General features: G+C 43.8%; 2 protein-coding genes across 2 annotated transcripts in view; one reads left to right on the top strand and one right to left on the bottom strand.

The window, feature by feature from the left end:
* Window positions 1-4545: 4545 nt before the first annotated feature.
* vash1 (vasohibin 1) lies at window positions 4546-52459 on the bottom strand. The gene is made up of 7 exons (XM_041215283.1): window positions 51947-52459; window positions 42214-42302; window positions 29850-29906; window positions 14228-14302; window positions 11529-11910; window positions 10807-10922; window positions 4546-5383 (listed from the first exon to the last, which is right to left on the bottom strand). Exons 1-7 carry the CDS (start codon window positions 52217-52219, stop codon window positions 5314-5316), a joined length of 1062 nt encoding a protein of 353 aa, XP_041071217.1. The 5' UTR covers window positions 52220-52459; the 3' UTR covers window positions 4546-5313.
* A 3092-nt stretch (window positions 52460-55551) lies between these two features.
* The window catches only part of LOC121292386 (tubulin polyglutamylase TTLL5-like), a 266383-nt gene continuing 249845 nt past the window's right edge, over window positions 55552-72089 (top strand). The window contains exons 1-2 of the mRNA XM_041214236.1: window positions 55552-55680; window positions 67672-67878. Of these exons, the coding sequence (XP_041070170.1) occupies window positions 67817-67878 (62 nt within the window). The 5' untranslated portion in view covers window positions 55552-55680; window positions 67672-67816. The remainder of the gene's footprint in view (window positions 55681-67671; window positions 67879-72089) is intronic.

Here is a 72089-nt window from a genome sequence, read left to right on the forward strand (position 1 = left end):
ATTCCCCCTCCCCCAAGTGTCTAACTAGGGTAAAGGAATAGAGAAATCTGGGGGTACAGATGCACGGATTACTAAAAGTAGAAACGCAAATTAAGAATTAGACTAACCAAGCATTGGGGTCCATTTCTGGAAGGATAAAATTTAAAAGCAGAGATGTTGTGTTAAACTTGTACAGAACCTTGGTTGGAACACTTTGGACTACTGTGAACATATTATAAAAAGGATACAGAGGTCCTGGGAAAGGTGCAAAAAGGTTTTACTAATGATAACCAAACTATCAAGAAACATTGAGCAGACTTGCGTTTTCTTCTCTCGAAAGCAGAGGACTGAGAGGAGATCTAATAGATCTTTTTTTCACTGGCAAGGTCAACATTTGTTGCTTATCCCAAATCGGCTTTGAGAAAATGGTGGTGAGGTCTTTAGCATTACAAAAAGGTTTGATAGGATAGACATAGAGAGGATGTTTCGCCTTACAGACAAGAACAGAACTATGAAAGATACTCATTGATAAATCCAATAAATGGAATTTTTTACCACAAGGAATAGTTGAGGTGAATAACATAAAAGCATTTAAGGGAAAAATAGATAAACAAGAAAGGGAGACGAATAGAAGGTTATTTTGATAAGGTTAGGTGATGCAGGGTGGAAGGATGATCATGCAGAGACTGGCATGGACCTGCTGGGTTGAATGGTTTGCTTCTTTGCTATAAATACATTGTAAAATCCTATTATAGACTCTCTATCAATCCAGTTAATCTCCTTTGACAGCCTCAATACAATCCATATCATCATAAACTCAAACTACTCATTTAATCTCCTTCCACATTTCATGCACGCTCTACCTTATTATCACCCATTAAATCTCCTTCTACAGCCCATTACACTCTACACTATCATGGAATCCAGAGCTGTGGCATTGCTCTTGTCCCTTCCAAAGGTTAAATCACAATAAACTCCAGACTCATATGATAAATTATTTACCCCTGACAGGCTGCCTACCTTGGCATGATTCTCTCATGGTTCCAGCAGTTCAGGAAACATTATGTCCTAGGCAGCGTTCAATCTCTTCTCTATCTGTACTTACTCTTAATCCTGTGCCTAACCAGATTTTCATCAGGTCCTGTTGTTAATAGACTGTTTTCCCTATGAGCCTATTTCCCATTCTGTGAAAGGAGAAAACATCCTTCAAATCTCAAGGCTTAACTTTCTATTGATACTTCCACAACAACATGTGCTTCACTTGATGGAAGCTATCAAGTAAATGATTCAGAAGACACCCCTTCAATGGCTAGTGATATCACAGCACAAATTATATCATACTTGAGAGTGCATCAACTAGCCTTGGTGTTCCCAGGCTTTGGTGGGCAGGGAAGAAATAAATACTGATAGGATTTGTCAGAATACTGTCGGTTAGATACAGAGTAAAGCTCCCTCTACACTGTCCCCATCAAACACTCCCAGGACAGGTACAGCATGGGGTTAGATACAGAGTAAAGCTCCCTCTACACTGTCCCCATCAAACACTCCCAGGACAGGTACAGCACGGGGTTAGATACAGAGTAAAGCTCCCTCTACACTGTCCCCATCAAACACTCCCAGGACAGGTACAGCACAGGGTTAGATACAGAATAAAGCTCCCTCTACACTGTCCCCATCAAACACTCCCAGGGCAGGTACAGCATGGGGTTAGATACAGAGTAAAGCTCCCTCTACACTGTCCCCATCAAACACTCCCAGGACAGGTACAGCATAGGTTAGTTACAGTGTAAAGATTCCTCTGCATTGTCCCATCAAACATACTTAACTGCTTAATTTAATACTAAATGCTCTACCACATCACGGTGTTCCCTTCATTTCCTACACTAATCATTACACCCTGGTGCGGTATCTCAGTAAATTTAGCGAATTATGGCTCTTTATAGGTGGCATTGTGTTGGGGTCTCGTACCCAGATTTAATAGAGCTGAGAGTATCATTATTCACATTGGACCCTTGTAACATCAGAAAGGGAGGAAAATGTGATCTGTTAAGTACATTGATTCAACCCCAAGTTCCACTGGTTCTAACCATCAAATTTATCTCATCCCTCTGTCCCTTATTTTAAATCCAGAAACTATGTCTTTCTGCTGCCCCTATGCAATCTATTTCTCAGACCATTTTCTGCTCCTTTTGTAACATAACAATCTAATGTCACCATTCTAAGATACAATGTTCAGCTCTCTACCCTTGAAGGCAGAGCCCTGTTGAAGATTTGATGCCTGTACTTGGGTAAACTTGAAGTGTTTTCAGTCAAATCACTGGGTGGTATTTAATGGGGGTATTGCCAGTGGGAGCCCCGTGTCATCTCTTTTCAGGAAGGCTCGCTGAGTTAAGTGCCACTACTGGACAGTGGTGGACCTGGTAGTGGGGGGGCACGGTAATCCTGCCTGCCGAGAGCTGCCAGCAAATCAGACGTCGGCAGCTCTACTGGATGGCAGCGCCACTGGGACGGTGGTGGCGGCTGCTGGTATGACACTCACCCGAGGTCAAGTATTGTCACTCAATTCAGGCCACAGGTAAGCAATGGCAGGGGAGCGGGTTGTGGGGGAGGGGTGAGAGGGGTCGGCGGCAAGGGCAGGGGGGTTGGCTCTCAGTGGAGACGCCCCTTCCCGATGCTGGTCCCTTATCAGGCGCTGAGTGCTCTGGCAACCCGCAAGCAGCACTGCATGGGTTGTTTGTCATGCTCCCTGAATAATAATAATAATACCAGCAGCCGTGGGATAAGGCCTTTAAGTGAACATTAATTGCCCACTTAAGGGCCTCAATTGGGGGAAGGGTGGGAAGGGCATCTATGGGACTTCCTGCCATGGACTTAATTGGGGTGGAGGTGAGAAAGGGGCAGGGAGGTCCCCACACCCTCTGCCATCAAACACACCACTGGGGCGGCATTAAATTCTGCCCACTATATTATTCAGAGTGCAAACAGCATCCTGTGACTCACTCAAAGCTTTGTCTTCACATCTTTTGATTTTATTTTCTGTGTCCTGGGAGATTTCATGAATCCTTCCGCCAGCTCCACTTTTTAATGTGAAAATTTGGCCTTTTAAGAAAAAGCTCAGTCAGTCCTATAGTTTTCAATATATTAAAATCTAATAAAATTAAAACCAAACTTAATAATCCTTAAATTTTAAATGTGCTATTCTAATTAATGTCCAGTTAATAATGTCATAAGTGAACCAGACAACCAAAACAACAAATTACAATATTGATGGGACAATCCATTATGAACAATGACAAAGGGTATAAATGGCAGTAAGATATGATAATGCTTGTTATATTTTAATACGCAGATAAAGCACAGTGTTCTCAGTGTTGTATCATAAAGCTCCCTCTTCAAGTGTTGCATCATTCAAGGTATCCAGCTATTCACCCTCAATAGATATTCTTGAGAAAAGAGTCAAGCCTAGTGGAAGGAGGACTTCAAAGTGGTTTGGTTTTGAGGATAAAGCATTCTCTATCCTGTTGAGCACTCCCAGAAAACAGGGATGGGTTTCAGAGACAATTAGATGCATTTCTGGAGGGAGAGTTGCAAGAATATGGGTAAGGAGGTTTACTTACTAAAAAGTGGTGAGCCTAAAATTTCCCAATCCCTAAAATAATATTTTTAACTGCAGCCATAACCATATGATTCACAGTTTAAATAAGAAAGAGTACAAAGGGCAGAGAAGAGAAACAAGAGGAAGGGAATTATTAATATCTATGAAAAAACTTCACCAGTGAAATAAAATTAAATTCAACGAGTCAAGAGCTGAAAATAAGAGTTTCAAAGTTACTGTTAAAACACAAAAAACAATTTTCTTTCAATATGAAAAATTACAAAGAAAATTAAATTATTTTGAGCTGCATCAAAAGGAAAAAATAAAATCAGAACTGCTTAGGAAATGTAAATCCTGGAGGGTCTTAAAGAAACACAGAAACCAGGCAGAAACTAATCATCAGGAGTGAACACAGGCTCCATCTGTCCAATATTATCAATATATGTGGACCTGACTGGGTGACAAATCTCAATGTCAAGGGTTGCCAATGAGCTTGCAAAGTGGCACCAGACCAACAGCCATATTACTTAAATACCAGGGTGGGGTGGGGGGCAGGGACACTGAATAAATTCTCCTCTTGTTCTATAAAAGCAATTTTCTTTTAAATCAAAGTATCACTTCAGAGTGCTCTGCTCCCTAGAGGCAAGAGCAGCATGTGGGACTGTCCAGTGAAATGGAATCAAATGTAACCACTAAGGTATACTGGGGCCTGTGAAATTTAACGCGAAGTCCCATTCCCACCCTGCTGTTAATTAGTGGGTCAACTTGGGAGTCAAGCTGCAATACCTTAAGAGGAATGCACTACTACCTCTCAAGTATAAGTTGGACAAGTTAATAAATACGGCTCCTTCTTGTGAAAGGAGGTCAATGTAATTTGAATTCTTGTAGTGCAGAAACATGAGAAATATGATCATCAACTGCTTCTCCACCAGTGATTGATTGTTCCTGCTGCAAACCAATGGACACCTGGAATTTCAGGTAGGTGGGGGGGGGGGGTCAGTGGAGGCACATCTAGATTTCAATTTTAACATTTTTAGAGTAGTAATGTGTTGTATGTGGAGTGACGTGACACAGGTTTGCTGATATGGGTTCCAGAGGCGCTGGTCACTTGCCGGTACCTCGCTGCAGTAGCCAGTCTTCACGTGCAATTCTTCCGCAGTGAATATTGACAGGTTTTTTTGATTGAAGGGGGCACAGCCCAACACTATCCTCACCCAACACCCACATTCTGGGGTCACTGGACAGTGATCAAGAATGGGAGCCCATTCCTGAATTCCGCACAGACTAGGGATAGAGTTTGAGATTTTCCTGGTCCGTGTGGCTCAGTATCACTGAGTGTGACTTATTTACTCCCTGAACCTTTTTAGAATCTTACAACATAACATTGATTGAGAAACTCTACAGAGCTGAGACTGTCCAACTGAAGTTCTTAACCGCTCCCAAAGGAATGGGATAACTTATCAGAAGTGTTACCCTTCAGCTCTGAGGCCAATTGAAACAGTCTTTCAACTGAAATGAGTTACCTTCAAACATATTAGAGAAAATATATAGAAATAAAAATGTAAAAAGTCACAATTGATTTAATACTGCTGACCGCTACTTTGAAATACTATACGGCATCCTTCATTCTTATTCTGAGAGTTCAGTTCAGTGCATGGAAGGTCCCTTTCATGGAGTGGGTTACGGTCTCTGCAAAGAGAACAATGCATTGGTCACACATGATTCCCATAGCGGATTGTTCACACACGGATCTGGTAGCCCACATCATTGAGGTTCTTTTGTTCTGTTGTTTTCTTCTCTCCTGAAGATCTGGAAAGTAAATAAATAAAAAGTCACAAAATTCAGGAAGAAAGTCAATGGCTCAAGAGAGACAATATGCAGTTACTGAAATGCAAACATCTTTCATAGAGATTTCTATGAACAGAAATAATCCCCAGTTTGAACATAGGGACAGAAGTAAGTATTTAGACCCCCAAGCCTGTTCTACCATTCATGGCTGAACTACAAATTAACTCTATATAACCCGTCTTTGTCCCATACTCTTTAACACAAGGACACAAGAAATAGGAGGAGTAGACCATATGGCCAGACAAGCCTGCTTCACCATTCAATACGATCATGGCTGATCTTGGGCTTCAACTCCATTTCCCTACCTGCTCCCATATCCCTTAATTCCCTGGGACACCAAAAATCTGTCTATCCCAGTCTGAAATGTATTGAACGATGCAGCATCCACAAGCCTCTGGGGTAAAGAATTCCACAGATTCAAAGCCCTTGAGTGAAGTAACTTCTCCTCACAGAACCATGGAAAAGTTACGGCACAGAAAGAGGCCATTCAGCCCATCGTCTTGGTGCTGACTGAAAATAAAAAGTAAAAAACTAGCCGCCCATTCTAATCCCCCCTTCCAGCACCTGGTCCGTCACCTTGTAGGTTATATACATATTCAAATTACATCTCAGTCCTCTGATACTGTGCCCCCAGGTTGGACTCACCAACTGTCGGAAACATTCTCTCTGCGTCTATCCTATCAACTCCCTTCAGAATCTTGTAGGTTTCAATGAGATGGCCTCTCATTCTCCTAAACTCCAGAGAATATAGACCCAATTTACAGAGCCTCTCATCATAGGACAGCCCCCTCATCCCAGGGACCAATTTAGTGAACATTCACCCTAATGCCTCCAATGCAAGTATATCCTTTCTTAAATGTTGAGATCAAAACTGCACACAGTATTCCAGATGTGTCTCCAGATGTAAAACCCTGTACAACTGTAACAAGACTTCTTTATTGTAAAAGCAAAAAACTGCGGATGCTGGAATCCAAAACAAAAATAAAAATACCTGGAAAAACTCAGCAGGTCTGGCAGCATCTGCGGAGAGGAACACAGTTAATGTTTCAAGTCCGTATGACTCTTCAACAGAACTAAGGAAAAATAGAACAGAGATGAAATATAAGCTGGTTTAAGGGGGGGTGGGGGCGGAGTGGGACAGGTAGAGCTGGATAGAGGGCCAGTGATACGTGAAGATTGCCAAAAGATGTATAGACAAAAGGACAAAGAGGTGCTGACGGTAAACATCTATGACATCTTTTGGCAATCTTCACCTATCACTGGCCCTCTATCCAGTTCTACCTGTTCCAACACCCCTTAAACCAGCTTATATTTCACCTCTCTTCTATTTTTCCTTAGTTCTGTTGAAGAGTCATATGGACTCAAAACGTTAACTGTGTTCCTCTCTGCAGATGCTGTGAGACCTACTGAGTTTTTCCAGGTATTTTGTTTTTGTTTAAGACTTCTTTACTGTTATCCTCCCATCCCCTTGCAGTCAAGGCCAACATGCCATTTGCCTTTCTAATTGCTTGTTGCACCTGCATGCTACCTCTCAGCATTTCTTTTACGAGAACACCCAAGTCTCTTTGAATACCAACATTTACAAGTTTTACACCTTTTAAAAAATATTCTGCTTTTCTATTCTTAATATCTTTGGTTAACCATCAATCTCAGGTTTGAAACTAACAACTGATCTAACATTAATTTCAATTTGGGGTCGAGAATTCCAAACTTCTACCATCCATTGTATGTAGAAGTATTTCCTAATTTCAATTCTGAAAGGCCTGGCTTTAATTTTTAGTCTATGTCCCCTAGTCCTAGACTCCCCAAACAGCGGAAATAGTTTCTCTCTCTCAGTTCCCTTCAATATATTTAAAATGTTGATCAAACCACCCCTTAAACTTTAAATTCCAGAGAAGATAATCCTAGTTTATTTAATCTCTCCTCATAACTTAACACTTAAGAGTCCAGGTATCATTCTGGTAAATCACATTGCACTCCATCCAATGCCAGTATTTTTTTTATTATTCATTCACTGGATGTGGGTGCTGCTAGACCAGCATTTATTGCCCATTCCTAACTGCCCTCTGAACAAGTGCAATTAAGAGTCAACCACAGTACTGTGGATCTGGAGTCAGATGTAGGCCAGACCAGGTAAGGACAGCAGATTTCCTTCCCTACAGGACATTAGGATCAGATGGGTTTTTACAACAATCAACAAATGGTTTCGTGGTTATCATTAGTCTTTTAATTCCAGATTTCTTTTTTATTGAATTCAAATTCCACCATCTGCCATGGGGGGATTCGAACCCAGATTCTCAGAGTATTACCCTGGGTTTCTAGATTACTAGTCCAGTGACAATACCACTATGCCACTGCCTCCCCTTGAGTATATTTGTTAAGAAACACAAACTTACCTTAGCCTGGAATCAGGGGTTGGGAGCTTCAATCCCTGACGAAACTTGAGTCTCCCACGCATGGCCAGTTGGGAACTGGCACAGTGCTACCTTTATTATGTTCTTCAGGACCAGCCCTGCCCGCCTGCGCATAAAAGAAAGAACGGTACGAAAACCCGGGTAAGGTGACCAGGTGCAGAGCGCCATGAACAGCAAGGGTCTCTTGTAAGGAATGAGGGAGGGGACAGGGAGAAGATCCCAAGAAGTGTTCCAGAGGCAGGGACAAAGACAGGGGACAGGAACAGATCCCTGTTAAGGAGCAGAGAAACAGGTTCCAAATTAAAGTAAGAGCTGCAGGGAGCAGACTTTAAGTGAAGTAGGCTCAAGAGAAGCCTGGAAGATCCATGATGGCAGCTGAAGATTGGTGGCTCTGTGCTCTCTGACAAAAACAAATGTGGTTTGCTCATCACCAAACTGGAAGATATAAACAGGAGTTGGATCAAGATTTTCCACAAAATACTCAGCAGTGGACAAAAGGGTAGGCTTTAATTCCATTGAGAAGATGGCTGAATTGAGAGTCAATCGTTGCAGAATTACAACGCATGAGCTGAGAACTTGGAATAAGAAAGCTGGAGAGGATATGTTTGTCTAGGATTACTCAAAGAAAGTGGAAGTGAAAACTTGACTGCCATCTCCATTTCCTTAATTCAGTGAGAGGACAAGGCAGTGACACCAAAAGTTGTGACCAACGAAATCAATGTCAAGCTTCCCCAAAAGGAGGACAGAAGTGATTATAAAAAGTGATGGTGGTGTTACATTATACTTGGTTCCTGCAAAACTCCACCATTATCATCAACTGAATCAGTGGTCATTGATGGCAAACTCACAGAACTGCAAGCAGTTTTTCACCAAACAAGTTTTGCATTGAGCAGATCTTCATTCTTTGTCATTTCATTGAGCAAAGTAAAGAATGGCAGTGAGTTATCTGACTGGTTTAATACAACGACTATTGGCTGCATCTAGTCCCCTGTACGTTTTGGCAATATGAAGGGACTTCACCCGACTTCAAATCAGGCCCTATATGGACCAGCAGAGAGCTCGGGAGATAAGACTTTGCAGATGCCATCTGATAATTAATAAAAATAAAGGTCTATAAAGAAAGACAAATGATTTGTGTAGATACAGCCAGAAAGGTTAGTTTATACATTAACTGTGCAAAAACTCAGGTCATAAAAGTGAATGTTAATACTCATGAAGAAGTATTTCTAGAAGGTGAATGGCTGAAGGCTGTGGTTTCACTTATTTAGAAAAAGTGGTGTATGGTGACTGAGTTTGCATGTCAGATATCAAAGCTTGCATTAGATGAGCTTTTCAAACACTTAACACAGTCTAGAAAGCAAGTGTGATTGAGAATTATTGAAGAACAATGTGCTGGCTGCATTCTTATATGATCAGGAACTTGCCAGCCTAAAATAGACATCCAAAAGAAGCCAGGTATTCATTTACTCTCACTGCAATATTTAACTATGAGGTAGTTTAAGGGGCTACTTAAAACCCAATAGGAATTAATAAGTAAGATGCAATGGCAAAGACCCAGCTGTCAGTTATGAATGAGTAAAATGAATAAATACCGTCATCACTAATAGATATAATAAGCTAAATACAAAACTGAGCAACAGTGATAACTAGTGGAAACCAAATTAAATCAATCGTTAATCATCGCTTACGATTAAAGATGAATCAGTTAGTACTAGAAATAGGCAAATAAATGAATCTTTAAAGTAGATAATTGAAACAGGTAGTGTGTCTTTTTTTCAATTATTCACTTGATGTGGGCATTGCTGGCAAGCCCAGCATTTATTGCCCATGCTTAATTGCCCTTACATCAGTTTTGATACAACTGAGTAGTTTGCAAGGCCATTTCAGAAAGCAGTTAAGTGTCAACCACATTGCCATGGGTCTGAAGCACATATAGGATAGACTGGTAACAAGAGCAAGTTTCCTTCCCTGAAGGACATTTGTGAATTCGATGGGTTTTACCATGGGGAGAGAAAGAGAGGAGGGGGACGATAAAGACAGGTGTTAGAGAAAGAAGGGGAAAGGGGCAGAAAGGGAGAAATAAAGAGTCAAAGTAATTGGTAACAGGTTAAACAACTGGTGTTTGTAGTGAACATATAGCAGAGGACTGTGAAAAGTTTATTTAAAGCGATGATAGACACTTTGTGATTGTGCTCAAGGGTTTTGTATCTCTGAGTAAAGAGGCCTAGGCTGATTTCTCCAGCATTCTGCGACTCTCAGTCATCACATTTTTACAAATCAAGAGAAGGACTGTCAAGGAGTTCTTGTGTCAAGCCAACTTTCAAGAAGGTTGTAGCTAGCTCCTCATGTCAGTGCTGAAGTTGGAGATAGTTGTTAGACTGGATGCTGTGCCCTTGAAAGGTTCATTGACAGTGGCTCTTTAACTGGGCAATGAAGAGCTACTGAAAATTCAATCATTGCCTGCAGACATCAACACGTCTTAGCCTTTCCCTTGTGACTTAAATTCATTGTTCTCATTCAATGAGGTTTCTGCTGGTGGTGTTGATCATCTGTCTGTCTTGTTCATAAGTAGCAGAAGTTTGATTAGCTGGTAATCAGTTGTAACATTTGTGCCAAGCTGAAAGTTATACAAATTTTTTTTTGCTATATTGCCTATTGCAATCCTGTATGTGTCCTGTATGATGCTGGACTAACAGATGACTGGTGTAGCGTAGTGAATAACAAATAAATACATGAGCAATTTGTGAGAAAAGACAATTGTCATGGAAACAAAACGTTCTTCATTCAGTAAGTCACCCAGGAGACTAAGGCACAGCATGTGTTTGATTAGGAGCACAGGGACACATCATAAAATGCTTGAGGACACATAGGTTTAATAATACAGACTGTGAAGTTATTGAAGACTGCATTTAATTGAGAGATTAATTAGATATGCCTGTTCCCTGCAGCTAGCCTACTGAGGGCTCCTACCGTCTCTCACTGCGGCCATTCTTGCGATGTGGGCTTGACTGACTGCGATGGGGTGATGATGAATCCTTTTTCCTCTCACGGGTAGGGGACGATGGCACAGCTGCTCCCTTCACAACCTGTAGCAATTGGGGGAGTGGGGGAGGGAAAAAAACAAGACATGTTTGTAGAAAGGAACCAACTCACTGTTTTTCCAGGCTGAAGATGCCATTCTTCATGCCATTGTAAAGTCTGGCGTTAATCATGTGATGTTCATTTTTCTTTTTATTCCGCCCCCCGCCCCCTCCCACCCCAGCTGCATGCATACCAACAACTCCTTTTTCTGGCTTCCAAACAGGTATGGGCACCTCCTCTCTCTCAGGTTCACCTCTCTCTCCCCAAAGTGATGTCTCGGCATGAGTGAGGCAATTTGGGGATGCTATTTGCCCCTGGACTTCTCATTCCCAATCCACTAAGCATGCCCAGCAAAGACAAACATCTTCAACTGTGAAACCAAACTAATAAACACCTACAAAATGCTGTAAAGTATTTTAGACCTTATTTTTTCCCTGTTAACATTAGTCAACTTCTCCAGAGTTGTCCACTATTGACGGCTGGGGATCCACTCCTACTTCCCTACAATGCTGCTCTCCAACATCCCTAAGGAGATTACTTTACTCTGCTTCTCCCAAACCACAAAATCAGAGTGGATATCACCCCACAAGGATTTTTAACCACTTCCTTACCTTTAGCCGCATATCCCGGGTGTGCCTCTCCAGTTCCTTCCGCAGCTCCTCACGGCTCAGCTTCTCTATGTCAAGAACTGAATGCTTCCACTCGATCTGCTCCACACTGTGGGGGTCATGAGACACGTATTGTCCAATCTTGACTTTCTTCAGTGTGTGCCAGCATTTTCTGTAGGAACTCTCAAACTCTAAGATGAGGTCAATTAAAGTCCTGCACACTGGGGGTTTGAACATCAGGTCCTCGCGCCGACTCATGCCCAACGTTCCAAATCGTCCAGCATAGTGAATTCCCAGCACTATGTGGCGGAAGTAATTCCCTGAGAATTGAGTTTTGAAGCTGATGGGAAATCTCTCTACTCCAGGCATATTGTTGGTGAGGTAACTGACCACAAACATGAAGGAAAAACATATGACTGGTCTTCACTGGCATTTCAGAACACTGAAGGCAGAATTTAATGCACTTCCCTGTGGTGAGTTTGGTGGTTGTGGGGGAGGGGGGGCACTTAATCAGCTGGGAGGATTGTGGGTGAGGACCACGCCACCTTCCTGCGTCCACCCCAATTAAGTCGGTGGAAGATCCATGGATGGCCTTCCCATATTGCAGGCGGGTTACAGCTCACTGAATGGGGAGCACGAAATGCGAACCTGTGCAGGAATGCTTGCAGGCTCCCAGGAGGTGTCCATTGTTCAAAGGCACTCAGTGCCTGGTCAAGGGACCCGGCCTTGAGAAGTGTGGAGGGGGGGGCCCACTGAGCTAATCAGCAGGAGACGTCCTTGCCTGTGTTTGACCTGATGCCATGAGACGTCATGGGATCCAGAGTCAATGTTGAGGATTCCCAGGGCCACTCCCTCGCGACTGTACACCACCCTACTGGTGGGACAAGGCATGCCCAGGTATGGTAGGTGACAGAGAGGGTGCTGTCAGTATGACTGTATCAGATTGACTAGCTGTCTGGTTGACTAATCTGTGAGGCAGCTCTCCCAATTTTGCTAAAGTCTCAGATGTTAGTGAGGGGTCTTTGCAAGGTCAACTGTGCAGGGTATGCCTTGGCTAGTGCTGGGTGGTCAGTCCAGTTTTATTCTTAACTTTTCTGTAGCAGCTTGATACTACTGAATGGTTAGCTAGGCCACTTCAGAGGGAATTTCAGGGTCAATCACATTGCTGTGGGTCTGGAGTCACATGTTAGGGTCAAGATGGCAGATTTTCTTCCCTGAAGGACTTTAGTGAACCAGATTTTTTTAAAAATGACAATCCTGTAGTTTCATGATCATCTCTACCGAGATTATCATTTTATTCTAGATTTATTAATTGAATTTAAAATCCCCTAGCGGTTGTAGTGAGATTTGAACTCATGTCCCCTGAGTGAGTCCAGGCCTCTGGATCACTAAAGCAGTAACATTACCATATTCTACTGTCCCTGCAAATTTATTCCTTTATAACTTTCCCACTAGTTGTTGGCCTACAGAATATACCCAGGAGTGTAATGGTACCTCTGCTGTTTCATAACTGTATCCAAACAGATTCTGTCCTTGATCCCTCCAGGACAATCTCTGTCTCCAGCACTGTAATGTTCTCCTTCACTATTACCGCCAATCCTCCTCTTGTTCCTTGCCCATCCCTCTTAAACACCTTGCAGTACTCAGTCCTACCCCTTTTTGAGCCAGGGTTCTGTTATTGCCACTTCACATTCCCATATGGTTATCCACTCCTGCAGCTCAGTAAACTTATTTATCATGCTTTGTGTGTTTACATATATGCACTGCAAACCTGAATTAGATCTTCTTCTATTTCCTCGTATTCTGACCCCACATAATACTTTAATATTTCTTGTTCTAATGCCATATGTCTCTCCCAATCCTTTGTGCACCATCTTTCTCCTTTCTACTGCTACATGCTGGTTCCCAACTCCCTACCAAATTATTTTAAACCTTATCCAACAGCACTACCATACCATCCCCCTGAGGTAATTAGTCCCAGCTCTGTTGGAATGCAACACATCCTTAATGTACAGGTCCCATCTCCCCCCTGAAGTCCCAATCTAAATTCCTCCTTCCTGCAAGAGTGAAGGATTATGGCCACATGAGATACAGACACATATTCTCACACACACACACAAATGAGCCCCATGTAGAGGGGTGGGGGTGGTGGGTGATGGCTTGAGGGGCGGGGTGCAGAGCCCTCTCAGAATGTCCAGGGATTGAAAATTTACCTCCTGGACCCTGTTGACAGCTTTCCAGGGGGAAAATCATAGGGGTGCTTATGACCCTTTTACTTGTTTGTGAAAAACAAAAGCTGTTTAATCCACTCAACAATTAGCCGATGCAAAGGTGGAGCACCATGGGGACGAATCTGTCAGATATCCAATGAGGTGGTGCAGTTGGAGGCATGAGGTCATGCAATGAAGTCTCTAAGAATATGTCCAGACTTGGCAACCTTATATGCGATTCAAAACTAAAGTAAATACCACATACCGCACCTCACCTCAGAGGATCCAGAAAACCATCACTGTTTTTATATTCTGTGACTAGGACTGGGTGGCTGGGACTCCCTTTCTAATTTCTTCCTGCAGTGTTTGTTTTGATTAGGATTATGCCTTGAATTGTACTAGGCCACTCAGGGTCCTGCCTACCCCGATATGCACAGTAAATTCCAATTTTCTGCAGCTTACTTTTCCAGCTTGTCAAAAAGAAAAGGATACATCCCTAGGATCACTGCTTCCAAGCATTTTATTGGTAGAGATTCTCGAATCATTTCTCGTGCAAGATCCATCAGGCTGTAAAACAAGAAACAAAAGAGAAAGAGAAACAAATGTTTCAAAATCAATTTAATATTTTAAATTATCTTGAGCAAGTGTTCTTTTGTAAAATGACCCCATTTTGGACTTGGCATTACTATCTCTGATTTCTTCATCTTGTTTTTCTGCCCTATAGGTCTCTGGCCTTGCATTCTTGAAACTCAAGAGAGAAATCAGATTCAATGCTATTCTCCCTCCTTCTCTCAAAGGAAAGCAAGGCAACTGGTTTACAGAATCAAGGTTTCTCTTTACAGAAGTGAATTGATTCATGTTAGAATCACAGGTCCCATCCAGCTGTGTTTTGCAGCATTCCCAATTCTGACATTAGCTGGGAAGTTGGATTTTTGTCAAAAAAGAGAAACAAAAAAAATACGGAAATATACAAACAGACAGTAAAAGCTTCTACAAGTGTATAAAAAGGAAATGACTAGCAGAAGTGAGCATTGGTCCCTTCAGTGGGTGAGACTGGGTAAATAATAATGGGAAACAAGGAAAAGACAGAGACATTGAACAAGTATTTTGTATCTGCCTTCACAGCAGAAAACTCAAAAAGCATCCCAAGAATAGTTGAAAATCTCGGGGCAAAAGGAAGGGAACTTAGAACTATCTTTATCACTAGAGAAAAAGTAACGGGAATATTAACGGGACTTAAAGCTGATAACTCATCTTGACCTGATGGCATACATCCTAGGGTCATTAAAAAAAAGGCTGCAGAATTAGTGGACGCTTTGGTTGTGATTTTCCAAAAATCCTTAGATTCTGGAAAGGTCCCAGTAGTCAGTGGGAGGGTGGGGGAGAGGGAACCTGGTTGGGAGTCAGGTGGGGCCCACCGGTAGTCAGGGGAGGCCCACACTATCACAATATTTTTACAGTGCAGAAGGAGGCCATTCCACTCATCGGGTCTGTACTGGCTCTCTGAAAGAGCGTTCCACCTAGTCCCCATAACCTTGCACATTCTCTCTTTTCAGGTAGCAATCCAATTCCCTTTTCAATACCTGGATCGAATCTGCTTCCACCACCCTCTCAGGAAGTTTGTTCCAGACTCTAACCACCCACTGGGTGAAAATGTTTTTCCTAAAATCATATTTCCTCCTCTTGTCAATTATTTTGAATCTGTGCCCTCTAGTTCTTGCTGTTCTCTTGAGTGGGAACAGTTTCTCACTATTTACCCTGTAGATGGAATCCACCAAATGTCTCAGCGCTGCAGTGGAAGCCCAGACAGAATTTATAGATTCATTCTTGCTACCATGCAGGTTCAGATTGCTGCCATCATGTCTGCAGATCTCAGTATTCAAAGGAGCATGTAGAAATCTGTCCTCCAGCGGATTACTGTGATTTCTGAGGGTCTGTCTTGTGGGAGTGGCAGTGGATCCAAGGATATACATCCTATCGAAAAGATAGGCAGGTCGGCAGAGGGGGTGGGGTTGCTTTGTTAGTAAGAAATGAAATTAAATCGATAGCAAGAAATGATATAGGGTCAGATGATGTAGAATCTGTGTGGGTAGAGTTGAGGAACCACAAAGGTAAAAAAACCATAATGGGAGTTATGTACAGGCCTCCGAACAGTAGTCAGGATGTGGGGCACAAGATACACCAGGAGATAGAAAAGGCGTGTAAGAAAGGCAAGGTTACAGTGATCATGGGGGATTTCAATATGCAGGTAGACTGGGAAAATCAGGTTGGTAGTGGATCCCAAGAAAAGGAATTTGTGGAATGTCTACGAGATGGCTTTTTGGAGCAGCTTGTGGTGGAGCCCACTAGGGAACAGGCAATTCTAGATTTAGTGATGTGTAATGAGGCAAATTTGATAAGGGAGCTTAAGGTGAAGGAACCCTTAGAAGAAAGTGACCATAACATGATAGAATTTACCCTGCAATTTGAGAGGAAAAAGCTGGAATCAGATGTAACAGTATTACAGTTGAATAAAGGCAACTACAGAGGCATGAGGGAGGAGCTGGCCAGAACTGACTGGGAGATGAGCCTAGCAGGAAAGACAGTGGAACAGCAATGGCAGGAGTTTCTGGGAGTAATTTGGGAGACACAGCAAAAATTCATCCCTAGGAAGAAGCATAATAAAGGGAGGACAAGGCAACCATGGCTGACAAGGGAAGTCAGGGACAGCATAAAAGCTAAAGAGAAAGCATACAATGCGGCGAAGAGCAGTGGGAACCCGGGGGATTGGGAAGCCTACAAAGACCAACAGAGGACAACTAAAAAAGAAATAAGGAGGGAGAAGATTAAATATGAGGGTAAACTAGCCAGTAACATGAAAGAAGATTGCAAGAGTTTTTTTTCAGATATATAAAGGGTAAGAGAGAGGCAAAAATGGACATTGGGCCGCTGGAAAATGACGCTGGAGAAGCAGTAGTGGGGAACAAAGAAATGGCGGAGGAACGGAATAGGTACTTCGCATCAGTCTCCACGGTGGAAGACACGAGTGACATACCCAAAGTTCAAGAGAGTTGGGGGGCAGAGGTGAGTATGGTGGCCATTACCAAGGAGAAGGTGCTAGGAAAACTGAAAGGTTTGAAGGTGGATAAATCACCTGGACCAGATGGATTACACCCCAGAGTACTGAAGGAGATAGCTGAAGAGATAGTGGAGGCGTTAGTGGTGATCTTTCAGGAGTCACTGGAGTCAGGGAGGGTCCCAGAGGACTGGAAAATCGCTAACGTAACCCCCGTTTAAGAAGGGAGTGAGGCAAAAGACGGGAAATTACAGGCTGATTAGCCTGACCTCGGTCGTTGGTAAGATTTTAGAGTCCATTATTAAGGATGAGATTTCAGAATACTTGGAAGCGCATGGTAAAATCGGGCAAAGTCAGCATGGTTTCAGCAAGGGGAGGTCATGCCTGACAAATCTCTTAGAATTCTTTGAGGTGGTAACGAGTAGGTTAGACAAAGGAGAGCCAATGGATGTTATCTACTTGGACTTTCAGAAGGCCTTTGACAAGGTGCCGCACAGGAGGCTGCTCAGTAAGTTAAGAGCCCATGGTTTTAGAGGCAAGTTACTAGCATGGATAGAAGATTGGCTATCTGGCAGGAGGCAGAGAGTGGGGATAAGGGGGTCCTTCTCAGGATGGCGGCCGGTGACTAGTGGAGTTCCGCAGGGGTCAGTGTTGGGACCACAACTTTTCACTTTATACATTAATGATCTAGATGAAGGAACTGAGGGCATCTTGGCTAAGTTTGCAGATGATTCAAAGATAGGTGGAGGGACAAGTAGTATTGAGGAGGCGGGGAGGCTGCAGAAGGATTTGGACAAGTTAGGAGAATGGACAAAGAAGTAGCAGATGGAATACAACATGGGGAAGTGTGAGGTCATGCACTTTGGTAGGAAGAATAGAGGCATAGACTATTTTCTAAAAGTGGAGAGAATTCAGAAATCTGGAGTGCAAAGGTACTTGGGAGTCCTAGTCCAGGATTCTCTTAAGGTTAACTTGCAGGTTAAGTCGATAGTTTGGAAGGCAAATGTAATGTTGGCATTTATTTCGAGAGGACTAGAATATAAAAGCAGGGATGTGCTGCTGAGGCTTTATAAGGCTCTGGTCAGACCATAATTAGAATATTGTGAGCAATTTTGGGCCCCGTATCTCAGGAAGGATGTGCTGGCCCTGGAGAGGATCCAGAGGAGGTTCACGAGAATGATCCTAGGAATGAAAGGCTTAACATATGAGGAACGTTTGAGGACTCTCGGTCTATACTCGATGGAGTTTAGAAGGATGAGGGGGGATCTGATTGAAACTTACAGAATACTGAAAGGCCTGGATAGAGTGGACGTGGGGAAGATGTTTCCATTAGTAGGAGAGACAAGGACCCGAGGGCACAGCCTCAGAATAAAGGGAAGACCTTTTAGAACAGAGATGAGGAGAAACTTCTTTAGCCAGAGATTGGTGAATCTATGGAATTCATTGCCACAGAAGGCTGTGGAGGCCAGGTCATTGAGTGTATTTAAGACCGAGATAGATAGGTTCTTGATTGGTAAGGGGATCAAGGGTTACGGGGAGAAGGCGGGAGAATGGGGTTGAGAAACTTATCAGCCATGATTGAATGGCGGAGCAGACTCGATGGGCCAAATGGCCTAATTTCTGCTCCTATGTCTTATGGTCTTATGGCTCCATGATTCACCTCCTACGGTCCTCTCTCAGAATTACAGCATTTGTGCTCCCACCATTGTCACTCTGCCAATGCCTTTGCTGTTGCCTCTCAGCCAGCCAGTCCACACTGTCACCACCCTTTCTGAGGTGGTCCAGTCTGAAACCAGGTCCACAAGGGCCCTGAGCTGGCTGAGGTCATCCTTCAAGGCCATCTGCAGTCTCCCCTAGAGAAAGTCATCAGCCTTCCAACAGACATGCTGCAGCCACGGTAAAGCAGTTTGAAGCAATGGGGATGATGGGAAAGGGAACTGGAGTCTCTGTGGGTTATAACGGACAGCCTGTCTGGAGGTAAGAGGTTCCTGATGTCTCCTCCATGCCTTTTCCTCTTCCTCCTCTTTCTTCTCCTCCTGAAATGGCCTCTGGATGCCTGATGGCAAAGCTTGTGCCCTCACAATAACAAGGTTGTAGGAGGACAGCTGATTGTGACAAATTTGGAGCCACATTCCTGCAAGAATTGTAGGGCTCATTCAGAGGATTTTTCAGCTTTTCGTTCTATTAATTTTAAAAGTATTTTTCTTTACTAATAGCAATTACTTTGAGTTCCTCACTTTCATTAGACCCTGGGTTTCCCACTATTTCTCATGTGTTTTTTGTGTTTTCTACTGTGAAGACATACACAAAATATTTGTTTAACATCCCTGCCATTTCCTTATTTTGTGTTATAATTTCTCCTGTCTCAGCCTTTAAGGGCGTTCACTATTAGTTTTCTTTTTACATACACGTAGAAGCTCCTACAATCTGTTTTTATATTTCTTGCTGATTTACTATCATAATCTATCGCTTTTCATCAACCTTTGTTTGTTCTTTGCTGGTTTCTAGAACAGTCCCAATTCTAAGGCTTACGACTCTTCTTTCACAACACTATAGGGTCTTCTTTTAATCTAATACTCTCCTTAATTTGTTGACGTTTCGAGAAGTTCTGTCGAAGGGTCATGAGGACTCGAAACATCAACTCTTTTCTTCTCCGCCGATGCTGCCAGACCTGCTGAGTTTTTCCAGGTAATTCTGTTTTTGTTTTGGATTTCCAGCATCCGCAGTTTTTTTGTTTTTAACTCTCCTTAATTTTTTACTTAGCCATGGATAGGTCACTTTTCTCCAGGAGTTTTTACTTCAAAATGGAATGTATACTTGTTGAAAATTCTGAAACATTTCTTTGCATTTTTGCCATGTCTTTCCAATCTACTGTAGCAAATTGCCCTCATACCCATGTAATCAGCCTTATTTACATTTAATATTATAGTTTTGGATTTAAGTACAATACTCTAAAATATGTGGTGAAATTCTATCATACTACGATCATCCTTCCCTAGAAGATCCCTTACTATAAGAATACTAATTTTTCATTTCACAAGACAAGATCTAAAACAGCCTTTTCCCTGCATGCTTCTATGATTTTCCAGGATACTGTCTCAAATGCACTTCATGAACTCATCCTCCAAACCACTTTGTTAACTGAATTTGTTCAGTCTGTATGAAGATAAACATACCCCATGATTATTGCATTGCTTTTGATACAAGCTCCTCTCATTGTATGATTATTAATATGTCCAATAGTATATCTACTGTTAGGAAGGGCCTATAGAAAATTCTCACCAGTGTTTTTCACCCTTGTTATTTCCAATCCCACAAAACACTAATTCTACTTTTGGATCTTCTGAGCCAAGATCCTTCCTCACCATACTGTCTTTATGTCATCTATTATTATTTTCTTCCTCTTCCATTTTGTTTGTCTCCGAATTGTCAAGTTTAGTTCCCAACCTTTTCATAACATAACCATGTCTGTGTAATAGCTATTCAATCAAACCCATTTAATTTGTGCCATTAATGTATCTAGGTAAATATCAATGTTTTGCGCATTCTGGTAAAGCCACTTTACTTTTCACTTTATACCAGTTTTCTTGATTTGACTTTATTCATTGATGCGCTATTACTGTTAAATTCATTGTCCCTTCTAGTTACACTTATCATTATCCAAATTGCTGCACTGCCTTATGGTCTTAAATTTCCTTTATGGATTTATAAATTTCCTCTCACTTGAACTCTTCCAGACTTTTTAGCTTAGATCCCTTTCTACACTCTAGTTATTCAACTTGCCAAGACACTGGAACTACACACGAACATACATGGATATGAACATATGAATTAGGAACAGGAGTAGGACACTAGGCCCCCTGAGCCTGCTCCACCATTCAATAAGACCACGGCTGATCTGACTGTACCCCTGCCTACCCTGATAAGCTTTCATCCCCTTGTTTATCAAGAATCTATCTACCTCTGCCTTAAAAATATTCAAAGAATCTGCTTCCACTGCCTTTTCACAGAATCTCAGAATTTTAACAACACAGGAGGCCATTCGGCCCATCGTGTCTGCACCGGCTCTTGAAATGAGCATTATAACCTAGTGCCACTGCCCTGCCTTTTACCCATACACCTGCACCTTGTTTCTACTCGTATAATCATCTAATGTCCTCTTGAATACCTCGATTGAATCTGTCTCCACCACACTTCCAGGCAGTGCATTCCAGACCCCTCACTGTGTGAAAAAGTTTTTTCTCACATCACATTTACTTCTTTTGCAAATCACTTTATTAAATCTGTGTCCTCTCTTCTCTTCTTGATCCTTTTACAATTGGGAACAGCTTCTCTCTATCTACTCTGTCCAGCCCCTTCATGATTTTGAACACTTCTATCAAATCTCCTCTTAGCCTTCTTCTCTCCAAGGGGAGAAGTCTCAACCTTGCCAATCTATCTTCGTAACTGAAGCTTCTCATCCCTGGAACATTCTTGTAAACCTCTTCTGCACTTTTTCCAAGGTGTTCACATCCTTCCTATAATGTGGCGCCCAGAACTGTAAACAATACTCCAGCTGGGGTCTAACAAGTGTCTTATATAAATTCAGCATAACCTCCTTGCTCTTGTACTCTATGCTGCTATGAATAAAGCCCAGGATACTATCTGCTTTATTAACTGTTCTCTCCATCTGTCCTGTCACCTTCAATGATCTATGCACATATGCAGCCAGGTCTTTCTGCTCCTGTACCCTCTTTGAAATTTCCCCCCTTATTTTATATTGCCTGTCCATGTTCTTCCTACCATAATGCATCACCTCACACTTCTCTGCATTGAACTTCATTTGCCACCTATCTGCCCACTCCACTAACCTGTCTATGTACTTTTGAAGTTCTACACTGTCCTTGTTGCAGTTCACAACACTCCCAAGCTTCATATCATCCACAAACTTTGAAATTATCCCCTGCACACCTAGATCTAGATCTTTAATAGATACCAGGAAAAGCAAGGGTCCTAATACTGACTCCTGGGGAACTCCACTACAAACCTCCCTCCAGCCTGAAATGTATCCATTGATCATTACTTTCTGTTTCCTATTTTCAGCCAATTTTGTATCCTTTTACAGTCCCTTTTACTCCATGAGCAATAACTTTTCTCACAAGTCTGTTGTGTGGCACTGTGTCAAATGCCTTTTAAAAGTCCATGTAGACCACATCAACAGAATACCCTCATTGACCTTTTCTGTTACCTCTTCAAAATACTCCAGTGAGTTCGTTAAATACTATTTCCCCTTTAGAAATCCATGCTGGCTCTTCCTTTTCAACCCATATTTTTCCATGTGACTACTAATTCCGGAGAGTTCCAAAGATTCACTACCCTCTGAGAGAAATAATTTCCCCTCATCCCTGTCCTAAATGGGCGACCCTCTACCCCCAAACAGTGACCCTTAGTTCAAGATTCTCCCAAGAGGAAACATCCTCTCCACATCCACCCTGTCAAAACCCCTCAGGATCTTAAAGATTTCAATCAAGTCGTCTCTTCCTCTTTTAAACTCCAGTGGATACATTCCTAGCTTGTCCAACATTTTCTCATAAGACAATTGCCCACCCACTCTCAGAATGGCAGCTCTGGGATTTGCCACAGTCAACTGCCATCACACTCTTAACCAAATGCAATTAAAACAGGTGATTGACAGGCCTGCTACGTCTTACCCTGGTTTAAGTAAGCACAAACTGTTCCCTCTCTTCCTAGCCAAAACAAAAACAAAAATAAAAATACCTGGAAAAACTCAGCAGGTCTGACAGCATCTGCGGAGAGGAACACAGTTAACGTTTCGAGTCCATATGACTCTTCAACAGAACTAAGGAAAAATAAAAGAGGGGTGAAATATAAGCTGGTTTAATGGGGGGTGGGACAAGTAGAGCTGGATAGAGGGTCTTGATAGGTGGAGATAACCAAAAGATGTCATAGACAAAAGGACAAAGGGATGTTGACGGTGGTGATATTAGCTAAGAAATGGGCTAATAGGTGACATTAAGGGTAGAAAGCAGGACGAGCAAGGTACAGGTAGACCTAGTGGGGGTGGGGTGGGGGGAAGGGATCGAAATAGGCTAAAAGTTAGAGATAAAACAATGGATGGAAATACATTTAACAATAATGGAAATAGGTAGGGAAAGAAAAATCTATATAAATTATTGGAAAAAAGGGGGATCGGAAAGGGGGTGGGGATGGAGGAGAGAGTTCATGGTCTAAAATTGTTGAACTCAATATTCAGTCTGGAAGGCTGTAAAGTGCCTAGTCAGAAGATGAGGTGCTGTTCCTCCAGTTTGCGTTGAGCTTCACTGGAACATTGCAGCAGGTCAAGGACGGACATGTGGGCATGAGAGCAGGGTGGTGTGTTGAAATGGCAAGCGACAGGGAGGTCTGGGTCATGTTTGCGGACAGACTGAAGGTGTTCCGCAAAGCAGTCACCCAATCTGCGTTTGGTCTCTCCAATGTAGAGGAAACCACATTTGGAGCAATGAATGCAGTAGACTAAATTGAGGGAAGTGCAAGTGAAATGCTGCTTCACTTGAAAGGAGTGTTTGGGTCCTTGGACAGTGAGGAGAGGGGAAGTAAAGGGGCAGGTGTTGCACCTTCTGAGCTGGCATGGGAAGGTGGCGTGGGAGGGTATTGAGGTATAGGGAGTGATGGAGGAGTGGACTAGGGTGTCCCGAAGGGAACGATCCCTGCGGACTGTTGCCGGGGGGGTGAAGGGAAGATGTGTTTGGTGGTGGCATCATGCTGGAGTTGGCGGAAATTGCAGAGGATGATCCTTTGAATGTGGAGGCTGGTGGGGTGATAAGTGAGGACAAGGGGGGCCCTATCATGGTTCTACGAGGGAGAGGAAGGTGTGAGGGTGGATGCGCGGGAGATGGGCCGGACACGGTTGAGAGCCCTGTCAACCACCGTGGGTGGAAAACCTCGATTAAGGAAGAACCAAGACATGTCAGAGGAACTGTTTTTGAAAGTGGCATCATCAGAACAGATGCGACAGAGGCGAAGGAACTGAGAGAATGGGATGGAGTCCTTACAGGAAGCGGGGTGTGAGGAGCTGTAGTCGAGGTAGCTGTGGGAGTCAGTAGGCTTGTAATGAATATTGGTGGTCAGTCTATCACCAGAAATTGAGACAGAGAGGTCAAGGAAGGGAAGGAAAGTGTCAGAGACGGACCATGTGAAAATGATGGAGGGGTGGAAATTGGAAGCAAAATTGATAAATTTTTCCAAGTCTAGACAAGAGCATGAAGCAGCACAGAAGCAGTCATTGATGTACCGGAGAAAGAGTTGTGGGAGGGGGCCTGAGTAGCACTGGGACAAGGAATGTTCCACATACCCCATAAAGAGACAGACATAACTGGGGCCCATGCGGTACCCATGGCCGCACTTTATATTTGGAGGAAGTGAGAGAAGCTTAAGGAGAAATTGTTCAGTGTGAGAACAAGTTCAGCCAGACAGAGGAGAGTGGTGGTGAATGGGGATTGTTCGGGCCTCTGTTCGAGGAAGAAGCGGAGGGCCCTCAGCCCTCAGGGATGGAGGTGTAGAGGGATTGGACGTCCATGGTGAAGAGGAGGCAGTTGGGGCCAGGGAACTGGAAATTGTTGATATGATGTCGGGTGTCAGAGGAATCGCGGATGTAGACGGGGAGGGACTGGACAAGGGAAGACAGAATGGAGTCAAGGTAGCAAGAAATGAGTTCCGTGGGGCAGGAACAGGCTGACACAATTGGTCTGCCGGGACAGTCCTCTCTTCCTAGTACTGATGCCAGAGTCCCTGATTCAAGACCTCCCTGTATCCCACACCACTCTTTCAGCCATGTACCCACCAATCTATTTGACACCATGCCAATTTGCTTGTGTTTCAGTAACAATTCACAGATTATTACCTTTTGAGATTCTGCTTATTAATTTGTACCTGAGAAACTCCAACTTCCTCAGCAGATCCTTATTCCACCTCCTACCTATGTGGTTTGCTCCTGTAGTCCTGTGGGGAGGGGGGGGGGTTGCTGGGGGGAGGAGCATTCGTATAATAGTTACCCAGAAGTTTGAAGTGGTTTTAACTCTTCTATCTTTTTCAGGGTAACTACTACTGTATGACAGTCAGAAACATCCAAAGTATGTGTTTTATTTCGTACTTTCAGATGATTCCCACAGCAGGGCAAATGCCCAATGGAAGTTTAAACATCCTGGGCAACTGCCATGCAATCCTTGCATGGGGACTTGGGGGGGTGGGTGGGTGGGTGTTTTCCCCAGAGCATCTTTAGGGTGCCCCCCAGTTATGACGCCCAGGAGCTCGGAAGTTACAGGCCAATATTTTCAGGCAGATTCAAAATGGTTTTGTGAAAGGGAAATTGTGTTTGCCAAATTTATTAGGGTTCTTTGAGGATGCGGCAAGAAAAATGGATAAAGGGGAACCTGTAGATAGTTGTATATTTGGATTACCAAAAGCATTTGATAAGGTGCCACATAAAAGTTTACTGCACAGGAGCATATGATGTTGGGACATGGGTGACCCTATACATGAATCACAAAAAGTTAGCGATGGAGAGATTTGAAAACAAGGATGAAAATATTAAAATCAAAGTGTCGTTTAAACGAAAGCCAGTGTCATTGAGCACAGGGGCGATAGGTGAACAGGACTTGATGCGCGTTAGGGAGCATGCAGCAGAGTTTTGGAGTAGAATGTGGAAGGCCAGCCAGGAATATGTAAAAATAAAGTCCAAAGGTAATAAAAGGCCTGTATGAGGGTTTCAGCAGCAGATGCGCTGAGGCAGGAGTGAAGTCAACAATGCTATGGATTTGGAAATAGACAGTCTTAGTGATGTGCAGATAAAAAGGTTGAAAGCTCATCTCGGGGTCAAATATGATCAAGGCTGCAAACAGTCTGGTTCACCCAAGTGGTGGCGTTCCCATGTATCTGCTGCCCTTTGTCCTTCTAGATGGTAGCGGTCGTGGGTTTGGAAGGTGCTATCTAAGGAGCCTTGGTGAGCTGCTGCGGTGCATCTTGTAGATGGTACACACTGCTCCCACTGATCGTCAGTGCTGGAGGAAGTGAATGTTTGTGGAAGGGGTGCCAGTGAAGCGGGCTGCTTGTCCTGGATGGTGTCAAGCATTTTGAGTGTTATTGAAGCTGCACTCATCCAGGCAAGGGGAGAGTAATCTATCACACTCCTGACCTGTGCCTTGTATATGGTGGACAGGCTTTGGGGAGTCAGGAAGTGAGTTACTCACTGCAGAATTCCTAGCCTCTGACCTGCTCTTGTAGCCACAGTATTTATATGGCTGGTCCAGTTTGGTTTCTGTTCAATGGTAACCTTCAGGATGTTGGTAGCGGGGGATTCAGTGATGTTAATGCCATTGAATGTCAAGGAGAGATGGTTAGATTCTCTCTTGTTGGAGATGGTCATTGCTTGGTAGGTGTGTGGCGTGAATGTTACTTGTCACTTGCTGCATTTGGACATGGACTGATTCAAGTATCTGAGGAGTCGTGGATGGTGCTGAACATTGTGCAATCATCAGCAAACATCCCCACTTCTGACCTTATGATGGAAGGAAGGCCATTGATTAAGCAGCTGAAGATGGTTAGGCCTAGGACACTACCCTGAGGAACTCCTGCAGTGATATCCCGGAACTGAGATGATTGACCTCCAACATCCATGACCAGCAAGTAAATGGAAATGTCACCTCCTGGAAGTTCCCCTCCAAGCCACTCACCATCCTCATTCAGAAATATATCGCCATTCCTTCACTGTCGCTGGATCAAAATCCTGGAATTCCCTCCCTGACAGCTATATGGGTTACCTACATCATAGAGACTGCAGGGTTCAAGAAGGCAGCTCACCACCACCTTCTCAAGGGCAATTAGGGATGGGCAATAAATGCTGGCCTAGCCAGCGACACCCCCATCCCATAAATGATTAATAAAAAAATCTTCCTTTGGGCTAGGTATGATTCCAACCAGCAGAGAGTTTTCCCCTGATTCCCACTGACTTCAGTTTTGCTAGGGCTCCTTGATGCTACACTTGATCAAATGCTGCCTTGATGATCAAGGGCAGTCACTCTCTCCTCACCTCTGGAGTTCAACTCTTTTGTCCACGTTTGAACCAAGGCTGTAATGAAGTCAGAAGCTGAGTGATCATGGCAGAACCCAAACTGAACATCAGCGATCAGGTTATTGCTAAATAAGTGCGACTTGATAGCACTGTTGATGATCCCTTCCATTACTTTACTGATGATCGAGAGTAGACTGATGAGGCAGTAATTGGCCGGGTTGGATTTGTCCTGCTTTTTGTATACAGGACATATTTGGGAAATTTTCCACATTACCGGGTAGATGCCAGTATTGTGCAGCTTGGCTAGGGGCACAGCAAGTTCTGGAGCACAAGTCTTTAGTACTGTTGCTGGAATATTGTCAGGGTCTATAGCCTTTGCAGTATTCAGTGCCTTCATATGTTTCATGATATCAGGTGGAGTGAATCAAATTGGCTGAAGACTGGCATGTGTGATGCTGGGAACCTCCGGAGGAGGCTGTGATGGATCATCTATTCGGCACTTCTGGCTGAAGATTGTTGTGAATGCTTCAACCTTATGTTTTGTGCTGATGTGCTGGGCTCCCCCATCATTGAGGATGGGGATATTTGTGGGGCCTCCTCCTCCTGATAGTTCTTTAATTGTCTGCCATCATTCACGACTGGATGTGGTAGGACTGCAGAGCTTGGATCTGACCTGTTGGTGGAATTGCTTAGCTCTATCACTTGCTGCTTCTGCTGTTTGGCACACAAGTAGTCCTGTGTTGTAGCTTCACCAGGTTGACACCTCATTTTTAGATATGCCTCATGCTGCTCCTGGCATGCCCTCCTGCACTCTTCATTGAACCAGGGTTGATTCCCTGGCTTGGTATTAATGGTAAAGTGGGGGATATGCTGGACCATGAGGCTACAGATTATGGTTGAGTACAATTCTGTTGCTGCTGATGGCCTATAGTACCTCATGGTTGCCCAGACTTGAGTTGCTAGATCTGTTTGAAATCTATCCCATTTAGCACGGTGGTAGTGCCACATAACACGATGGAGGGTATCCGCAACGTGAAGATGGGACTTTGTCTCCACAAGGACTGTGCGATGGTCACTCCTACTGATACTGTCATGGACAGATGCATCTGTGGCAGGCAGTTTTGTGAGGATGAGGTCAAGAATGTTTTTCCCTTTTATTGGTTCCATCACCCCCTGCTGCAGACCCAGTCTAGCAGCTATGTCCTTTAGGTTTTGGCTAGCTCAGTCTGTGGTGGTGCTACCAAGACACTCTTGGTGGTAGACATTGGAAGTCTCCACCTAGAGTACATTCGGCGGCCTTGCCATCGTCAGTGATGTTCAAAATGGAGGAATTCATCAGATTAGAGGGGTGATGGTGGTATGTGGTTATTGAGAAGGAGGTTTCTTTGCCCAAGTTTGACCTGATGCCATGAGATTTCATGAGGGCCAGAGTCAATGTTGAGGACTCCCAGGGCAACTGCCTCCTGACTTTATACCACTGTGCCGCTACATCTGCTGGGTCTGTTCTGCCCTGGGACAGGACATGCCCAAGGATGGTGATGGTGGTGCCTGGGACATAATCTGTAAGGTAGGATTCCCTGAGTATGACTATGTCAGGCTGTTGCTTGACTAGTCTTTGAGACAGCTCTCCCAATTTTGGCACAAGCCCCCAGATGTTAGTAAGGAGGACTTTGCAGGGACGACAGGGCTGAGTTTGCCGTTGTCATTTCCAATGCCTAGGTCGATGCCGGGTGGTCTGCAGCAGTTCAAGAAGGTGGCTCACCCCCATCTTCTCAAGGATAATTAGGGATGTGTAACAAATGTTGGCATTGCCAGAGATACTCACATCTCAAGAGAGAATTAAAAAAGAATAATGTTGCCAAGGGAAAGCACGTAGATGGGAACAGGAGGAAGCCAAGGATAGTTTTTTGAGGGACACCAGAAGTAACGGTGCAGGATCAAGAAGAGGTGATTTTATGGTTACAATTAAATAGATAAGGATGTAACCAGGTGAATGCAGTCCCACACAGCCGGTTGATTGTGGAGAGGCTTTGGAGGAGGATGGTGTGGTCAGCCATGTTAAAGACTGCAGACCAGATTGAGAGGGATGAGGAGGGATAGTTGCTTTTGCCACAGTCACATAGGATGTGATTTGTGACTTTGATAAGAACTGTTTCAATTCTATGGTAGGGATGGAAACATGATTTGAGGGATTCAAACATGGTGTTCCAGGAAAGATGGGCATGAATTTGGGAGGCGACAACACGTTTTGGAGAGGAAAGGGAGGTCGGACATGTGGCGCTAGTTTGCAATGCCGGAGGGGTCAAGAATTGTTTTTTTGAGGAGGGGTCATGACAGTAAATTTGAGGAAGAAAAGGACAGCACCTGAGGAGAGAGCCTGTTAAGAATCTCAGTTAGCATAGAGCCAGGATGGGAAGTTGGGTGATGAGTAGTTTAGTAGCAATAGAGTCAATGGAGGAGATGAGTCTCAAGGACAATATGAACATGGTGGAGGCACGAGGAGAGGTGGTAGAGAAATTAGAGAAAGATACAAGTTCAAGGCTAAGCCAGGGATGGCCTTAAGGAAAATTTGGTCTGATTAGTTAGGGGAAAGGAGGGAAGATGCAGAGGTAGTTGATTAGATGACAAAGAAACTCATGAGCTCAATGTACTTGTTGGAGGTATAACACTCTCTTTGTTACACACTCCAACCTCAGCTCTTAGTTGTAACATTCTCTGTTAGACACCATACCCTCAGTATAATGCTCTCTTTTATAAAACTAATTAAAAGGTTATTTACTACAGCCTTCTGAATTTTTTAAAGTGCGATTTTATGCTGCTTCAAGCAAATTCAAGCATAGAAGAAAATTATGGCTAGCTCCCACTGATTAATTACAAGGCTGGCATGTGCTGCTTTTAGTACTTTGAACAGGCTTGTGACAACATGCCAACAGCACAGTCTTGACCAAAGGGTTGTATTTCAATGACATACTTAACAGGTCAGTGCTACTTACCCAGTTAAAGGTCGATTCTTCTTAATCTCAAAAAATTGTGTTCCAGTGTGATTGTACCTGGATTGGATGGTTAAGTAATTTAATTCAACATGCGTGTGAAATAATTACTCAAGTATAGAAAGCAAGAGACGCTGCAAAATATTGGGCTCTGCAACTGTCTACAGTAGGCCCTGGAGAAATTCAATATCCACCTCTTGCCTGAAGGTTAGGCAAAATGACCGTAGTTTGCTAAAGTCTTCACCACGCGACCCCTCCTCCCCCCCACCCCACCCCCAACCATGCCTCTTGGCAGCAGTGATGGGAAATAATGGTGTCCTGAGTGACAGCGCTGTGTGCAAAGCAGCTGGTATCATTCTTAAAACAGAAGTTGTTTTTAATTGTGATTGCATTTCCACAGAATGTTGTATGTTAGTCTAAGCATTCTGACCATTCATTAGCTGAGTGAAACACAATCTTCAAGTCCATTAGGGAACTAGTCAACCTTGGTTGATGGGTGCAAGCTGCAAGCAAATGTTCTGCACCTTCTAACAAGCTAAGGAGCAGTCAATGGGGTAAGAATAGATCTGACCCAGATAAATTAGAATCAAAGGTTGGCAGGCAAGACTATAACTGAACAATGGGCTACCTTCAAAGAAGAGGTAGTTTGGGCACAGTCAAGGTATATTCTCAGGAAGGGGAAAGGTAGGGCAAACAAATTCAGAGTTCCTTGGATGTCAAAAGAGATAAAAATTAGGAAGAAGAAAAAGTGTGCTTATGACAGATGTCAGGTGGAGAATACAACCGAGAAGAACGCTGAATAAAGGTTCAGAGGGGAATTGAAGAAGCAGGAGAAGCAAAGGGAGAGTGTGAGGAGAGATTGGCAGCTAACATAAAAGGGGATTCAAAAGACTCCTACAGGCATATAAATAGTAAAAGAGTGGTAAAAGCAGGAGTGGGACCGCTTAGGGACCAAGAAGAGAATTTACATTTAGGAGGTAGGGAGGCAGGCTGAGCTACTAAATAAATACTTTGCATCTGCTGCTCAGGTCATGATGAAAGGGAAGGTAGTTCAGACACCTGAGGGTTTATTATTGGTAAGGCGGAGGTATTGAATAGGCTGCTTGCACGTTGATAAGGCACCAGGACAGGATGTGATGTATCCAAGGGTACTGAAAAAAGTGAGAGTGGAAATTGTGAAGGCACAGGCCATAATTTTCCAGTCTTCCTTAGACTGAGGGGTGGTGCCAGACTGGCGAATGGCAAACGTTTTACTCTTGTTCAAAAGATAGGCCTAGGCCAGTCAGTTTCACCTTGGTGGTGGGGAAATTTCTAGAAACAATACTTTGGGACAAAATGACATGGGCAAATGCAGATTCATTTAGGAAAGCCAGCATGCATTTATTAAGGGCAAATCTTGTTTAACTAAGTTCTTGAGTTTTTTGATGGGGTAACAGAGAGGGTTGACAAAGGCAACCTTGCTGACGTGGTGTACATGGACTTCCAAATGGCATTTGATAAAGTGCCACATAACAGACTGGTGAGCAAAGTTAGGGACTCATGGAATACAAGGGACAGTAGCAACATGGATACAGAATTCGCCAAGTGATAGGAAACAGAGGACAGCGGTTAATGATTATTTTTTGGATTGGAGGAAGGTTTACAATGGAGTTCCCCATGCTCATTGTGAAAACCTCTACCCTGACATATATCAATAACCTAGATCTTGGGGCACAATTTCAAAATTTGCAGATGATACAAAATTTGGAAGCATTGTGAACTGTGAGGAAGATAGTGTAGAACTTCAAAAGGATGTTGACAGATTAGATTGGTGGAATGTGTGGACAAGTGGCAGATGAAATTTCATGCAAAGAAGTTTGAAGTGGTTGAATTTGGTAGGAAGAACGTTGAGAGGCAGTCTAAAATAAAGGTTACAATTTGAAAGGGACGCAGGAGTAGGGGTACCTGGGTGTATATGTGTATAAATCATTGAAGGTGGCAGGACAGGTGAAGGGAGTGGTTGATAAAGCACACAGCCTCCTGGGCTTTATCAACAGGAGCATACAGTACAAAAGCAAGGAGGTTATGTTAAATAAAAACAGGAAGTGCTGGAGAAACACAGCAGGTCTGGCAGCATTTGTGGAGAGAAAAACAGAATTAATGCTGAGTACAACATGATTCTTCTTCAGAGCATGAAAAAGCATTGGTGCCCAAAGGGTTTTTTTAAATATATAGAGCAAGAGAATAACTAGGGAAAGAATAGGGCCAATTAGGGATTATAGTGTGGACCTGGAAGACATGGGTTTCGTCCTCAATGAATACCTTGCATCTGTCATCACAATAGAAAAGGACGACACAGGTATAGACATCAGGGTGGAGGACTGTGAAATATTGGAGGAAATTAACATAGAGAGAGAGGAATAGCGTGTTTAGTGACCTTAAAAGTGGATAAATCCACAGGCCAGGATGAGATGTATCCCAGGATGTTGAGGGAGGCAAGGGAAGAGATATCAGGGACCCCAGCAGTAATTTTCAAATCCTCTCTGGCCACAGGTGAGGTGCCAGAGGATTGCTAACAATGTTCCATTATTAAAAAAGAGAGGAAGGAATAGATCAGGAAATTACAGGCCTGTCAGTCTGAGGGACAGAATATATCTGCACTTGGAGAGACATGGATTAATCAGGGATAGTCAGCATGGATTTGTTAAGGGAAGGTCTTGTTTGACAAATTTGATCCAATTTTTTGAGGAGGTAACCAGGAGCGTTAATGGGGGTAATGCATTTGACGTGGTCTACATGGACTTTAGCAAGGCTTTTGATAAGGTCCCTCATGGCAGACTGGTCAAGAAAGTCAGAGCCCATGAGATCCAAGGCAAAGTGACACGTTGGATCCAAAATTGGCTGAGAGGCAGGAAGCAGAGGGTGATGGTAGAGGGATGTCGCTGTGACTGGAAGTCTGTTTCCAGTGGGGTTCCACAGGGCTCAAAGCTGGGGCCCTTGCTGTTTGTGGTGTACATAAATGATTTGGACTTAAATGTAGGGGGTATGATCAAGAAATTCACAGATGACACGAAAATTGGTAGGGTGGTAACTAGTGAGGAGGCTAGCCGTAAACTGCAGGAGGATATCAATGGACTGGTCAGGTGGGTAGAGCAGTGGCAAATGGAATTCAACCTGGAAAAGTGTGAAATAATGCATTTGGGGAGGGCTAACAAGGCAAGGGATTACACCATGAATGGTAGGACCCTGTAAAGTACTAAAGGGCAGAGGGACCTATGTGTGCATATCCACAGATCCCTGAAGGTAGCAGGGCAGGTAAATATGGTGGTTAAGAAGGCATATGGGATGCTTGCCTTTATTAGCCGAGGTGCAGAATATAAGAGCAGGGAAGTTTTGCTGGAACTGTATAAAACTCTGGTTAGGCCACAACTGGAGTACTGTGTGCAGTTCTGGTCACATTATAGGAAGGATGTGATTGCACTGGAGAGGGTGCAGAGGAGATTTACCAGGATGCTGCCTGAGCTGGAGGGTCTGAGCTATGAGGAACGATTGGATTGGCTGGGGTTGTTTTCTCTGGAGCAACGAGGGTGAAGAGGGGACCTGATAGAGGTGTATAAGATTATGAAGGACATATATAGGGTGGATAGGAAAGCACTTTTTCCATTAGTAGAGGGGTCAATAACCAGGGGACTTAGATTTAAGCTAAGAGGTAGAAGGCTAAGAGGGGAGTTAAGGGGAAATTCTTTCACCTAGAAGGTGGTGGGAGCCTGGAATTCACTGCCTAAAAGGATGGTTGAGTCAGAAACTCTTGTAACTTTTAAGAAGTATTTAGATATTCACTTGCATTGCTATAGCCTCCAGGGCTAGGGGCCTAGTGCTGGAAAATGGGATTAGTGTAGTCAGATCTTTGTTTGACCGGCACAGACACGATGTGCTGAATGGCCTCTTTCTGTGCTGTAGACGTCTATGAGTCTATCAGTCATCCACAGTATTTTGCTTTTATTTTAGAGGTTATGTTAAACCTGTGTAAAATACTGGCTCAGCATAAACTGGGGTATTGTGTCCAGTTCTGGGCACCACACTTTTGGAAAGATGTGAGAGAGTGCAGAAAAGTTTCAAGAGAATGGTTCCAGGGATGAGGAACTTCAGTTATGTAAACAGATTGCAGAAAGTGGGACTGTTCTCTTTGGAAAAGGTCGAGGAGATTTGATACAAGTATTCAAAATCATGAGGGGTCTAAGTACATAGGGAGAAATTGTTCCCGCTGATGGAAGGATCGGGAACCAGAGGGCACAGAATTAAGGGAAATAGCAAAATAAGTAATGGTGATTTAAAGAAAGACCTTTTCATGCATGAAGTGGTTCGGATCTGGAATGCACTGCCTGAATGTGTAGTGGAGGTAAGTTCAATTGAGACTTTCAAGAGGGATTTGGATTAGCTGAAAAGCAAAAATGTACAGGACTACAGGGAGAAGGTGAGGGAGTGACTCTGAATTGCTCCTTCAAAGAGCTAGCACATACACGACAGGCTGAATGTCCTTCTGTGCTGTAACCATTCAATGATCCTATACTGGCTCCACTTAGTAATTTGTAGGACATCTGAAATAATAAATCTTTACCCATAGGTGGTGTGGAAGGTAAAAAAAAAAACAGAAATTACCTGACTATCACGATACATCTCATCACAAGCACCACTTTTGGGGAAGGATGAAGAGTCAAGGAGAGATGTGGCGGTGGCGGTGATGGTGGGAACAAGACTTAAAGTAGAGGAACATTTAAGCAATAGTGACTGCTTTAGATGATGATAGAGGACATAAATATGACAAAAACTAGGTGAATAGATTGCAGAAAACCTAATCGAGGGGCTGAGAACAGTACCTGGGAAAATAAGATGGGTAGCTATAATGGCAAACAACAATGCTGTTGAACAACAATGTTCAACACTGTTTCAAATGTTTCCCAGAGTGCAGGAAAATAAATTCCACTAACAGGAAAGGACAAACTAGTGGGACTCCAGGGTTGAATAAAGTCATAAAAAGGAACAAATGAGGGTTAGGAAAGAGACAAACATTAAGTACGTAGAAGAAATTAGGAGAGAAGTCAAAAAAACTTTAGGAAGGCAAATAAATTATGAAACTAAATTATCAAGGAACATAAAATATTAAAATATTTTATAGGCACATTTAACAAAAAACAGAAGGCTATGATGGGAATAGGACCATTAAAGGGTAGACAGGGTAATGCCTTAGGTAACAAGAGAAATACAGAAATGTTAAATAATCATTTTGTGTTGATAATTACCAGGGAGATAGAATAAGTAGACATGACATTGAATGATGAGATGAATACATTTAAAATTAAAAAGGATGTATTGAATAAATTAATCAAATGCAAAAGAAAATAAAGTCTCTGGTGGAAGGATTGCATCCACATATTTTAAAAGAATCTAGAGAAGAGATATCAGAAGCATTACTACACACATTTAATGATTGTTAGAAAAGATGTAGTACCAGAGAACCGGTGAACAGCTAATGTAATTCCTATATTTATGGAGGCAGACAGAACATGTCCAGGGAATTATAAGCCAGTCAGTTTAACATCAGTGGTGGGAAAAATAATAGAATCCCGACTAAAGGAAAGAATAGTGGAACATCTGGAAATGAGAAATATAACTATGAATAATCTGCATGGGTTTCAAAATGGAAAATCTTACTTGACCAAGCTTATTGAATTTTTTCAGGAGGTAACAGAGAATGGTCAGAAGAGAGAGAGTGGACAATGGTAATGCAGTAGTTCTAATTTATCCAAAAGCTCAACGCCAATAAATGTGAGGTAGTGCATTGAGAGGACAAATAGGAGGGTCACTCATTACTTGGAAGGTGCAAGTCTCAGTGGGATACAGAAACAAAAGGGTTCTTGGAGTACTAATACATCAATCGCTAAAAGTTGTGTCACACATTAGCAAAGCCATGTAAAAAAAATGCACTGGGCTTTATTTCTAGAGGGACAGCATTGAAAAGAAGCTATGCTGAACCTGTACTGAACCTTGATGTGACCACATCTTAGGAGTACTGCGTGCAATTCTGGTCACCACATTATAAAAAGGATATAGGGGCAATGGAAAGGGTGGAGAGAAGATTTAAAAGGATGATACAAGAAATATATAGGTCTACATATTAGGGAAGGATTGACAAGGCTGGGTCTTTTTTTTCTTGAAAAAAATGGCAGAGGGGTGACCCAATAGAAGCCTTTAAAATCATGCAAGGTTTTAATAGAGTGGAGAAGAACATAAGAATTAGGAGCAGGAGTAGGCCATTCGGCCCCTCAAACCTGCCTCGCCACTCAATAAGATCATGGCTGATCTGCCTCAGGCCTCAACTCCTCTTTTGTGCCAGCTCCGCATAACCCTCAATTCCCAGATATTTCAAAAATCTATCTACCTCCTCTTTAAATACTTCCAGTGATCTAGCTTCCACAACTCTCTGGGGAAGAGAATGCCAGACATTCACTTCCCTCTGAGAGGAGAAATTCCTTTGCATCTCAGTTTTAAATGAGTGTCCCCTTATTCTGTAACTATGTCCCTTAGTTCGAGATTCTCCCATGAGTGGAAATGTCTTCTCAACATCTACCCTGTCAAGCTCCCTCGGAATCTTGTACGTTTCAATAAGAACACCCCTCATTCTTTTAAACTCTAATGAATAAAGACCTAACTTGTTTAGCCATTTTTGATAAGTCAACCCCTTCATCCCAAGAATCAGCCTAGTGAATCTTTTTGAACTGCCTCCAATGCCAGTATGTCCTTTCTTAAGTACGGGGACCAAAACTGTACTCAGTACTCCAGGTGTGGCCTCACTAACACCCTGTACAGTGTAACAAGACTTCCCTATTTTTAAACTCCAAGCCCCTAGCAATACAGGCCAAAATTCCATTTGCCTTAATTACTTGCTGCACCTGCTTGCTAACTTTTTGTGTTTCATGCACAAGAACACCCAGGTCCCTCTGTGCTGCACATTTTTTGGAGTCTCTCTCCATTTAAATAATAGTCTGCCTTTTGATTTTTCCTGCCAAAGTGCATGACCTCATATTTTCCTACATTAAACTCCATCTGCCAAGTTTTGCCCTCTCACTCAACCTGTCTATATCCCCTTGCAGATTCCTTATGTCCTCATCACAACATGCCCTCCCACCTGTTTTTGTATTGTTAGCAAGCTTGGATACATTACACTCTGCCCCCTCCTCCAAGTCATTAATGTAGATTGTAAATAATCGAGGCTCTAGGACTGATCCTTGTGGCACTCTACTAGTTACGTCTTTCCAACCTGAAAAAGACTCATTAATCCCGACTCTCTGTCTTCTGTGTGTTAACGAATCCTCATTCTATGCTAATACATTACCCCAATACTGTAAGCTCCTATCTTGTGCAATAACCTTTTATGTGGCACCTTATCGAATGGCTTCTGGAAACCCAAATACATTACATCCACCAGTTCCCCTTTATCAACTCTGCTTGTTATATCTTCAAAGAACTCTAGTAAATTTGTCAAACGTGATTTCCCCTTCACAAAACCATGCTGGCTCTGTTCAATTGCGTTAGGCTTTTCTAAATATCCTGCTATTTCTTCCATAATAATGGACTCTAGCATTTTCCCAACGACAGATGTTGGGGTGAGTGGCCTATAGTTTCCAACTTTTGTCTCCCTTCCTTCTTGAACAGGGGCATCACATTAGCGCTCTTCCAATCCGCTGGGACCCTTCCGGAATCCAATGAGCTCTAGAATATTTCGACCAATGCCTCCACTATCTCTGCAGCCACTTCCCTTGGATACAAGCCATCAGGTCCTGGTGACTTGTCTGCCTTTAGTTCCTTTAGTTTGTCAAATACTTTGCTCTTCGTGATAGAGACTGTTACAAGATATTTCTTCCCATTAGCTCCTTGCTTATCTGATATTTTTGGGATGTTTATAGTGTCCTCCACCGTGAAGACCGATGCAAAATATTGGTTTAAAGTATCTGCCATTTCCCTATTCCCCATTATCAGTTCTCCAGTCTCATCTTCCAAGGGTCCCTTACTCACATTAGCCACTCTCTTTTTACATACCCCTAGAAGCTCTTGCTGTTTGTTTTTATATTTCTTTCCAATTAACCCTCATAATCAATTTTCTCCCTCTTTATTAGCTTTTTAGTCATCTGCTGCTGGTTCCTAAAAAAATCCTAATCCTCTGGCCCACCGCTAGTTTTTGCCACTTTGTCTGCCTTAGTTTTTGATTGGATACTCTCCTTGACCACCTTTGTTAACCACGGGTGGTTCATCCTTCTTATCGAGTCCTTCTTTTTGACCGGGATAAATTTTTGCTGGGCGTGGTGAAATATCTACTTAAATGTCCACCACTGCTCATCCACTGACCTTCCCCTTAGTCTATTTTCCCAGCCCGCTTTAGAGAATTCTTTCATCATACCTCTGTAAATGCCCTTAAGTTGAGGACACTGGTTTGAGACCAGGGTTGCTCGACCTCAAACTGAATTTGAAATTCTACCATGTTGTGATCGCTACCCCTAGATGATCCTTAATTATGATATCTCTTATTAATCCCACCTCATTACACATTACTAGATCTAAAATAGTCTGTTCCCAGGTAGGTTCTGCAATCTATTGCTCTAAGAAACAATCCCTGATGCACCCTACAAATTCATCTTCCAAGTTATCCCTGCCAATCTGATTTGTCCAGTCAATATACAGATTAAAATCACCTATGACAATTGCAGCACCCTTCTTACATACCTCCATTATTTCCTGACTTATACTTTGTCCTATAGTGAGGCAACTCTTTAGGGGCCTATAGATGACTCCCACCCGTGACTTCTTCCCCTTACTATTCCTTATTTCCACCCAAACTGATTCCATGTCATGATCTATTGCCATCTATACCACTACTCACTCCTGCACTGATACCTTCCTTTATTAACAAAGCTACCCCCACCATCTTTTCCTTTTTTGCCTATCTTTCAGAATGTCAAATACCCTTAATAGAGTTCTCAGTCTTGATCACCCTGCAGCCACATCGCTGTAATAGCTATCAAGTCCCATTTTCATTTATTTCTATTTGTGCCGTCAACTCATCTATCTTGTTTCAGAGTGATAAAGAGCTTTGACTTCTTATTCATTTTGATTTCTGCTGCACCCTTCTGCTCTTTCCTGTCACACTTTGATTATTGTTCGCCTCTTCATTACCCTGAACCTGTGCTCTCTCTCTCGTTTCTTTTTTGATTTTTAAAATTCCTCTTCAGAGAATATGTTTCCTTTTGTGCAGGAGAGCATAACTAGAGGCCAATAATATAGGACAGTCACTAGGAAATCCATTAGGAAATTCAGAACAAAGAGTGGTAAGAACGTGGGACTCACTACCACAGAGAGTAGTTGAAGTGAATATTATAGATGCATTTAAGGGTGTTCCCATGTGTCTGCTGCCCTTCTCCTAGGTGGTAGAGGTCACAGGCTTGGAAGGTGCTTTTGAGAGAGCCCTGGTGTGGGCCCTTAAGAGCCCAGTGAACTCATTTTTTGAACAGATTGTAGTGAGAATACCAATGGTATTTAATAGAGACAACACAGGTCTTGCCCGCCAGTGAAAGCCCTGCGTTGCCTCTGTGCAGGAAGACCCGTCGTATGGAGTGCCAACACTTAACTGGACAATAGCAAGTCTTCCCTGGGATCAAGGATAGGAGAGTAGAAGTCCTGCCAACTGAAAGTTGCCAGCCAGTTAGAGCTAGAGCTCTATGGTAGCGCAACCAGGGAGGCAGTGGTTACTGCTTGTACTACATCTACTTCAGTCCTAGTATTATCACGGGCTCCCAGGCCACAGGTGAGGGATTAAAGTTGAGGGGCAGGGGGTGCAGATCAGCACCAAGTGCACATGGTGACTCTCATCTTCCTGATGCCAGTTCTTCAATCAAGGACAGAGTGCCTATGAGCGAGGAGACCCCACAACCCCTGCCCCTCTTCACCCCCAATCCTATCCCACCGAAAGCCTGCAAACAACACCGAATGGATTTGCTCATCATGATTCCTGCATGGTGAGTCCGCTGCCCGTTGCTGGGTTAATACCAGTGGCAGCTGGATGAGCTCTTATCTGAGTATCAATTGCCCACTTAAGGACCTCAACTGGCGGCAGGGCAGGAAGATTGTGCGCTGGCCTGCCCACAGCTAACCCAATCAGGCTTGAGGCAGGGGCCAGTATGGTCCCCAAACTCCACCTGATTAAATACCCCACCACAAAACCCGCCATGGGGAGGGCATCAAATTCTGCCCCGTGTTTCTCATGATACTAGTGGGGTACTGCAGGGATCGGTGCTGGGACCCCAGTTATTCACAATACATATTAATGATTTAGATGAGGGAATTAAATGTAATTCTCCAAATTTGCAGATGACACAAAGCTGGGTGGGACGGTGAGCTGTGAGGAGGATGCAGAGATGCTTCAGTGTGATTTGGACAAGCTGAGTGAGTGGGTAAATGCATGGCAGATGCAGTATAATGTGGATAAATGTGAGGTTATCCATTTTGGTAGCAAAAACAGGAAGGCAGATTATTATCTGAATGGCGATAAATTGAGAGGGGAATGTGCAATGAGACCTGGGTGTCCTCATACACCAGTCGCTGAAGGTAAGCAAGCAGGTGCAGCAGACGTTAAAGAAGGCAAATGGTATGTTGGCCTTCATAGCCAGACGATTTGAGTACAGGAGCAGGGATGTCTTGCTGCAATTGTACAGGGCCTTGGTGAGACCACACCGGGAATATTGTGTGCAGTTTTGGTCTCCTTATCTGAGGAAGGATATACTTGCTATAAAGGGAGTGCAGCGAAGGTTTACCCGACTGATTCCTGGGATGGCGGGACTGACATATGAGGAGAGATTGAGTCGATTAGGATTATATTCACTGGAGTTCAGAAGAATGAGAGGGGATCTCATAGAAACCTATAAATTCCAATAGGACTAGACAGGGTAGATGCAGGAAGGATGTTCCCGATGGTGGGGGAGTCCAGAATTGGGTGGGAGGGGGAGGTCACAGTCTGAGGATACGGGGTAGACCATTTAGGAATGAGATGAGGAGAAATTTCTTCACCAAGAGAATGGTGAGCCTGTGGAATTTGGTACCACAGAAAGTAGTTGAGACCAAAACATTGTATGTTTTCAAGAAGAAATTAGATATAGCTCTTGGGGCAAAAGGGATCAAAGGGTATGGGGAGAAAGCGGAAGCAGACTATTGATTTGGATGATCAGCCATGATCATAACAAATGGCGGAGCAGGCTCGAAGGGCCAAATGGCCTACTCCTGCTCCTAGTTTCTATACTCAGTGTTCAATATGTGTCGTCTACTGCAAAACTGATTACGAATCAAGCAAAATGTCGCCTAGGCAATGTTTAACTCAGACCAGTTAGATCCTAAATAGGAGCAGGAATAGGCCATTCAGCCCATTGAGCCTGCTTTCTCATTGAAGATCACAGCTGATCTGACTACAGACTTAACTTCACTTTCCTGCCTGATCCCCCACCCCCACAAAAACTTGACTTCCTTGTCGATCTTAAATCTGTCTCGCTGAACCTTGATTAAAAGAGAATTGGAGAACGCGGGTGTCAATTGTACTACTCTTCACTTGCAAAGCGAATACTCTGCCATGTGAATAAATTTCCCATAGGAAGAGACTAAAACAGTTTAGACATTTAACACACAGAGATCCTGTCCAGTTTCCAAGTGAGTTTCTTTGTTATAGTTCTTGTTCCAACTACCAGTGATTGGGCAGCGAGAGTGAATTATTAGAGTAAAGCAGGGAACCAGACCATTCAAGGAAGAGAGTGACACTTTTGTGCCTCAGCAGAGCCTGCAACGGATCGGAATGTGTAACACTTTTTATTCACCTCGCTGTTGTTTATGGGAGGCTGCTGTGTGCTGAATGGCTGCCATGTTTGCCTATATCACAACAATCACATTCACTATGTGAGGCACACTCAAGCTTTTTGATGCAATAAAAACTACATTAAAGAAAATATTGGAATAATAAAAGGAACAAGGCATTATTATCCAACAATATTGGGATGGGCTTTTTGCTTCATTGGGTACTAATGCGAACAAAGAACATACAGCAGCTTACTCCTTTTACATGCCCTTTAAGGCAGGTTCATGCACAATATTTCTTTAAGGATAAAATGACAGGACCCATTTCAGGCATGCTATTCCAGGAATATGTGGAGCAGAGTCTAGGCAATGCTTTACAAAGAAATACTAATTGCGTTTGGTTTACTCCTGGCATCTTGCATTATCTGATTGCAGAGAGACATTGCCTGCAGACCAAGAACCCATTAGTGGACTCTAGCCTTCCTGTTGATCTGAAGGATACTGCAATTCCCTGGTGTATCTCTGTATGGCTTCCAGGCGGTCAGGGACAAGCGTGGACAGCTGAAATGTAGGCACACATGGCATTGGAACCTGAAAGCATAGGAAATATGAAAAAAATTAATACATTTATACATAAACATCCAGAATTTCCTCATTATTGCAGTGGATAATGGCACTGACTGTGTGGCATTAATTCATATAGAATATCCCAAGGTTAATCCATGGTATTTGTTGAGTTTTAATGGCATTAATGCCCCTGGGCTAGGGAAGGAAAATAAAAGTAGGGTTCTTCATCATCCACTTAATCATCTTAAACATCCACTTAATCATCTTAAACATCCACTTAATCATCTTAAACATTCACTCTGTCCACTGATGCACACAGTGACAGCAGTGTGTACCATCTACAAGATGCACTGTAGCAACACACCAGGGCTCCCTCAACAGCACTTTCCAAACCTGTGACCTCTACCACCTAGGAGAAGGGCAGCAGACACATGGGAACACCACCACCTGCAAGTTCCCACCCTAGCCACATTGTGACTTGGAAATATATCACCGTTCCTTCACTGTTGCTGGGTCAAAATCCTGGAACTCCCTCCCTAACAGCACTGTGGGTGTACCTACACCACATGGACTGCAGCGGTTGAAGGCAGCAGCTCACCACCACCTTAAGGGCAATTAAGGATGGGCAATAAATGCTGGCCCACCCAGCGACACCCACATTCCGTGAAAGGAATAAGAAAAAGTGCATGTGAATAGATGTGAAAGTAGAATCATAGAAAGTTTATGGCACAGAAAGAGGCCATTTGGCCCATTGTGTCTGCGCCAGTAAGGTAAGGTTTATCTGTAACGGCTGAATAGGTTGTGAATACTCATTCCCTAAGCTGACGCACAAAATGACAAGGTGGCTTGGAGGTATCAGAGAGGGAGCTCATGGAATTGTATGTGAGTAAGAGTTGGCATGTTCACAGTAGGGAGGTGGGCGAAAACAAATAGAACAGATAACTGTCAAAGCATCTTGCTCTGTGTGTGTAGAGTGTCTCACTATCTTAAGAAAATCATGAAATCTTGGATGATACTCTACTGCTATCCAAAAATAACCTTTGTTGTCACAATGAACAGTGGATTTTCTGCATAAACAGCAGAACTGGGAAGCAATTCTTCACTCACACATCTTTGAGCAAACTTTAAAAAAAAAAAGCACAACTGAAACGTTGGTACTGAAATGCACCATTGTTATTACGTCCCTGCACTCATCCTGGTACTGTCCTCATCTTTGTTTCTTCATAGTAGGGGGTTGCAAATTTGTACATACTTGGTGTGCAGATCGCAGTCGTCATCCATTACTAAATTTGATTGGGCCTCGGTCTCATTATCCAAAATTACCTTCATGTGCATGGCCAACTCCCACCACAAAGACATCTTCCCCAGCCCCTTCAACACCAGCATCTTCAAGATGTTCTAAATGCTTCACAGCTGATTAAGTTTTTTTTTGAAGTGTAGTTGCTGTTGTACTGGAGGAAATGTGCCAGCTAATTTTCACATAGCAAGATCCCACAAACAGCAATATGATAGTGAGCACATAATTTAGTTGGGAGAATTAGTACAGAAATAAAATACTGCAGATGCTGGAAATCTTAAATAAACACTAAATCAGAATCAATGGATGGATGAGGGGTCATTGACCCAAAACGTTAACTCTGTTTCGCTCCATGGATGCCCTTGAGAAGGCAATTAGCGATGGGCAATAAATGCTGGCCCAGACAGTGATGCCCACATCCCATGAATAAATTTAAAAAAAGAATTACTCTTTAGGTCAGGTGCATCCGTGGAGAGAAACTGAGTTAATGTTTCAGGTCAATGACTCTTCATCCACCCATCGGTTCTGATTAGTGCTTATTTCAGATTTCCAGCATCTGCAGCATTTTAAAAGCAAAAAAATGCAGATGCTGGAAATCCAAAACAAAAACAAAAATACCTGGAAAAACTCAGCAGGTCTGGCAGCATCTGCGGAGAGGAGCATAGTTAACGTTTTGAGTCCGAATGACCCTTCAACAGAACTAAGTAAAAACAGAAGAGAGGTGGAATATAAACTGGTTTAAGGGGGAAGGCCGGGGGGGGGGGGGGAGAAGGTGGGACAAGTAGAGCTGGATAGAGGGCCAGTGATAGGTAGAGATAATCAAAAGATGTCATAGACAAAAGGACAAAGAGGTGTTGAAGTTGGTGATGTTATCTAGGGAATATGCTAATTAATGGTAGAAAGCAGGACAAGCAAGGTACAGATAGCCTTAGTTGGGGTGGGGTGAAGGAATCAAAAAAGGCTAAAAGGTAGAGATAAAACAATGGATGGAAGTACATTTAAAAATAGTGGGAAAAGAAAAATCTATATAAATTATTGGGAAAAAAAAAAGATGGGGGATCAGAAAGGCGGTGGGGATGGAGGAGAGAGTTCATGATCTAAAATTGTTGAACTCAATATTCAGTCCAGAAGGCTGTAAAGTGCCTAGTTGGAAGATGAGGTGCTGTTCCTCCAGTTTGCATTGAGCTTCACTGGAACAATGCAGCAGGCCAAGGACGGACGTGTGGGCATGAGAGCAGGATGGAGTGTTGAAATGGCAAGCGACAGGGAGGTCTGGGTAATGCTTGTAAACAGACCGAAGGTGTTCCACAAAGTGGTCACCCAGTCTGTGTTTGGTCTCTCCAATGCAGAGGAAACCGCATTGGGAGCAACGAATGCAGTAGACTAAACTGAGGGAAGTGCAAGTGAAATGCTTCACTTGAAAGGAGTGTTTGGGCCCTTGGACAGTGAGGAGAGGTGAAGTAAAGGGGCAGGTATTGCACCTTCTGCGGTTGCATGGGATGGTGCCTTGGGAGGGGGTTGAGGTGTAGAGGAGGAGTGGACCAGGTGGCCCGGAGGGAACGATCCCTGCGGAATGCTGCCAAGGGTGGGGGGGTTGAAAGGAAGATGTGTTTGGTGGTGGCATCATGCTGGAGTTGGCGGAAATGGCGGAGGATGATCCTTTGAATCCAGAGGCTGATGGGGTGATAAGTGAGTACAAGGGGGACCCTATCAGGTTTCTGGGAGAGAGGAGAAGGCGTGAGGGTGGATGCGCGGGAGATGGGCCGGACACGGTTGAGGGCCCTGTCAACGACCGTGGGTGGAAAACCTCGGTTAAGGAAGAAGGAGGACATGTCAGAGGAACTGTTTTTGAAAGTGGCATCATCAGAACAGATGCGACGGATGCGAAGGAACTGAGAGAATGGGATGGAGTCCTTACAGGAAGCGGGATGTGAGGAGCTGTAGTCGAGGCCCCTCCCACAACTCTTTCCCCGGTACATCGATGATTACTTCGGTGTTGCTTCATGCTCTCGTCTGGACCTAGAAAAATTTATTAATTTTGCTTCCAATTTCCACCCCTCCATCATTTTCACATGGTCCATCTCTGGCACTTCCCTTCCTTGACCTCTCTGTCTCAATTTCTGGTGATAGACTATCCACCAATATCCAATACAAGCCTACTGACTCCAACAGCTACCTTGCCATCAGACCATCCCAGTGGGGGATGTAGGTGTAGAGGGATTGGACGTCTACGGTGAAGAGGAGGTGGTTGGGGCCAGGGAACTGGAAATTGTTGATATGATGTAGGATGTCAGAGGAATCACGGATGTAGGTGGGAAGGGACTGGACAAGGGGAGAGAGAATGGAGTCAAGATAGCAAGAAATGAGTTTCGTGGGGCAGGAACAGGCTAATACTACCTGGAGACCTGCAATGACTAAACCTAATCATGTGATTCAATTCACTCTTAAGCTGCTAGTCAAAAATGTGTAGTCAGTGGATTTTCGGGACATTAAAGGTTATGGGCTGGCTAGGGAAGACAGAAAATCAACCATGATTTCTGTTGCCAATCATTCTCCTGCAACCACCCACATGTGGAACGTATGCTTGTGTGGATGTCAAACAGAGACAGGATTGGGTTTGGCTGTGATGCCCCACAATTAGCTTGTTGCCGCTTAGTCGACTCAAAATAAAAGATGGCCATTAGAGGAACGAAGGACTATACCGCAGCAGGAATTAAATTCCTTCAAAAAAAGGATGAGGGGAAAAAGTGTCTAGCAACATTCAAAAAGATAGTAGCTTTTTTATAGATTTCTGAAGACGGTTGTGATCTCAAATTTAATTGTATATAAAAAAGCTGAGTAAATAAGTAGAAAACAATTTGTGGGTGAAAGTCCAAGGTGAACCTTAGCCACAGTTATTGTTCAATGATGCCAACAGCAGTGTTTATATGTGCAAGAGTGCAATAATGTTGAGCTAGTATAAAGCCACAGTATCTAAAGGAACTTCAGTACTTCTTCCCAGACATGAGGTATCCTACTGACTGTGCAACACACGCACAGACCCCGAGCAGCATCTCCACTCTAAACCTTATTTTGATAAACTCTCACTCTTTCAGGTCCTTACTGAGCTGCTGTATATTTGGATAGACTAATTCAGTGATACCCCAACCTCTCTCACTTCATCCTGCGCCAGTCACTGTAGGAGCTCCTGGGATAAGTTTGTGCAGTCACTGTCATTTTTCTGTGTGATTCTATTGATCTTATTAAACCTACAACAAAACTAAACTCATACTAATAGCCACAACTGGTGACAGAATGCTCATGCAATCTGTACTAACTCTTCACTGCAGTGACAGCATTACCTTGTGATGTAAAGCTTCAAATAATTACGATGAGAAAGGCCATTTGGCTCATCTTAATTTATCCATCCATTCCTCGCACTGCAGCATCTAATTGTTTCTTACAGACATTCAGGGCTTTCAGCTCTGCCCCTCTATTAGAGAGTCAACACTTATGTGTCGACCACTTTTTGTATGAATGACTCCCTGCTATTAGTTCGAACCATTAAAAAGTAAGTTTAGGACTGATGTCCCCTTGATCTTCTATAGCAATTCAATTTAAAGGGAAGATCAAAGCTATTGTCTTCGGCTTCTGCCTCAAACTCTGTACCCTCACCATGGATTCCAACCCCCTCCCCTGCAACTATCGCAGATTGAACCAGGCTGCTTATTGCCTCAGCATCCCATCTGTCTCTGAACTGAATTTCTGACCACACATCCTCTCCAGCATAAAGACCACCACTTCTACCTCCTCAAAGGCATCTCAGCTCCATCCCTGCCTCAGCTCGTGTGGTCCTCATTTAAGGATCCCTATTCACAAGTATTCATAAACTTCAACTCATCCAAAACTTTTCTGCCCTATCCAGAACAAGGTCCCACTCTTCCATCATCCCTGTGATCACTGACCTACATTGGTTCCTGGTGCCAAAATCTCCAATATAATTTTTTTTATTCGTTTATAGGGAATGTAGTGTCGCTGGCTGGCTCAGCATCTATTCCCCATCCCTAACTGCCCTTGAGAAGGTGATGGTCGGCTTCCTTCTTGAACTGCTGCAGTCCACATAGTGTAGTACACCAACAGTGCTGTTAAGGGAGTTCCTGATTTTGATCCAGCGATAGTGAAGGAATAGCGATATAGTTCCAAGTCAGGATGTTGTGTGGCTTGGAGGACAACTGGTGTTCCCATGCATCTGCTGTCCTTTTCCTTGTAGGTGGTAGAGGTCCTGGGTTTGGAAGGTGCTTGTATTTAAATCTTTTGATGGCCTCGCTCCTCCCTATTCCTGTCACCTTCCCCAGACCCACAATCCCTGACTGCACCCCCTCCACCCATAACTCCATGTCCCTCCAATTCTGGCTTCTTAAGCAGACCTCTCTCTCCCTTAACCCCATTATTTCCAGTCGTAATTTCAGACATCTAGGCTTCATGCTCTCGGATTCCCTCCCTTCATCTCCTCCGAAACTCTCCTTTAAAGCCACCACATTCTTTGGCTTGCTGACTATTTTTGGCTGATCATGCTTCTACATTAAAGACTTTATGTAAATGCAACCTGTTGCAATTGTGATTTAATATTTCAATTTATGTTTTCCATTCCTTTAATTATCTTATATAGACCTGTAAGATTCTCTCTCAAGCACTTCACTTTCCAGGCTGAAAAGCCCAAAGTTTCTCCTGTCTTTTGACAAATCTTTGACATTGGGGAATTAGCCTTGTGGTTTATCACTACACTGCCTCCAATGCTTGAATGTAGAGATCCAAAGAGGACAAGGGTGTGGTCTGACGGTTTGTTCTTGCTGCAAGTCTTGTAACAAGTCAGGGAAAGTAATGTAGTCAAACAGATTATTGCACTGGACCATAGTATAAAAAGCAAAATACTGTGGATGCTGGATATCTGAAGTAAAAACAGAAAATGCTGGAAATACTCAGCAGGTCTAGCAGCGTCTGTGGAAAGAGAAACAGAGTTAAATGTTTTGAGTCCGTATGACTCTTCTTCAGAACTGAAGAAGAGTCACATGGAATATAATTATTATTATTGTTGCTCTACACTAACTGGACAGATTAAGTGTCAGGCCTAAAAGACTCTAAGGCCTCTGAACTTTATCTAAGCTATTACACCACCATTCATGGAGTATTTGTACACACCTATTCTTCTTCCCAAGTACTTTACACCTGTCTGCATGAAATTTCATTGACCATTGTTCCGCCCACTTAAATATTTTACCTCACTTGATTTGGAGCTGCCTTCTCCCCATTCTACTGTCCTTCCTAGTTTAATATCTGGAAACGTGAGCACTTTGCATTGTATCCATATCATTAATTTAAATTAGAAACAGCTCTTCCCTGATCCAGGCTCAGAGCATCTCAGTTCATGCTTTGCCCCAACCCCTGTGAAAAACTTCTGCAGAACATCCAAACATACGAATTAGGAGCAGGAATAGGCCATTCAGTCCCTCAAGTCTGCTCCGCCATTCAATAAGATCATGGCTGATCAAAATATAACTCCAATCTCACATTCCTGCCTACCCCCGATAACCTTTCACCCCTTTGTTAGTCAAGAACCTATCTAGCTGTGCCTTTCTGCTTCCACCGCCTTTTAAGGAAGAGAGTTCCAAAGACTCATAACCCTCAGAAAAGAATTCTCCTCATCTCTGTCTTATATGAACGACTCCTTATTTTTAAACAGTGGCCCCTTGTTCTTGATTCTCCCATAACAGGAAACATCCTCTCCACATCCACCCTGTCAAGACCCCACAGGATCTTAAAGGTTTCAATTAAGTCGCCACTTGCTCTTCCAAATTCCAGTGGCTACAAGCCTAACCTGTCCAGCCTCTCCTCATAAGACAACCCTCCCATTCCTGGTATTAGCCTAGTAAACCTTCTCTGAACTGCTTCTAAAACATTTACATATTTCTTTAAATAAGGAGACCAGTGCTGTACACAGTACTCCAGGTGTGGTCTCACCATTGCCCTGAACAACTGAAGCATAACCTCTCTACTTTTGTCATCAATTCCTCTCACAATAAATTATAACACTCTATTAGCTTGGGGTGACAAGTGGCAAGTAACACGCCACACAAGTGCCAGGCAATGACCATCTCCAACAAGAGAGAATCTACCCATCGCCCCTTGATATTCAATGGCATTATAATTGCTGAATCCCCCGCTATCAACATCCTGGGATTACCATTGACCAGAAACTGAACTGGACTAGCCATATAAATACAAGAGCAGGTCAGAGTCTAAGAATCCTGCAGCGAGTCACTCACCACCTGACTCCCCAAAGCCTGTCCACCTTTAACAAGGCACAAGTCAGGAGTGTGATGGAATACTCTACCCTTGACTGGATGAGTGCAGCTCTAGCAACACTCAAGAAGCTTGACACCATTCAGGACAAAGCAGCCCGCTTGTTGACACCCCATCCACAAACATTCACTCCCTCCACCACCAATGCACAGCAACAGCAGTGTTACCAGCAACAAGGTGTACTGCAGGAATTCACCAAGGCTCCTTCGACAGCACCTTCCAAACCCGCTACCACTACCATCTAGGAGGACAAGGGCAGAAGATACATGGGAACACCATCACCTGGAAGTTCTCCTCCAAGCCACTCACCATCCTGCCTTGGAAATATATCACCGTTCCTTCACTGTCGCCAGGTCAAAATCCTGGCGCTCCCTTCCTAACAGCACTGTGGGTATATTTACACCACATGGATTGAAGTGGTTCAAGAAAGCAGCTCACCATCACCTTCTCAAGGGATGGGAAATAAATGCTGGCCTAGCCAGCAAAGCCCACATTCCTTGAATGAATAAAGAAATGCTTTCCTAATTATCTGCTGTACCTCCATACTAACCTTTTGTGTTTCATGCACAAGGACACCCAGGTCCATCTGAATTTCAGATCTCTGCAATCTCTCACCAATTAGATGATAAGCTTCTTTTTTATTCTTCCTGCCAAAATGAACAATTTCACAATTATACTCCATTTGCCAGATCTTTGCCCACTCATTTAACCTATGTCACTTTGTAGCCTCTTCACAATTTATTGTCCTCCCTATCCGTGTCATCAGCAAATTTAGCCATCATTCCTTCAGATTCTTCATCCAAATCATTTACATAAATTGTAAAAAGTTGAGGCCCCAGCACTGATCCCTGTGTCAGACCACTCCTCACATCCTGTCATGCTGAAAAAGACTCATATATGTCTACTCTCTTCTTCCTGTTAGCCAGCCAATCTACTATCCAGCCAATATGTTACCCCCTACCATGAGTTTTTATTTTCTGCAATAACCTTTGATGTGGCACTTTATCAAACGCCTTCTGGAAATCTAAGGAAACCCAGGACAGAAACGTGGCCACAAATATCAGTGAATAGCATTTACAATAACACCAACCATTTTCAGAATTTACTATTTTTTTTTATATACAAAATACCTTGTTCTTTTTAACCTTGTTAACATTTCACTAAACTGCCCAGTTAAAGAGACATTCTAACAATTGCAATGTTAAAGCACCATTGAATTCAACATTAGGCAAGTGGATTTATTTTGTTACACAGCAAGTATAGTTTGCATTGGGTGTTCCTGTATCGGAGGGTTCCATCTTTCTATATATACTGATTATCATCCACAAAAAAAACCACATTAGCAATTACAGAAAAAAATTGTGTAAAGAACTGCGATTGTTTGTTTTCTGGATTGAACTGTGGGCTCAACCCAGAAAGTAACATCAGACAGGACTATGCAATATCTGGATGGGCACAATAGGGATTTACATTTGCAATTCTGCACGCTTAAAGTTCCCTTACATCATTTGGGTAGCATGGGAGTGTGCAATGGGTACCATTTTACCAAAGGATGGGGGAAACAGACAAAAAGCAAACAAAAAAAGGGCGAGGCAAACCAGAATTCTCTCATTGCCCGAAGGAAATATATAACACATTAGACTGTAAAGTGTACAGGTTACATTGTGTACAGATATTCAACATAATAGTGTCACAAAGCTGCCAATTAAGTTGTGAAGTTTCAAAAGATATATCATTAAAAAACTTCACAACAATTTAAGTAAATCCACCATCACCAAAGCTGGAAAGCCATGTAATTTGAACATTTTAAAAAAAGCTTTGCTTCAGCCTAAAGCAGCTTAAACCTGAACATAGAACTCCCTGATTTAATGTTCAAATCATCCATCCAAATAATTTGGTTTGGATTGTTCATTGAGTATGCTGATCTAAACCATTATACTGACCAAACTGATTCACAAAGCCACTGGCAGGTTTAAGCTGTTGAAGGCTATATTAACAGTGCACAATTTCAAAGTTGGATTGAAGAAATCACCTTGGGGAGGTACGGCATTCCTCGAATTCTCTGCACCATCTTCTCTCCTTCGGGGTGGATCTTAGCAACATGCTTCCACATCCTATCCCAGGTAGCCTCATCGACCGGGAGCCCCCCTCGGTTTATGTAGAAAGGAACCCCTTCATCCCGGAATTCCTCATCACCATCCTCATCCTGGTCCTCTTCTCTCTGGAGATGCTTCTCTACGCTGACAGGTCCCACGCTGGCTGACCTCCTTCTAACAAAGGAAGCATCTCCTCTCCCCCCTGGCATTGCTGATGTTTTTAAATATTAAAAAAGCCTCTCCTCTTTCCTCACTTACTTACTTGAACAATAAGCTCACAGCACAGATCAACATGATTCAGTGCAATAATAGAGTTAATTTGAAAACTGCAAGGAGTGGGGTGTGTTGCCAGAAGCCGTACCCTTTGCAATGCCCCTCCATGCCTGCCCAGTGCCAGTCCTCGCTCACCCTTCGCTCCACTCGCTTTGTATCCACTCGGTCACCTCGCTGACGTCATGGACCCACCCGCTCGCTGCCTTCCCCAACTCCCATTGGTCAGATTGTAAGGGGGGGGGGGGGGAGAGAGAGAGAGGGGAATATAACGCATGCGCACATCCTCTGAATCCGACTTAACATTACGTCACTACGTGCTCCCTACCCCCTCCTGGTAAACCCGGATTACAGTAATCCAGATGGGATTTGGAAAGATCTGACCCCCTGTCCCTGGTAATTCCGGATTACAGTAATCTGGATAGGATTTGGAAAGGTCTGACCCCCTGTCCCTGGTAAATCCGGATTACAGTGATCCGGATAGGATTTGGAAAGGTCTGACCCCCTGTCCCTGGTAAATCCGGATTACAGTGATCCGGATAGGATTTGGAAAGGTCTGACCCCCTGTCCCTGGTAAATCCGGATCACAGTAATCCGGATAGGATTTGGAAAGGTCTGACCCCTCCCTTGGTAAACCCGGATTACAGTAATCCGGATAGGATTTGGAAAGATCTGACTCCCTGTCCCTGGTAATTCCGGATTACAGTAATCTGGATAGGATTTGGAAAGGTCTGACCCCCTGTCCCTGGTAATTCCGGATTACAGTAATCTGGATAGGATTTGGAAAGGTCTGACCCCCTGTCCCTGGTAATTGCGGATTACAGTGATCCGGATAGGATTTGGAAAGGTCTGACCCCCTGTCCCTGGTAAATCCAGATCACAGTAATCCGGATAGGGTTTGGAAAGGTCTGACCCCCTGTCCCTGGTAAATCTGGATCACAGTAATCCGGATAGGATTTGGAAAGGTCTGACCCCCTGTCCCTGGTAAATCCGGATTACAGTAATCCGGATAGGATTTGGAAAGGTCTGACCCCCTGTCCCTGGTAAATCCGGATCACAGTAATCCGGATAGGATTTGGAAAGGTCTGACCCCCTGTCCCTGGTAAATCCGGATAGGATTTGGAAAGGTCTGACCCCCTGTCCCTGGTAAATCCGGATTACAGTAATCTGGATAGGATTTGGAAAGGTCTGACCCCCTGTCCCTGGTAAATCCGGATCACAGTAATCCGGATAGGATTTGGAAAGGTCTGACCCCCTGCCCTTGGTAAATCCGGATCACAGTAATCCGGATAGGATTTGGAAAGGTCTGACCCCCTGTCCCTGGTAAATCCGGATAGGATTTGGAAAGGTCTGACCCCCTGTCCCTGGTAAATCCGGATTACAGTAATCCGGATAGGATTTGGAAAGGTCTGACCCCCTGTCCCTGGTAAATCCGGATTACAGTAATCCGGATAGGATTTGGAAAGGTCTGACCCCCTGTCCCTGGTAAATCCGGATCACAGTAATCCGGATAGGATTTGGAAAGGTCTGACCCCCTGTCCCTGGTAAATCCGGATTACAGTGATCCGGATAGGATTTGGAAAGGTCTGACCCCCTGTCCCTGGTAAATCCGGATCACAGTAATCCGGATAGGATTTGGAAAGGTCTGACCCCCTGTCCCTGGTAAATCCGGATTACAGTAATCCGGATAGGATTTGGAAAGGTCTGACCCCCTGTCCCTGGTAATTCCGGATTACAGTGATCCGGATAGGATTTGGAAAGGTCTGACCCCCTGTCCCTGGTAAATCCGGATCACAGTAATCTGGATAGGATTTGGAAAGGTCTGACCCCCTGTCCCTGGTAATTCCGGATTACAGTGATCCGGATAGGATTTGGAAAGGTCTGACCCCCTGTCCCTGGTAAATCCGGATCACAGTAATCCGGATAGGATTTGGAAAGGTCTGACCCCCTGTCCCTGGTAAATCTGGATTACAGTAATCTGGATAGGATTTGGAAAGGTCTGACCCCCTGTCCCTGGTAAATCCGGATCACAGTAATCCGGATAGGATTTGGAAAGGTCTGACCCCCTGCCCTTGGTAAATCCGGATCACAGTGATCCAGATGGGATTTGGAAAGGTCTGACCCCCTGCCCTTGGTAAATCCGGATCACAGTAATCCGGATAGGATTTGGAAAGGTCTGACCCCCTGTCCCTGGTAAATCCGGATAGGATTTGGAAAGGTCTGACCCCCTGCCCTTGGTAAATCCGGATTACAGTAATCCGGATAGGATTTGGAAAGGTCTGACCCCCTGTCCCTGGTAAATCCGGATTACAGTAATCCGGATAGGATTTGGAAAGGTCTGACCCCCTGTCCCTGGTAAATCCGGATTACAGTGATCCGGATAGGATTTGGAAAGGTCTGACCCCCTGTCCCTGGTAAATCCGGATTACAGTGATCCGGATAGGATTTGGAAAGGTCTGACCCCCTGTCCCTGGTAATTCCGGATTACAGTAATCCGGATAGGATTTGGAAAGGTCTGACCCCCTGTCCCTGGTAAATCCGGATTACAGTGATCCGGATAGGATTTGGAAAAGTTTGATTCGGCTTCATTCCCGTTAATTAACGGGGCTGGATTGGGGTTGGCGCAGGCGCACTAAGGAATAGGGGAAAATATTTTTAAATCTCAGGCGCTCAGTCAATTCAATCGATTATTAAGCACACCTCAATCATTAGTTTGTTTATCGAGTTAACTGGTCTCATCAGCTGCATATTTCTGATTATTTCTCTTTCTTTCACCAAGAATCCTTTCTGTCTGAGAACGGTCGAAGCTCACAGCCCAATGTATTGTGGGAAATATAGTTCATCGCTTGACTGAGGTATTTCTGCATCACTCATTTCAGGAAATATATTTGTTTCAACCCAGTTACTTGACGAGAATAATGATCTTGTTTTATCGCTGGACAAAAATTTCGAACGCTGCAGGTGTTTGACGCAAGAGCAGCCTACTGGATGGCGCAGGCGCACTCGGCCTATCTGCACCCGGGCCCGGGCTCTGCGCAGGCGCAATATTGCTCTCCGGCTCCGGGTCGAGCCCCTGCGCCGACGCACCGCCGCGACGCAGCACCAGGCCCGTTCTCCGCGCAGGCGCACTGTAGCTATTTGCTTTGCGCAAGTGCGCTGGAGCACCCATTACCTTTGGTATGGGGGGAGGCGGCCCTGCTTTTAGCGCAGGCGCAGAATGATGTGTTCAGGTTCCTGGCGCAGGCGCGGTGGGTTTGGCGGGCGGGCTGGTTGGTAAGGGAACGGCGCTAAGGCTGTTGCAGTTACCAAGGGAGACGGTGTGAAGCTGTGGAGGGGCAAAGAGTGTCCAGGTGGGAATATTAGCCTGACACCGATAGGAACGCAGGCGACAGCAGCACAGGTAAAGATAATTTCCCCAATCGGGGGGGGGGGGGGGGGGGGGTGCTGCCTGTCACTTTCCAGTTGAAAGTGTGACAGGTGAAAGTTAGTCCCAGGCTGGGCGGTTTATATAGGCCCGGGGCCCGCGGAGCGCTCTGTCCCGGTCAGTGCAGTAACAAACCTGGAGGATCACTGTCTCATAGATTCCAGCACTGCCTTCACTACCCCAACTCCGGCCATTGGAAGATTTGTCCTGTAACATTGGTTTATTTGGTACTATTGAATATTCCTTAAAGCTGCCTTTGATTACAGTTTTTCTATGTGTATATATGTATACAGACATATACACCTGTGTGTGTGTATATATATATCCTATATGTATTTAACGTGTAAGTTAAATTCAAGAAAGCTTCTAGGCCCATTCAATCTCTTACTACCAGAAGAGGATCTTACAGAGATATAAAAGTTACCATAAGGACCAGGAATGGTTGGACCCTGTCACTGCAGGTAGATACAAATGGATAAACTCCAGAATCATTTAAAGGAGACATTGGTGGTGTTTTTTGAGGAACGGCTAAACTGCTCACAGTTCCATGATCATCCTGGAAACCTCTGTTTGGGGCATTATTTGCAATCAATATTAATAGCTTAGACAAAAAGACAGTAATGTATCAAAGTTTGCTGATGATACAAAGCTAAGTGGAAATGTAAACTGTGAGGACACGAGAGGCAGCAAAGAGATTTAGCCCGGTTAAATGAGTGGGCAACAAGATGGCAGATGGATTATAATGTGGGGAAGTGTGAGGCTATTCACTTTGGTTGTGAGAATAGAAAATCAGAATAGCTTAAAAGTGTGAAACCTGAAGACATTCAGAGAGCCTTGGATGTGCTTGTACAAGGAACTCAAAGGTTAGCACGCAGGCACAGCAAGCAGTTAGGAAAGCAAATTGCCTGTTGGCATTTATTACAAGGTGATTGGAGTACAGAAATAAGGAAGTCTTGCTACAATTGGATTTTAGTGAGACCACATCTGGAGTAGTGTATACAGATTTCCTCTCCATGTTTACCGAAGGATATACTTGCATTAGAGGCAATACAATGAGGGTTCGCTAGATAACTAAGATAAAAGCAAAATACTGCAGATGCTGGAAATCTGACACAAAACAAAAATAGCTGGAAAAACTCAGGCCTGACAGCATCTGCAGAGAGGAATACAGTTAACGTTTCGAGTCCGTATGACTCGAAACATTAACTGTATTCCTCTCTACAGATGCTGTCAGACCTGCTGAGTTTTTCCAGCAATTTTTGTTTTTGTTTCACTAGATAACTTCTTGGATGAGAGTATTGTCCTATTATAGGCGAAGTAAATTGGGCCTATATTCTCTGGGATTTGGAAGGATGAGAGATTATCTCTTTTAAACATGCAAGATTCTGATGGGGCTTGACAGTAAATACTGAGATGTTGTTTTCCCCTGGCTGGATAATCTAGAACACAGTCTCAGGATAAGATGCCAATCATTTAAGACTGAGATGAGAAATTTCTTCACTCAGGGGTGTGAATCTTTGGAATTTTCTACACCAGAGGGTTGTAGATGCTCCCTAGACTTGAACTTGCATCTTTCTTTAGTTTCCCTCCTATATCCTTTCATGCCCTCTCTGAGTTCATCTTATCCAAGGGACCCACTTCCTGTTCCCTTTGATCCTATTCCTGCTAAACTGCTGACCACCCAACATCATCTCCTGGTTAAAAACAAAAAACTGCGGATGCTGGAAATCCAAAACAAAAACAGAATTACCTGGAAAAACTCAGCAGGTCTGGCAGCATCGGCAGAGAAGAAAAGAGTTGACGTTTCGAGTCCTCATGACCCTTCGACAGAACTTGAGTTCGAGTCCAAGAAAGAGTTGAAATATAAGCTGGTTTAAAGTGTGTGTGTGTGGGGGGCGGAGAGATAGAGAGACAGAGAGATGGGGGGGGGTGTGTGTGGTTGTAGGGACAAACAAGCAGTGATAGAAGCAGATCATCAAAAGATGTCAATGACAATAGTACAATAGAACACATAGGTGTTAAAGTTAAAGTTGGTGATATTATCTAAACGAATGTGCTAATTAAGAATGGATGGTAGGGCACTCAAGGTATAGCTCTAGTGGGGGTTTTTTTAAATTTTTTTATAATGGAAATAGGTGGGAAAAGGAAAATCTTTATAATTTATTGGAAAAAAAAGGGAAGGGGGAAACAGAAAGGGGGTGGGGATGGGGGAGGGAGCTCACGACCTAAAGTTGTTGAATTCAATATTCAGTCCGGATGGCTGTAAAGTGCCTAGTCGGAAGATGAGGTGTTGTTCCTCCAGTTTGCGTTGGGCTTCACTGGAACAATGCAGCAAGCCAAGGACAGACATGTGGGCAAGAGAGCAGGGTGGAGTGTTAAAATGGCAAGCGACAGGGAGGTTTGGGTCATTCTTGCGGACAGACCGCAGGTGTTCTGCAAAGCGGTCGCCCAGTTTACGTTTGGTCTCTCCAATGAAGAGGAGACCACATTGGGAGCAACGAATGCAGTAGACTAAGTTGGGGGAAATGCAAGTGAAATGCTGCTTCACTTGAAAGGAGTGTTTGGGTCCTTGGACGGTGAGGAGAGATGAAGTGAAGGGGCAGGTGTTGCATCTTTTGCGTGGTCATGGGGTGGTGCCATAGGAGGGGGTTGAGGAGTAGGGGGTGATGGAGGAGTGGACCAGGGTGTCCCGGAGGGAGCGATCCCTACGGAATGCCGATAAGGGGGGTGAAGGGAAGATGTGTTTGGTGGTGGCATCATGCTGGAGTTGGCGGAAATGGCGGAGGATGATCCTTTGAATGCGGAGGCTGGTGGGGTGATAAGTGAGGACAAGGGGGACCCTATCATGTTTCTGGGAGGGAGGAGAAGGCGTGAGGGCGGATGCGCGGGAGATGGGCCGGACACGGTTGAGGGCCCTGTCAACGACCGTGGGTGGAAAACCTTGGTTAAGGAAGAAGGAGGACATGTCAGAGGAACTGTTTTTGAATGTAGCATCATCGGAACAGATGCGACGGAGGCGAAGGAACTGAGAGAATGGGGTGGAGTCCTTACAGGCGACCGCTTTGCAGAACACCTGCGGTCTGTCCGCAAGAATGACCCAAACCTCCCTGTCGCTTGCCATTTTAACACTCCACCCTGCTCTCTTGCCCACATGTCTGTCCTTGGCTTGCTGCATTGTTCCAGTGAAGCCCAACGCAAACTGGAGGAACAACACCTCATCTTCCGACTAGGCACTTTACAGCCATCCGGACTGAATATTGAATTCAACAACTTTAGGTCGTGAGCTCCCTCCCCCATCCCCACCCCCTTTCTGTTTCCCCCTTCCTTTTTTTCCCCAATAAATTATAAAGATTTTCCTTTTCCCACCTATTTCCATTATCAAAAAATTAAAAAAAACCCCCACTAGAGCTATACCTTGAGTGCCCTACCATCCATTCTTAATTAGCACATTCGTTTAGATCATATCACCAACTTTAACTTTAACACCTATGTGTTCTATTGTACTATTGTCGTTGACATCTTTTGATGATCTGCTTCTATCACTGCTTGTTTGTCCCTACAACCACACACACCACCCCCCCCCCCCCTACCTCTCTGTCTCTCTATCTCTCCGCCCCCCCACACACACACTTTAAACCAGCTTATATTTCAACTCTTTCTTGGACTCGAACTCAAGTTCTGTCGAAGGGTCATGAGGACTCGAAACGTCAACTCTTTTCTTCTCCGCCGCTGCTGCCAGACCTGCTGAGTTTTTCCAGGTAATTCTGTTTTTGTTTTTTATCATCTCCTGGTTCCCCTGTTAGCTGATCATGTTAATGGTGTTGTCGCTCTCTCGCTTAATGATGGAGGAGCCCAGCACATTAGTGCAAAAGATAAGGCTGAAGCATTTGCTACAATCTTCAGCTGGAAGTGCCGAGTGGATGATCCATTGCGGCCTCCTCTGGAGGACCCCAGCATTACAGATGCCAATCTAGAGCCAATTAGATTCACTTGACATGCTATCAAATGGATACTGCAAAGGCCATGGGGCCTGGCAATAGTACTGAAGTCTTGTGCTGCAGAACTTGCCGTGCCCCTAGCCAAGCTGTTCCAGTGCAGCTACGACACTGGCATCTACCCGGCTATGTGGAAAATTGCCCAGGTATGTCCTGTACACAAAAATCAGGACAAATCCAACCCGGCCAATTACCGCCCCTTCAGTCTACTCTCCATTATCAGTAAAGTAATGGAAGGGGTCATCAACAGTGCTATCAAGCAGCACCTGCTTAGCATTAACCTGCTCACTGATGCCCATTTTGGGTTCTGCCAGGGCCACTCAGCTCCTGACCTCATTACAGCATTGGTTCAAACATGGACAAAAGAGCTGAGCTCCGGAGGTGAGTTGAGAATGACTGCCCTTGACATAAGGCCTCATTTGACTGAGTGTGGCATCAAGGACCCTGAGCAAAACTGGAGTCAGTGGGAATCAGGGAAAACCGTCCAATGGTTGGAGTCATATGGAGCACAAAGGAAGATGGTTGTGGTTGTTGGAGGTCAGTCATCTCAGCTCTGGGACATCACTGCAGGAGTTCCTCAGGGTAGTGTCCTCAGCCCAACTATCTTCAGCTGCTTCATCAATGACCTTCCATCATAAGGTCAGAAGTGGGGATGTTCACTGATGATTCACTGATGATTGCACAATGTTCAGCACCATTCACGAATCCTCAGATACTGAAGCAGTCCATGTCCAAATGCAGCAAGACTTGGACAATATCCAGGCTTGGGCTGACAAGTGGCAAGTAATATTTGCGCCACACAAGTGTCAGGGAATGACCATCTCCAACAAGAGAGAATCCAACCATCGCCCCTTGACCTTCATTGGCATTACCTTTACTGAATCCCTGACTATCAACATCCTGGGGGTTACCATTGACCAGAAACTGAACTGGACTAGCCATATAAATACTGTGGCTACAAGAGCAGGCTAGGAATTGTGCTACAAGTAACTCACCTCCTGACTCCCCAAAGCCTGTCCACTGTTGACAAGGCACAAGTCAGGAGTGTGATGGAATACTCCCCACTTACCTGGATGAGTGCAGCTCCCACAACACTCAAGAAGCTTGACACTGTGCAGGACAAAGCAGCCCGCTTGATTGGTACCACATCCATCAACATTCACTCCTTCCACCAACGACCTGCAGTAGCAGCAGTGGGTACCATCTACAAGATGCACTGCAGGGATTCACCAAGGCTCCTGAGACAGCAACTTCCAAACTCTCAACATGTCCATCTGAGAAGGACAAGGGCAGCAGATAGATGGGAACACCACCATCTGGAAGATCCCCTCCAAGCCACTCACCATCCTGACTTGGAAATATATCACCGTTCCTTCACTATCGCTGGGTCAAAATCCTGGAACTCCCTCCCTAACAGCACTGTGGGTGTACGTACACCACATGGATTGCAGCGGTTCAAGAAGGCAGCTCACCACCACCTTCTCAAGAGCAACTAGAGATGGGCAATAAATGCTGGCCCAGCCAGTGAAGCCCACATCCCATGAATGAATAAAAAAAAAACTCTTGACCGCACTGTCACAAGAAATAGGAGCAGGAGGAGACCACACGGCGCGTCAAGCCTGCTCCACCATTCAATGTGATCGGGGTTAATTTGGGCTTCAACTCCACTTTCCTGCCCGCTTCCCATATCCCTTGATTATCTGAGAGACCAAAAACCTGTCTATCCCAGCCTTTAATGTATTCAATGATGGAGCATCCACAACCCTCAGGGGTAGAGAATTCCAAAGAGTCACATCCCTTTGAGTGAAGTAATTTCTCCTCATCTCAGCCCTAAACAATTGACCTGAGATTGTGCTTCCATTTTTTAGACTCCCCAACTGTCAGAAACAATCTGTGTCTATCCTATGGAGTTCCTTCAGAATCTTGTATGCTTCAATGAGATCCCCTCTTGTTCATCTAAACTCCAGAGAATAGAAGACCAATTTACTTATCCTCTCATCATAGGACAACCCCCTCATCCTGGGAACCTATCAAGTGATCCTTTGCTGTGCTGCCTCCAATGTTAGCATATCTTTTAAAAGTGGAGACCAAAACTGCACACTGTATTCCAGCACCAGTTCCCTGTACAATTGTAACAGACTTTTTTATTCTTGTCCTCCAATCTCCTTGCAATAAAGGCCAACTTGCCATTTGCCTTCCTAATTGCTTGTTGCAGCTGCATGCTAACTTTCTGCATTCCTTGTATGAGCACACCCAAGTCCATTTGAACATCAACATTTACAAATTTCACACCTTTTAAAAAAATATTCTGCTTTCCTATTCTTACAATCAAAGTGAATAACTTACACTTCCCCACATTATACTCCATCTGTCATCTTGTTGCCCACACACCTAACCTGTCTATATCTCTTTGCAGCCTCTCTGTTTCCTCCCCAAAGCTTACCTTCCCACTTAGCTTGGTATCATCAGCAAACTCAGATGAAGAGATGGTGAATAATGTATCTAAATCATTAATATAGATTGTAAATAGCTGAGGCCTCAGCACTGATCCTTGCAGTGCTCCATAATTCATTGCCTGCCAACTTGAAAAAGCCCTGTTCATGTTCTTGTAAACTACCCTCCCATCCCCAAGCTCCCTTTCCTCTCCAAAGTCCTTGATTGTGTTGTTGCTTCTGAAATCCATGCCCATCTTTCCTGGAACTCACTCCATTGTTTGAATTCCTGGGGTTTGCCCCTGTCACAGTACTGTAACAGCTCTTATCAAAGTCGCAAATGACACCCTATGTAATTGTGACAAAATATCCCCCCTCATCCTTGTCCACCTGTCTGCAGACTTTTGACATGGTTGACCATACCATCCTCCTCCAACAACTCTATATTGTCATCCAGCTGGATGGGACTGCACTCCTCTGGTTCCATTCTCCTATATTTAGTTGAGTCCAGAGTATTACTTGCAATGGTTTCTTTTCCTGCTCCCGCAATGTTATCTCTGGTGTCCCCCAGTGGTCTATCCCTGGTCCCCTCCTATTTCTCATCTGCATCTCACTGGCATCATCCAAAGGCACAGCGTTCGTTTTCACATGTACGCTGACGACACCCAGCTCTACCTCACTATGTCTTCTCTCAACTCCTTCACTGTTGCTAAATTATCAGACTGCTTATCCGACATCCAGTACTGGATGAGGAGAAATTTTCTTCAGTTAAATATTGGGAAGACTGAAGCCATTGTTTTCAGTCCCTGCTACAAAATCCATTCTCTAGCCAATGACTCCATCCCTCTCCCTGTGACTAAACCAGTCTGTTCACAGCTTTAGTGTCACATTTAATCGAGATGAGTTTCCCACCACGCATTCACGTCATCGCTGAGACTGCCTATTTCCTCTGGAACATCATCCTGATTCAGCTCAACTGCTACTGAAATCCTCATTCATGCCTTTGTTACCTCCAGATCCAATTATTCCAATGAACTGCTGGATGGTCTCCCACATTCTATCCGATGTAAACATGAGGTCATCCAAAACTCTGCTGCCCTTGTCTTAACTCCCACCAAGTCCCTTTCCCCTATCATCCCTGTGTTCACTGTGTTCATTGGCTCCCAGGATTTTAAAATTCTCAACCTTGTTTCAAATCTCTCCATGACCTTGCCCCTTCTGATATCTTGAATCTCCTCCTGTCTCACAACCATACAAGATCTCTGCAGTCCTCTAATTCTGGTGTGATCAGCCTGAAATGGGTTCTATGCCAAAAGATAATGGGAGGGGTGACTAAAAGCTTAGTCAAAGAGATGGGTTTTAAATTGGGTCTTGAAAGAGGTGAAGTAGAGTGGTTTAGGGAAGGAATTCTAGAGCATGTGGGCAAGGGGGTCGAAGGTATCTTTGTCGATGGTGGAATGAAGGAGGGAGGTGCACAGGAGGCCAGGCAGGCTTTGAACTCAGGTTCCACAAGAAATAGGAACAGGAGGAGACCACGTGACCCATCGAGCCTGCTCTGCCATTCAGTACGATCACGGTTGATCTTGGGCTTCAACTCCACTTCCCTGCCTGCTCCCCATATCGTTCAATTCCCTGAGAGACCAAAAAATCTGTCCGTCCCTAGCTTTAAAATGTATTCAATGAAGGAGCATCCATAGCCCTCTGGATATGAAAAACTTGAGTTTCACCGATTGCACCATCTGCCTCCCCTTTTGAGTATTTGAGGGATTTTAAATTCAGCCAGTGCCCCAAACAAATGCCATTCATTATACAGATCAATACTTCCTGTCAAGTCATGTGAGCAATGTTTGTTTGGCGTTGCATCATTGTTAAAATAAGAATGCATGACTGAAAAATCAAATCAATAAATGCACCATTCATATAAAACACGGTGCAGAAGACTTACAATGATCTTTGACATAATGTAAGACTTTCAGGAAGTAGGATGTTCCTTGTTCATAAATGAATGATTGGAATTGTTGGATTGGTCAAATCTGCTACTTGTGCTTGGAAATCTCACTACTGAAGGTGCCAAGATGGCTTGCACTGGGTGAATTGACCTCCACTGTCTGAAATCTCATCTCCAGTGTGTGCTATCTCCTGATTTTTTACAATTGCACTCGGCACCTCTGGATTATGAAAGGAAGAAGTCAACCAGGCTTTTCATTCCTGTTAAGCGGTTACCCCATACTGTAAAGTGCAAGTGTGGGTGTCTGGTGAAAATAGCATTGACTTTGGTGCCCTCTATGGTCAAATTGCCACCTGATGCTCACTGCTTTTGAAATTTTACAGAAAATACTGGTGGCACTGTACCCCAGAAAGAATTAACACTTTAAGGAGAGAGAGTTAAACACAATTATTTGACTTCACTGTCCTTGCTGCTGATGACTCTGAATGATGGAATGTGACAATGTGTATAGTTTAAGGAATGAAATATGAATCAGACAACCAGTGAGTTAACCAGTTTTCCTAGAGTTTCCTATGGGCTGGGGGTAGGGCGGAGAAATAGGGCTGACTGAATTACTCTGGGAATGACATAGACTCGGCCGAATGGCCACCTTGTATGTTGTTATGACTCTGATTACAGGTTACTCAGTGAGGTGCTTAGATAACTGTCACAATGCGTGTTCCATTACCAGACTCTATGAAGCAATGGTTGGGACCACCCTGTTAGATGCCTATTGCTTCGCCCCCTTCCATTTGTACTTTAGCACAATAGTTTTCTGATCTACCTTGCTCACAGCCTCAATATCAGGTGAACAAATCTGTGTCTGCATGGTGCCCCTGAGTATATTTGTGCAGAATGCTTGCATGAAGGAGCATGTAGACATTTAAAAAAAAAAGTTTTTTTTTTGCTCTTCCAAAGCCTCCTGTTTTTTTTTCTCTAACTCTCCATTATGTTGAGATTAATACTCATTGCAACATTAACTCTTGAACTCCTTTTCCAGTATATCAGAGTTCTTTAGTTTTAACTTGCTAGGTTGTGGGCTACACTGACAAGTCTGGTAGCAACTATGGAGGGAGATACAGAGTTAACATTTCAGGCTGTGACCTCAGAATGGCTCTCAAACTGGGGTCTGTTTGATGCAGAATCGGTCTGTGGGTGGGCAGCATGGCCGATCTCACTGGACACCATGCTCAAGAGTTAACGAGTGAGCCGGCAGTCAGAGATGTGACCTGTTCCCCCTGTGTTTCTGCTCTTCCCATGCTCCTGTACATTCGGAATTTCTGCTTTCCTTCCTGCGCAGCAAGGCTAAGAGTTTCACAAAAGTTTCTCACAAAGGGCAGTTGGATTAAATCTTTAGTAAATGCAGGCCAGTGGAGTTTGGAATCTTTTTCCAGCTGGCATCACACTTGGCATAGCTGATATTTTACTCTTGCCAGCCTGTCGCATTTAACGGTATTCAGACAGTTCTGAATAGATATTACAGATACAAATCAGTTGATATTCGCAATGTACTTCCAATATCTCATTGTTCAATACACTTACCTTTTGCTTACTGATTATCCAGCTTTGCCCTATGATGCTCTGTAATCAAGACTATATGAAACGTTGTTTCAAGTGGATCAAATTGCAGCCCCTGAAGTTTGATCTGCTCTAATTCCCATGGCTGTTACACTCAGACTTGCATTATTCTATTGACACTGGAGAATGAACATCACTGCCTTTACTGAGCACACAACAAGATTTGTTTTTTAATATTTCCTCCTCTATTTGATCTATTACTCTTGTTAATAGCTTAACTCAAACTTGGAGAATACAATGATCGTTAACTGTTGTGTTTTTACCTATAAATTTATAATGAGGGATAACAATGGTTGTGCAAGTTCCTATTCTTTTTGGCACTTAAATAGTGTATAGGGATAACTATAGTTGTCAGCTGTTTAGTCAGCCACTTATCTGTTCAGTTAAAGTTTTCATTGCTTTGAATCACAGATTCACTCCATCATAGGCTCACCCATTTCACTGTATGGTTAGCATGTCTGCATGCCCTTTCCCTGAGTCATGTTGTGTTTTTAAGTTGTTATGATTTCCCTTTTACAGTTCTGCTCCGCTTCACCAGCCTCGTCTCCCTTCTGACCAGCTTGTTCTGCTTTCTATATCTGCACTGCAATTTTATTTTGTTTGAATTTGCAGCATGAAGTAGAAGTGTTTTATTGTCGCAAATGCATTACTCTCTCACACACCCCCTTTAAGACTCTGGTGCAGAATTTTATTTTAATGTTAGTGACAATGCCTTGAGTTCACCTTGTCTGACACTCCCACCAGTAATGCCAAAGTACTGTTTGTTCATTGCTTTTTTATAGAATTCATAGAACTGGACAGCATTGAAGGAGGATATTTAGTCCATTATGTCTGTGCTGGCTGATTGAAAGAGCTATACAATTAGTCCCACTCCCTTTACTTTTTCTCTTTAGCCAAGTTCTTAGAGGACTGAGGACTAGAATTCAAGGGTTAGAAGTCATGCTTCAGCTATAGAAAGCCCTGTTTAGACCACACCTGATGTACTGTGAGCAGTGTTTTATTAAAATATTTATTCAAGAGATGAGAAGGCCATTGGTAGGCCAGCAATTGTTACCCATCACTAATTAACCTTGAGAAAGTGGTGGGGAGTTGCCTTTTTAAGTTGCTGCAGTCCCTATTTCTGGGCACACCCACAGTGCACTATTTTGGAAAAGTGCAAGGGAGTCATATCCTGTGTCCTGACGCCAATACTTATCCCTCAATCAACATCACAAAAACAGATGATCTGGTCATTATCACATTGCTGTTTGTGGGAGTTTGCTGTGTGCATATTGGCTGCCATGTTTCTTACATTGCAACAGTGACTGCACTCCAAAAGTACTTCATTGGCTGTGAAGTACTTTGGGATGACCAGTGGTTATGAAAGGTGCTATAGAACTGCAAATCTTTTTTTGCTTTTAATCATTGAAGACTTTACCATGATAGTCGCAGCAGTTTGATTAGTTATTTGGCACAGTAACATATCGATAATGTGTACCTTTGGGATTGTCCTCGCATCATAAACCAAATTGGAGTCTATAAATTATTAATTTCTAGACTTTCCAACCTGTTCCTTACTTTTCTTTACTCATTTGAGCTGTGTAATTAAAAAAAATCTAGTACATCAGTTATTGCAGAGATTTTAAGCCATGCTATAAAATTGTAACTCAAAGGAGGGGTAGGGGAGGTCCTTATTACATAGAACTCCACTCTGCCTTGTAAAATCATGGAATCATAGAATGATTATTGCACAGGAGGAGGCCATTTTGCCCATTGTGTCCATTGCCAGATCCCTCTAAGTACAACTCGGTTCCACTCCTGTCTTTTCCCCATAACCCTACAATTTTATTCACAGATTAATGTTTGTAGTGGAAACCATCAACATAACTGGTAGGGTCAGGCAGGAGGAATAATTATTATAGAAAACAAGATTGGACATGCTTCAAAAAGCCCCAATTGCTTAATATTCTGACCGGTGTCTTTTTTGTTTTCCCAGTGAAGATGGTTGAATGGATTACCTGGTGTGGAGCGGCCTGAAGTGGAGCACAATGGATATGTTGGCTCTGCCAGGAAGGTGACACCTTCGGTAGCCCAAGTGCATCACCTGAAGCTGTTTGGCCTTGCGCTGGAGCCAGGTGGAAATGCCTGCCATAAGTCACGTGCCAGAGGATTCCTCTACTACATCCGATGAGGAGGAGCATGAGTAAGTGAGATCCATATTGGAAGTATTTAAGTCTCCCCATGACCATGCCCCTCTCTGTGTAGCCTCCTTCTGCCCTACATTTTTCCCATCTCTTACACTCTGTTCCTTTGACTCCAGCATCATGCACCCTTCCTGTTACAGCTGGTGATGATGCCATCAGCCCTAGTTCTCTAGAATTGCACAGAGTAAGGCTCTCTCTAATTTCAGGCAAGTTTAACCCCAATTTTGACAAGCCACCTGCTGCTGCACCAGCAAGGCTTTCCCATTTCTCCCATCTGTTCTGGAGAAATTCTTGTATTTGTATTACATCCAAATAGGATGTACTACCTCTTTTCAATGGTGAAAAACCTGAATGAATGGAATTCTGTTATGTTCCTGTTAATATATCCTGACAAAGTTAGTGTGTGTGGCATCGACAGCATGACGCACCCTATTGATATATGATCAATGCAGCACTCCTGTAGATCATTTTTACATATTGTTCATCGCTGCACATTTTAAGAATTCTGCCCCAATGATGAAATTGCAGAATGGTTTCCGAAGAGATAGCTTTGCTAGGAATTCTGCAGTGAGTAACTCGCCTCCTGACTCCCCAAAACCTGTCCACCATCTACAAGGCACAAGTCAGGAGTGTGATGGAATACTCTCCACTTGCCTGGATAAGTGCAACTCCCACAACATCAGGAAGCTTGACACCATCCAGGACAAAGCAGCCCGCTTGATTGGCACCACATCCACAAACATTCTCTCCCTCCACCACCGACGCATAGTAGCAGCAGTGTGTACCATCTACAAGATGCACTGCAGGAATTCACCAAGGCTCCTTAGGCAGCACCTTCCAAACCCTTGACCGCTACCATCTAGAAGGACAAGGGCAGCAGATAGATGGGAACAGTCAATGACCATCTCCAACATGAGAGAATGTAATCACCGCCCCTTGACATTCAATGGAATTACCATCACTGAATCCTCCACTACCTGGAAGTTCCCCTCCAAACCACTCACCATCCTGACTTGGAAATATATCGCTGTTTCTTCACTGTCGCCGGGTCCCTCTCTAACAGCACTGTGGGTGTACCTACACACATGGACTACAGCAGTTCAAGAGGGCAGCTCACTACCCCTTCTCAAGGGCAACTAGGGATGGGCAATAAATGCTGGTACAGCCAGCGAAGCCCACATCCCGTGAATGAATTTAAAAAAAAAGTTGCATAGAACAGAAGAGAAGCAAGCCTGCTATTTTACCTCATGTTCTATATGGCTACCAACGACATAGGGAGGACAAGGGTTGAGGCCCTGTAGTCAGAAGGGGGAAGGTTTAAAAAAAAAATCATGCACTAGCAAGTTCAGGTATGGTAGGATAAGACCAGGTACCATATGGCTGGAAAAATGTTGCAATAGGGAGGGCTTTAGATTTCTAAGGCGTTGAGACCAGTTCTACAGCAGCAGGGACCTGCTCAAGAGGGATGGGTTGCACCTCAGCACAGCTTGGGAGGGTAACTGGTGCTGTGGGGGAGAGTCTAAAATAATTTAACATGCAGATGAGCTCCAGATTGAAATATTAGGGAGGAGAAACAAGGTGAACAGAGACTGGAGAGGCTGCGGTTATACTCCTTAGAGCAGAGGAAGTTAAGTGGAGATATAATAGAAGCATTCAAAATCACAAAGGGCTTTGAGAATAAATTAGGAGAAGATTTTGAGTGACAGAAGGGTTGGTAAGCAGAGGACAGAGATTTAAGGTGATTGGCAAAGGAACCAAAGGTGACATGAGCAACTGTATTTTATAGAGTGAGTTGTTGTCTGGAATGCACTGCCTGAAAAAGTGGTGGAAGCAGATTCTGTTGTAACTTTTAAATGGAAATCGGATAAATACTTAGAGATGAAAAGTTTGTGGAGTTATGGGGAAAGAGAGAGGCATTGGATTAATTGGATAACTTTTCCAAAGGGCTGGCACAGGCATGCTGGCCTTTATGGCTCATTCTATGGTTATGGGATTTTTATTTTGAACCCTATTGTTCAGTGTCTCCTATAGAGTTTTGAATGTTTTGTGTGACATAAGCCTTCCCTGTCTTTTCTATACTCTGATAAAGGCAGTACAGTATTCAGGTTTAATCTAAAGTACAGCTGTGCAGAGTCAGCAATAAGAGCTGGAGGTGCACCAGCTGGCTGGACTGAGTGCCGAGAATAGAACTGGATTTGTGTTTATGTCACTCTGCTCTCATCCCTTTGCAGCTTCAAATGTCCTTTTGGAGAAGAAAGAACAAGTTGCATTGAGCAATCCCCTATGGTAGAGAATGGACCCTTCCTACTGTGATCAGTTTATATGCCAAAGGATAGAAGATTGCTTTATTTCACATGTCTTTGCTCTCCCCTGGTGTTTGCCTGGTAAAACACTAAGCCATGCACTCTAGAAGATCTTGACTTTGATTTCCCGTTTGTGCTTAGTTAACTGATTTCAGCCAGGAGAGCCATACAGGTGGCCTCTGCTCCTGGGTTGCGAGGGAAGCTGCCAGTTGGGGCTCCTACTCTTGATTGCTAGGGGTGCATGTGAGTCACTTACTCTGGGTGAAAACAGATTGGACTCATCTTTTCTATTACCCCTGCCCCCTCCCCCCACAGAACCCTACCCCAGTATGGATGCTTAGGAGAATTGAGCCGTGGATTAGGGAAAAGCAAACACTGGAGAGTTTTGGACAAACAGTATTTTGTGATAGTTTCTGTGCTTTGATATTTTAATTTATAATTATAGAAGAGACGGTGACAGAGTGATAAAGTTGCTGGACCTGTGATCCAGAGACCCAGGCTAACACTGATTCAAATACCACCACAGCAGCTGGTAGAATTTAAATTTAATTAATAAAATTTGGAATATAAAGCTAGCCTCAGTGACAGTGACCATGAAACAATCATCAATTGTTGTAAATCCCATTTAGTTCACTCATGTCCTTTAGGGAATGAAATCTGCCTTCCTTACCCAATCTGGCCTACATATGGCTTCAGACCCATAGTCATGTGGCTCTTAAATGGCCTCTGAAAAGCCACTCAGTTCAAGGGCAATTAAGGATGGGCAACAAATGCTGGCCTTGCCAGTGACACCCACATCACATGAAAGAGATGTCATTTAGCCCATTTTAATTTGCCTACCCTCTCCCTACTGCAGCAGCCCATTGCTTGTTAAATGATTCTCGAGTTTCTCCTGCATTACCCCATCTGGAGTCCTTGAAGCCTTGCCCAACATACATTTATTGATTTCTACTAACCTTTGTGTGGGGGGACAAAATGATTGTGATTTTGGTCCTGATTGGTCCAGCTCTAATTTGAAGCCTATGCTCCTCTGTTTTTTGATTATCCAGGCAGAAGAAATAGCTTTTCTGAATCCACCCTATCAAAACCTTTTATCATTTCAACTCATAGATCAAATCATCACTGAACCTCCTTTTTCAAGGGAATATGTGGCAAGTTTATGCAACATATCTTCATCATTGAACCCTTTAAGCCCTGGTATCATTCAGTGAATCTGCCCTACCACCCCCCTCTAAGGGTAATGTATCTTTCTGGAGGTTTGGTGCTCAATTGTAGTGCACGGGATGGAGTCTGACCAAGGCTAAGTTTAACTAAGGCACCACTTCCTCATGCATTTCAGCTCCCATAAGATAAAAGTCAATATTCCATTACCTTTTAATTACTTTTTAGACCTGTGTTACTCATTTGTAGTGATTTGTGTATGCAGATTGTCAATCTTCTAGCTCTTCCACAGGTAACACAAAAAGGAGAGATCCGAAAAATCATCCACTGGCATGTAAATATTAAGAGTGGGGTGAGTCCTATTAGGGGCCAAGAGTGTGATATATGCCTAGGCGCCAGGCAAGGCTAGAATGTTTGATTAGTGTTTTGAGCCGGCTTTTACTAAGGAAGAGGATGCAGACAAAAATATCTGTAGAAGTGGAGGTGGTTGAGGTAATGGATGGGGGGAAGTGGCAGGGATATGATAGGCAGGGATGTACTGGAAAGGCTGGATATGCTTAGAATGGGATACATTTAGACCAGATGGCTTGCATCTCATTGCTAAAGGAAGTGGGAGTGAAGATAGTGGAAGAGCTTGCCATAATCTTCAAATCTTCCCTAGATATGGAGGAGAAGCAATAGGATTGGAGAGGGGCAAATATGACATCCTTATTCAAAAAAGGATATAGGACATTTCTAGCAACAAG

Source organism: Carcharodon carcharias, chromosome 20 (assembly GCF_017639515.1).
Source record: "Carcharodon carcharias isolate sCarCar2 chromosome 20, sCarCar2.pri, whole genome shotgun sequence".
NCBI classification, from domain to species: domain Eukaryota; kingdom Metazoa; phylum Chordata; class Chondrichthyes; order Lamniformes; family Lamnidae; genus Carcharodon; species Carcharodon carcharias.

Bases quoted from the DNA above. Each gene is read 5' to 3' on its own strand.
- vash1 (XM_041215283.1), bottom strand. From the start codon at position 52,219: ATGCCAGGGGGGAGAGGAGATGCTTCCTTTGTTAGAAGGAGGTCAGCC. The intron at 42,303-51,946 runs GTGATTTCTTCA...CTATGCTTTCAG, and splicing joins GAATGCCGTACCTCCCCAAG to GTTCCAATGCCATGTGTGCC. The intron at 11,911-14,227 runs GTATCCTTTTCT...GTTTGTGGTCAG, and splicing joins GAAGCAGTGATCCTAGGGAT to TTACCTCACCAACAATATGC.